The sequence below is a fragment of the Chiloscyllium punctatum genome, chromosome 25 (genome assembly GCF_047496795.1).
Source record: "Chiloscyllium punctatum isolate Juve2018m chromosome 25, sChiPun1.3, whole genome shotgun sequence".
Taxonomy (NCBI): domain Eukaryota; kingdom Metazoa; phylum Chordata; class Chondrichthyes; order Orectolobiformes; family Hemiscylliidae; genus Chiloscyllium; species Chiloscyllium punctatum.
In genome coordinates, this window is record NC_092763.1 from 50,922,186 (window position 1) to 50,994,274 (window position 72,089).

Consider the following 72,089-nt stretch of genomic DNA (forward strand, 5'->3'; position numbering starts at 1 on the left):
AATGATCTCCTACAACCTCTTCCATCAGGCAGAAGATACAGAAGCCTGAATTATATGAACGAACAGGTTCAGGAACAGCTTCTTTACAGCCATTATTAGATTACTGAATGGACTCTCTAGCCTCAAATAATGCTGATCTTGCTAATGTTGATCTCTCTTGTATGTCCTGTGCAATGTAACTTTTATGCCTCTGTCAAAATCCTTTGTTCTGTACATATTTGCTTACTATGATCTGCCTGTATTCCTCATAAACAAAAGCTTTTCACTGTACTTTGGTACAAGTGACAATAAATAAATAAATCAATCAAATCCCTTTGTGCCTCGGATTTTCAAAGCCTTTTCCCATTTAGAAAATAGAACATTACAGCACAGTAAAGGCCCTTTGGCCCTCGATGTTGCACCAACCTGTGAAACCAATCTGAAGCCCATCTAACCTACACTCTTCCATTCTTGTCCATACATGTATCCAATGCACTTAAATGGTCACAGACCAGCAGAACATAGCTCGTGATTGAATGGCCAACAGTTATTTCTATATTCAACAAGTGAACACAGTTTTATTATTTGTTTGTGGGATGTGGGTGTTGGTGGCGTCTATCATTTATTACTTGTCCCTAGTTGCCCTTGAGAAGGTAGTGGTGGTGAGCTGCATTCTATGATATAATTAAATAAAATAATCCTGAATTACTCTTCTGTTGGCTAAGGTCGGTCCTCCTTTACAATTAAAGAGTTTCCTGGACCTTGCCTAGAAATTCCAATGCTTTCAAATGGATCTGGGGTATTCTTGGGATTTGGAGGGAACATTATACCATTTTGTTTTGGTGTTTCACTCCTAGGATTTGTTATTTTCCACTGTCAGGATTTGTAATGTGTGGCTCCAAACTATTTATTTTCCCTTAATGTTAGCAGCTCCTTCTGTTGCAGATTTACTAATTAAAACTGTTAATTTTGAATAACTACTACAGAAAATATTTATACTAGAAAGAGTGAGATAGGCCTCAAGGGAACCAAATGTGTGCCTACATAGAAGCTTCAGTTATCTAAATAAATGAGTTAAGGTGTTGGGGTGTTGACATTTCAGATTTTCAGATGAAATGGCTACACTCCAATCTTAATCTGTACATTTCTTTTTCTAGATTAATTCTGGTCTAGTATTTTCCGCTTTTATTATTCTTTTATATAGATGGCTTTTCAAAGAATGGGAAACACCGTTTTTAAAAATTGTTTCTGACTAAGGGTGACTAAACCCGAAACATTAACTCTTTTCTTCTCTCGCCAGATGCTTCCAGACCTACTGTGTTTCTCCGACACTTGCTTGTTTCAGATTTCCAACATCTGCAGTTCTTTTTGTTTATTATATTATACGCCGCTTATATATTAAAAACCGTCATTCCAAATCCAAAATAAGTAGCCTCACTTCAAATCAGTCCCACTTTAAGGCTGAGTCATTAAATAAATCTTGGAACTGAAGTGCAACAATTAATTTAAGGAGAGGTTGCTTTTTCCCACGTTCCGCGTGAAGTCCTAAAGCACAGGAAGTGAGGAATCATAGATAGTCTGCCGGGAGTGGTAGTTTATACTCGAGAGCTTTCTTTCTGTTTTCAGTGGAAAAGACTGCAACTCCCGGCTTCCTGCACACTGTACATGTTCGCTGATGCATTGAACAGCCACGGACAGAGTTCTTTTGTTAGCATTTTCACATTCTGACTGCACATCAACTGGAAGCAATATGACCGACGAGCAGGAGATCATGTGCAAATTGGAAAGCATTAAGGAAATAAGGTAAGGATAAAGTACTTCAGTGCATCGTCAATGCATTTCTTTAGCTTCGAGAACGTGGTCCAAATGAAATGTGGGCTGATGCTTTATCCGTTATTTGCAATGGTGGTATTCAGTTTAGACTTTACTGTTTTAAAACTCTTGTGAACATTATTCAGTATATACCCCGCCACTGTGACCAGAATAGATTTACACATCTGTCAGATTTCACTCCGAGTAAATATTGAGCGTTTTTTTTAGATTTAACTCTTAAACAAGTCTCTGTTTCGCTGCTCACTAATCGGAGCTTTAAAGAGTTCCCTGATGTTGACAGTTGTTTGACCAGACCAACAGCAGCCGGTGAATTGTGTTTTCTGCTGGAATCTCTGAGCACTGCCCTGTGACTCCTGCCCCGGAGTCTAAATTAATTCCGTTAGACAAATTCGGATTCAGAAACTAAATACGATGCAGATTCATTTTTAAAAAGTGCTTGTTATCGAAGAGCCTTTTCTATTCGAGAGGGTCATCCCTGGTGATGTACTCTTGCCCCAGATTTAGAAATTGCCATAAACTTTTCACAAATTGCGCCCTGCGTGGTTTTCAAATAGAACGAGCAAAGTTGTCAGGCCTTACAAGGCTGTTCATTGATGTTGTTATCGGAGAGCCTGTTGTGAAACGGGAGGTGTTGAGATTTCAGTCTTTTAAATGTAGGTTTGTCTGGTGCTGTATAAATGCAACTGATGTCCACAGTTGAAGGGTCAGGGAGTAAACCCTGAGCGCTGTGGAGAGGAGCCCAAAGAAGAATTGCTGTCCAAATCTGTCATCTTTATGGCAACTCCTGCAATCGGTCCAATGTTAAATGTATTGTTTAACTTTGCACTTAGAGTCATAGAGTCTTAGAGATGTACAGCACGGAAACAGACCCTTTGGTCCAACCCTTCCATGCCGACCAGATATCCCAACCCAATCCAGTATCACCTGACCAGCAGCTGACCCATATCCCTCCAAACCCTTCCTATTCATATACCCATCCAGATGCCTTTTAAATGTTGCAATTGTACTAGCCTCCACCACTTCCTCTGGCAGCTCACTCCATACACGTACCACCCTCTGCATGAAAGAAATTGCCCTGAGATTTCTTTTATATCTTTTCCCTCTCATCCTAAACTTATGCCTTCTAGTTCTGGACTCCCCCACCCCAGGAAAGAGACTTTGCCTATTTATCCTATCCGTGCCCCTCATGATTTTATAAACCCCTATAAGGTCACCCCTCAGCCTTTGATACTCCAGGGAAAACAGCCCCAGCCTATTCAGCCTCTCCCTAAAGCTCAAATCCTCCAATCCTGGCAACATCCTTGTAAATCTTTTCTGAGCCCTTTCAAGTTTCACAACATCTTTCTGATAGGAAGGAGACCAGAATTACACACAATATTCCAAAAGTGGCAGCTTGGAGGTCGAGACGGAAGATCTGATGTTTGGGCAGCATTGAGTCTCCATAATATTTGCCCAAGCTTCTAGTTTCACTGTAGAACAATGACAGAAGTTGATAGGCTGAATCTTAACATAGCTTCTGTACAAGAGGCCAGGCTCTTGAGAGTGGATCATTGAAAGAAACACATTGCATGTTCATCTGATAGAGAAAGAGTTCAAGGGAAACATGTGAACAAGGCAAAGGCTGTGAGGTAAGACATTTGTTAATATTTGGTACAACCCTCCACAAATAGTTCAGAGTGTTTACTCTCCATCTGCTTTTCAACTCAAACAGGGTAAATTAGCTTCTTATTTGTACCTATGGTCCAAATCTGTGCATTGCACCATATGATAGAGATGAAAGACCAATTTTATGGAATTTGACATTGACATCAGCAGCGTGCTACATAAGAACATCTCTAACTACTGGGGGATTTCAGTACAAGAGTGGGCATGGACCGTAAGGTATGGCACATTGACCTTGGATATTATGGTTTGGAAAGATAACTGAAAGTGTACAGAAACTACTTGCATTTTGCACACGTGATGAGCTTTGTATAACCAGCATCCTCTTTTAGAACAAATCATGCCACAGGGTGTCATAGAAAGATCCAAAATTTAGGCATTGTCACCAGTTGGAACTGATTGCCACCAGATTTGATTCTCAACAAAGTTTTTAACACATGGGGCTACTGCAGAACTGACAGTGATACAGATCACTCATTGTGAACCAGGATTAGGGAGCAACACCTGAAGATGTTTCATCAAAGCAGAAATGGAATCCTCGTATCAACACCAACTGTACTGCCTATCCATTTAAAAAGAAACTATGCCTTGGCTTGACAGATCATGTACTCTCTGGCATTCCCAAACAGAGTGCAGAAGTGAAATGGAAAGAAACCTGTTTCAAGACACTATATAATACCACACTCTCAAAATATGGGAAGCAAGAGCCATAAACTGGTTCAAAACTCACACCTCTGATGAAATCTGTCATTGAGGTTAAGTAGTCTGTTCTCCTTAATAACAAGAGTGATTAGAGCGAGAAGTCTCTGAATGCATTAAAAGTGACTTTTAATAAAGTCCAATAGACTGCTAAGCACTATGCCAGTGGCTATTGGTTACGACCTTGTATTTCCAGGATTTTCAAACCAGGTTACAGGTACAAAGGGTTAAAAAATGGAACAACATGTCCATTAACAAAGAAAGTGACTGCATTGAAATCAAAGACAGTGGAGGGGAGGAATTTCTTCTCTCTCAGGATAGAGAATGTATGGAATTCTTTACCACAGAAAGCTTAGGGGCTGAGATGGACAGATTTTTAATTTGTAAAGGAATCAATGGTTCCAGGAAAAAGGCTGGAAAGTGGAGGTGAGGATTATCAGATCATCCGTAATCTCATTGAATGGCAGAACAGATTTGATGTGCTGTCTGGCCAGCATTTATTGCCCATCCCTAGTCGCCCTTGAGAAAGTGGTAGTTAGCTGCTATGACGCAGTCCAACTGTAGGTTGACTCACAATGGCCTCAGGGAGGGAATTCCAGGACTTTGACCGAGCGACAGTGAAGGAATGGTGATATAGTGGTCAGGATGGTGAGTGGCTTGGAATGGAACTTGCAGGTGGCAGTATTTCTAAGTATCTGCTGCCCTTGTTCTTCTAGTTGTAAGTGGTTGTGGGTTTGGAAGATGCTACCTGAGGACTTTTGGTTAATTTCTGTAGTGCATCACTGCTGCATTGATGGTGGAGGGAGTGGATGCTAATGGATGTGGTGCCAATGAAGTGGGCTGTTTGTCCCAAATGGTATCAAGCTTCTTGAGTGTTGTTGGAACTGCACTCATCCAGCCAAGTGGGAAGTATTCCATTACACTCTCTTGACTTGTGCCTTGTTGATAATGGGCAAGCTTTGAGCACTTGGGAGGTTAGTTACTCACCACAGTGTTCCTAGCCTCTGACCTGCTGCTGTAACAACTGTATTTATGTGGCAAGTCCAGTTAAGTTTCTCATTAATTGTAACCCTGAGTATGTTGGTAGTGGGAGACTCAATGATGGTAACTCCATTGAATATCAAGGAGTGGAAGTTAGATTGTTGCTTGCTGGTGATATCATTTCTTAAATTTTGGACTGCCCAGATGTAATTTACCACTTGTCAGACCAGGCCTGGATATTGTCCACATGTTGTTGCATTTGAACATGGGCTGCTTCAGTATCTGAGGTGTTGTGAATGGTGCTGAACATTGTGCTATCATTGGCGAACATCTCTACTCTGACATGATGGAGGGAAAGTCATTTATGAAGCAGCTGAAGATGGTTGGGCCGAGGACACTACATTGAGAAACTCTGTAGAGATGTCCTGGAGCTGGGATGACTGACCTCCAACCAGCAGAGAGTTTGCCCCGATACCTACTGATTTCAGTTTTGCTAGGGCTCCTTGATGTTACACTTGGTCGAATGCAGCCTTGTGATGTCCAGATCTGTCACCCCTGCCTTAACCCTGGAATTTAGTTCTTTTATCCATGTTGGTACCAAGGCCATAACGAGGTCAGGAGCTGAGTGACCCTGTCAGAATCTGACTGGTTCTATGCCTCATGATCTTATAGTCTTAAGTCATCACTGAATATTGTATACAGATAGAGAAACTAGAGGAACACTACTTTGTATTTTATTTTAAGGAGGACACAGTCACTGAGGAAGTATTGGCAGGGCTGGATTTTGAAACTGCACGAAAAGAGTTAGTAAAGCTTTTTATCAGTTTACTATGGACAATGATCGGGGACTGCTGCTGCTGCTATAACATAGCCTGAAATCATCAAGCCTGGGAACCTGACACACATACAATATCTGTCCAAACATGTCTATTTGTCCACTCCAGATTACATGTGATGCAAACATGTCACCTTGTGAAAGAAGAGGAACATCCACGGCAATTTGCAACAGTGATCAATATATTGCCTTGTTGGACATTGTGGGAAAAGCATTTGCTCATATTTGCTTTGTCACACTGCAAAGCCTGGCTTACTCTCAAGGAAAACAGGGAGAACTAGCCATTTGGATACAGAACTGGCTTAAAGGTAGAAGACAGAGCGTGGTGGTGGAGGGTTGTTTTTCAGACTGGAGGCCTGTGACCAGTGGAGTGCCACAAAGATCAGTCCTGGGCCCTCTACTTTTTGTCATTTCCAGAAATGATTTGGATGCGAGCATAAGAGGTACAGTTAGTAAGTTTGCAGATGACACCAAAATTGGAGGTGTAGTGGACAGAGAAGAGGATTACTTCAGATTACAACAGGATCTGGACCAGATGGGCCAGTGAGCTGAGAAGTGGCAGATGGAGTTTAATTCAGATAAATACGAGGTGCTGCATTTTGGGAAAGCAAATCTTAGCAGGACTTATACACTTAATGGTAAGGTCCTAGGGAGTGTTGCTGAACAAAGAGACCTTGGGGTGCAGGTTCATAGCTCCTTGAAAGTGAAGTCGCAGGTAGATAGGATAGTGAAGAAGGCGTTTGGTATGCTTTCCTTTATTGGTCAGAGTATTGAGTACAGGAGTTGGGAGGTCATGTTGCGGCTGTACAGGACATTGGTTAGGCCACTGTTGGAATATTGCATGCAATTCTGGTCTCCTTCCTATCGGAAAGATGTTGTGAAACTTGAAAAGGTTCAGAAAAGATTTACAAGGATGTTGCCAGGGTTGGAGGATTTGAGCTACAGGGAGATGCTGAACAGGCTGGGGCTGTTTTCCCTGGAGTGTCGCAGGCTAAGGGGTGACCTTTATAGAGGTTTACAAAATTATGAGGGGCATGGATAGGATAAATAGGCAAAGTCTTTTCCCTGGGGTCAGGGAGTGCAGAACTAGAGGGCATAGGTTTAGGGTGAGAGGGGAAAGATATAAAAGAGACCTAAGGGGCAACTTTTTCATGCAGCGGGTGGTACGTGTATGGAGTGAACTGCCAGGGGATGTGGTGGAGGCTGGTACAATTGCAACATTTAAAAGGCATTTGGATGGGTATATGAATAGGAAGGGTTTGGAGGGATATGGGCTGGGTGCTGGCAGTAGGGACTAGATTGGGTAGGGATATCTGGTCGGCATGGATGGGTTGGACCGAAGGGTCTGTTTCCATGCTATATATTTCTATGACTCTAATGCATCTACCCCAAATCTCAATGTAGTATCAGAATTGGAATGCCTGGAATTGAAATGATCATCTCAGTCTTACAGCAGCAAGAGGAATGTTATGAACAAAGAAGCCTACTGCATGTTTTGAAAGAGCTGGAATATGGAGCAGGGATGTACTGTTGAAGTTGTATAAACCTTTGGTCAGACCACATTTGGAATATTGTGATCAGTTTTGGGTCCCATACATGATATGGTTCAGGATGCTGCCACCAATCAACACTGACAGTGTGATACTGTAATGCTGGAGGTTGTTGGTAGATTCACATATCTAGATCCCACGCTCACCAGCAACTGTCACTTGATGCTGAGATTCACACTTCATAAAAATGCTGTAGCTGTCACATCCAAACATGACTGATGGAATGCAGTCTGACTGAACGCAAAATACAAGTCTGCAAACTTGTGCTCAGTGCAATTCTTTACGATGGTGGGACCTGGACAGCAAGTACTAGGCAGGAAAAGCAGCTGAACAGATTCCTCTTTCACTGTCTAAGATGTATCTTTGACATCCCTTGGCATGACAAGTTCACCAATTCTGACGTCAAATTCTGCTAAGCCAATAACGTCTTTTGTTATTATTATGATTATTCTGTTATGGCTTAGGGCAGGCTAAATTGACTCATGTCCATTACAATGCTCAAGGGTAGCATCAAAGTACCTTGTGAGCAATGCTTCCTCTAAGCTACTTGGCTGCTCCAAAGTTCTGCCTGTAGTGGTTGGCGATCTGGTTAGTACACTGCTGCTTTGACTTCCTGTTCCAGACATTGCCCTAGTCTGCAATTGGTAGCAATGTGCATGCTCTTAAGAGGCTTTGCCAGCTTGTTGTAGCATGTTTCAATTTGGTCCAGATGGACTATCACTGCAGAGTAATGCACTTTTTGTGTTGTCAATACAAACAAATGAAGTTGAAATACATCAGGAACTGATGTGAAGCCAATTGGAGGCTATTCAGCCCATCATATCCAAGCAACCTCTTTGCAAGAGCAGCTCAACTAGTCCTACTCCTCCGCCTGTTTTCTGTGGACCTTTTTGACGCATTATTCTAACTATTCTAACCCTATTTTCCAACAATTGGCCTAGCCTTGTATACTTGGTTCATATCAAAGTACTTCTTAAATATTGTGAGGGTGTCTGCCTACCACCCTTTCAGACAGTGAATTCCAGTTTCCCACCACACTGTCAGTAAAAAAAATGCTTTCTTTACATCCCCTCTAAATCTCCTGCCCCTCAACTTAAATCTATGGCCCCCAGTCATTTAACCCTCCAGTAAGGTGGAACAGTCTCTTCCTATCTACCCTATTCATGACCCCATAACTTTATACATGTTTCCCCTCAGTCTCCCCTGCTCCAACTCCAGTCACCTCACAACTAAAACTTTCTAGACCAGGCAATATCCTGGTAAATCCACATCCTCTCCAGTGCGATCACATGCCTTCTGTAAAATGGATTCCAGAACTGTATAAAATACTCTCGCTATGGCCAACCAACACTTACATAACCAATCAGCAGAACTTCCCTTATCTTAAGCTCTATGCCTTGGCTAATAAAGGCAAGTATCCCTTATGCCTTAATTACATTATCTACCTTTCCTCCTACCTTAAGGGACTGGTGGACATGCACACCCAGGTGCCTCTGATCCTTGGTGCTACCCACGATCCTACTGTTCATCATGCATTCTCTTGCTTTGTTTGTCCTGACCAAGTGCATCATCACACATTTATCCAGATTGAATTCTATTTGCACGCTGTGATTAGAGGACAAAATTAATAATTGTATATACTTAGTTTTCATGTTTTGTAAATTGGAAAACAAGTTGTTTACTTTATATTTCCTTTTGTGGATACTGGGTTGCATTTAAATTCAGAAAGTGGTCTAGAGCTTAAAAATGTTAGAGGCGACTGTTCTAAATGCATCTTTGGTATAAAGAACTCCACTCAGCAATTTGAAAGATTCCTCCAACCATACAGTACTGTGAACTCAGGATGTTTATTACAGCTTAAATTTATAGCTTAAATGAAATCATATTTTCCTTTGGTATTTTGTGCTTTATGGCTGGTATTTGTAAATTCTTTTGCCAAGTTACAGTAGTCCTTTTAGTTCCACAGGAGCCACATGAAAAGTACAACACCCCAGAGCTCCAGACAGAAAGTAGTTTTATGGGAGGAAACTTGTTACAGGCATTTCTAACATTTAATAGCCAAAGAATTGTTTCCAATGTTTTGTAGCCTTTTTTAAAATTACATATAAACCATCTGGACAATACCGGAACAGTGAACTATTTGCAAGACTGGCTGGAATGAAAGCCAGGAGCAGAAATTGGGTCACCAGCAGACTTGTGGGATTAGGACTGAATGATCAGGATAGGGGTCTCATAGAACAATAAAACACTTGGAGCATAGTTGATTATCCAACACAGTACCTATTCCTGCTTTCTCTTGCATACCTTATGATCCCTTTTAGCCTTAATTCTTTCTTGAAAACATTCAAAGTTGTGGCCTTAATCACTTTCTGTGACAGAGAATTCTGCAGGCTCTCACTCTCTGGATGATCCTCATCTTTGTTCCAAATGGCTCACCTCATGTCCTTAAACTGTGACCCCTGGCTTTGGATTTCTTGGGCATTGAGAACATCTTTTCTGCATTTATGGTGGCTTGTCCTGTTTCAGTTTTATAGGTATCTATGAGATGTCTCTTGTGTTCTTCTAACCTCCAGTGAAAAAAGTCCTAACCAGTCCAATCTCTCTTCATATGTTTGTCCTGCCATCTTAGCAATCAGCTTGGTAAACTTCATTGCACTTTATCCACAGCCAGAATATCGCTCCTCAAATGAGGAGACCAAAACTGCAAATTGTAATCCAGCTGTGGTCTCACCAAGGCCCTGTACAATTGCAGCAAAACATCCCTTTAAATGCTTACTGTCAGCAATTAGTACACAAGGCTACTCAGATCTCTACCCCTTTTACACAATCTATTGCCATCAAGGTTACAATCTGCCTTCCTGTTTTTGCTAACAAGATGGACAAACATGACTTTATTCACATTATACTTCTTCTGCATTTGTGCATTCACTCAGTTTGTCCAAGTCACACTGAAATATCTCTGTATCCTCCTCACGGTTCAGCCTCCCATTCAGCTTTGTGCCATCTATAAACTTGGAGATATTAAATTTAGCTCCTTCATATCAATTATTAATATATATTATGAATAGCTGGGGTGCAAGCACTGATCCCTGTGGTAACTCAGTATTTACTGTCAGCCACTCAGAAAAGACCAATTTATTCCTATGTTTATTTCCCTGAATGCCAGCCAGTTCTCTATCCATGATGGTTCACTGCCTGTAACCCCATGGTCTTTAATTTTACATGCTAATCTCTTACATGGGACCTCATTGAAAACCTTCTGAAAATCCAAGCAAACCACGTCCACTGGCCCCTCCTGTCAACTCTGTTGGTTACATCTTTGAAACATTCCAGTAGATTTGTGAAGCATGATTTTCCTTTCATAAATCTATGTGGTCTCTGTCTGATCTTGTTACTGTTTTCCAAGTGCAGGGCTATTAAACAGTTTAAAATGGATTCAAGAATTTTCTCCACTGCTGACTGACATCAGGCTAACTAACCAGCTGGTAATTCCCTATTTTCTCTTTAAACAGTGGGATTACGTTAGCAATCCTCCAATCCGCAAGAACTGTTCCAGCATTACAGAACTTTGAAAGATAACAACCGTTGCACTCAATGTTTCTAGGGACACTTGTTAAGGCATTCTGGGATGTAGATTATTAGGCCCTGGTGATTTAACAGACTTTAAGCCCAACAATTTCCCTACTAATACTAATTTCCTTCAGTTCCTCTATCTCACTTGACTCTGTTCCCTAATATTTTTGAGGTGTATTTCTGTCGTCTTTTGTGAAGCCAGAACCAAGAAACATATTTAATTAGTTTACCATGTCTTTGTTTCCCATTATAATTCCCCCTTTTCTGACCATGAGACATTTGTCTTCACTAACGTTTTTCTCTTCACGTGCCTGCAGAAGCTTTTGCAATCAGATCGCAATGTCCCCCAAGCTTACTCTCATACCTTTTATTCACCCCTTCTTAATCTTTCACTTTGTCTTCCTTTGTGTTAATCAAACTGCCCCTTCAAGTCTGATGATTTTTTTTTGGCCAATTTGTATGGCCCTTTCTTGGACTGAATATTATCCCTAATTTCCCTTGTTAGCCATAGCTGGACCATCTTTCTTGTTTGATTTTTGTGCCAGATGGGAATGAAAAATTGTCATCCATGCACACTTTAAAAATATTTTCCATTGTCGATCCCTCATTGCCCCTTTCAATAATGTTCCTCAGTGTAACATAGCCAATACACTCCTCATACCTTTTGTAATTTTCTTTATTTAAATACAGGATCCTAGCCTCAGAATCATCTATGTTACTCTCTACCTTAATGAGGAATTCTGTCATACTATGGTCACTCTCCGCAGTGCTAGATTGCCAATTATTCCCTTTGCATTACACAAAACCCAGTCTCAGATGGCTTGTTCTTCAATGTATTGATCCAGAAAACCATAGGCAACGTGTTCAGAGAAGGGAAACATATGGATTTGGGCAAGGACAGGGACAGCTTTTAATTGTAGTATGAAAGGAATATTATGGCATACTCATGACAAATCTCTGATTTTACCAATGCGCTGAAAGATGCTCGATAGCCAAGTCCCAACTGTCTACAGTGATTACTAGCGTCATGTTTAAAGAAGAATAAGCAGTTTCAGAGCAGTGAAAAAATGAGTATTATTTGATGAGTCTTTTTAACCTACTTCTATTGTTGGATATATCTTTGCTGAATTTTGTCCTATCAATTACATCCTGCTTTAAAAGACAGTTCATGATCAATATCTCTTGATGCTATTAAATACTCGTTTTAATGTAGTTTTTCCAATGAAATCTCTGACTTTTCGTAGACATTAATCCATAGGAGAATTTTTTTCCAGCAAGATTATTGTGGGTTATTCTTCTTGGCCTGTATTAAAGTAAATTGAAAGCAGAACTAGTCTACAGATCATTAGACACATCAAAAAGAAAATAAAGATGTCAAGAGACTGAGTCTGTGCCAGATTGAACATGGACTAGTTGTAATAAAAATATAATGAAGAATAATGCAAATTATTTGCATCTGTTCTGGTGCAACGCCAGAATTACTTTTAAAATAAATTCCTGGGAAATAAGGATACAAATCTATATGAAATGAAAGAAAGTACTTGGGTTCTTCTGTTCAGAGTTCTGGCATTGTGTATAATCTGCATTCATTGTTTTGTCAATGCTTAGCCCTTGGTTTTATTCTCATTAACCTCTCCCTTCTCTCTCCATCCATCCCTGTCATGTCCTGGTAGTGAAATGGTGTGCCTTATTCTTGCCTTTCTTTGGGGTTTAGTTCCAAACTACTAGAAGCTCTCTGCTACCTGTCTCATGTGACCATGCTTCACATGGTTCCCAAGGCTTGCTCCTTCTGATGAAGGTAGACAGGTGTTGTAGTTGGGCCAGATCCTGTTGTAAGTTAATGTTTAATGTTGTAAACTAAACTAGTCCCACCTGCCTGCTCTTGGCCCATAACTATCCAAACATTTCTTGTTCATGTATTTATCTAAATGTCTTTTAAACATTGTAACTGTACCCAGATCTACCACTTCCTCTGGTAGGTCATTCCACACATGAACCACTCTTTTTATGTAAAGCAAAATTGTCCTTCATGTCTTTTTAAAACTTTCCTCCTGTCACCTTAAAATTATGCCCCCTAGTCTTAAAATCCCCTGTCCTAGGGAAAAAAATCTATCATTCACCTTATCTATGCTCATTATTTTATAACCCTCTATATTTTGGAATACTGCATTCAATTCTGGTGTTGTCCAATAGGAGCAATGTCATTAAACTTGAAAGAGCTCAGAAAAGATTTACAAGGATGTTGCCAGGCTTGGAGGATTTGAGCTATAGGGAGAGGCTGAACAGGCTGGGGCTATTTTCCTTGGAGTTGTTGGAAGCTGAGAGGTGACTTTATAGAAGATTAGAAAATCATGAGGGGCATGGATAGGGTGGATAGTTACAGTTCTTTCCCCAGGCTTGGGGAGTCCAAAACTAGACAGTATAGGTTTAAGGTGAGAAGCAAAAGTTCTATATCTAAAGGTCTGAGCAATGAAGGCAAAAATGCGAAATGCCTTCTTAACCACTCCGTCTATATGTGATGCGAATTTCAAAGAATTATATCTCTGGACCCGTGGGTCTTTCTCGTTTACAATGCTATCCAGGCCCTACTTATAATTGTACAAGTCCTGCACTTGTTTGTTTTACTAAAATGTAATACCTTGCATTTATCTAAATTAAACTCCATCTGGCACTATTCGGCCCATTGACCCAATTGATTAAGATCTTTGTAATCTTAGATAACCTTCTTCTTTGTCCACTCTACCACCAATGATGGTGTCCTCCACAAACTTACTAATCATGTCTCCTAAATACTCATCCAAATAATTTATGTAAATGACAAACAAAAAGTGGACCCACCACTGATATCTGTGGAACACTGTTGGTCACAGGTCTCCAGTGACAACCCTCCATCATCACTGTCTGTCTCCTGCCTTTTCAGCAATTTTGTACTCAGTTGGTAATCTTACCCTGAATCCCAAGTGATCTAAATTTACTAATTAGTTCACCGCGTGGAACCTTGTCAAAGGCTTTACTAAAGTCCAAATAAACAATGTCGACCGGTCTGCCCTCCATCTTCTTGGTTACTTCCTCAAAAAGGTCATGTGAGAAAGTAGCAAGATATCAAACAACTAAACATGACCATACCTGGAAGCACTGAGAAGATCAGGTAACCTGCAAGAACTAAATTTGGCTGTCAGCTTTGACTCAGTGTTAACACTCTTCCTGTGGTTCTAAACCTGACTGTAGCATCTTAAGCACATAACCTAGGCTGAAGCTCTCGTGCAGTTGAGACGAGGTTATTAGAGGTGTTGCCTTTTCAGATAATATATTATTGAGGCTCTGTATGTCCTCCAGGTCAACTAAAAAGATTGCATAATGTTGTTTCTAAGATGAGAATTCTCCCAGTGTTCAAATGAGTATTTATATCTCAACTGACAGCATTAAAGCAGATTACCGAGTCATTTATTTCTTCGCTATGTGATGGATTGGCTGTCAACTTATATTACAACAGTGACTACATTTCAAAAGCAATTCATTGCACTAATGACTACACTGTAAGACTTAGTAATGACTTGAAAGGTACTTTTTTTGTTTTTTTTTAATCGTTACCATAATTTATAACACAAAAAGTTCTGCATTATTTATAATGCAGCGAATAACTAAATCCTTCAAACAACTCTTGTTCAGCTACCATTTTCCTACTTTATTCAAGTCCGATCACCTAAAAGTATGAGGAATATACAGAGCATTAGTACAATTGGACTATGCTTGTGTTTATGGTCTACACCAGTCTCATCCCATCTTCTTCATCTAACCTTTTTAACATACCCTTCTATTCCCTCTTCTCTCATGTACTTATCTAGATGCCCTGTTCAAGAGGAATGGAAACAGAAAGCAGGAATTTCAAACTGGCACTAGAAAAATGCTAGAGTCCATTAATAATGAAGAAAAATCCTATGCAATTAAATACAGTCAACATGACTTTGTGAAAATGAAATCATGCTTGGCACATTTGTTGAGGTTCTTTGAGGATATAACAAGCAGAGTTGATAAAGGGGAAGTGGTACATGTAATATATTTGGATTTCCAGAATGCATTCAATAAAGTGCCACGTAAAAGCTTATTACACCAGAGATGAACTCAATATTGGGGTTAATGTGTTAGCATGGATTGAGAGTAGTTAAAACAAAAGATAGGGAGTTAGTGGGTTATTTTTTAAAGTTGGAAAGGTGTAGCTAGTGGAGTACCACACGGATTAGTTGTAGGGTCACAATTATTTACTGTGGAGGAGGGGATAGTGTTAATGAATCAAAATTTGCTGACAATACTAAAATAGGTGGGAGAGTATGTTGTAATGAGATCATGAAAAATCTGTAAGGGAATATAGATAGGTTAAATAAGTGGCTAAAACAATGGCATATAGATTCTTCCTACCAAAGTGTACGTTCATTCAAAGTACAGATTGTTAGTTAAATGGAGAGTGATTCCAAACAAGTGTAGTACTGAGCGATCTGAGTGTAATTGTGCAGGAAACGCAAAACTTTAGAATATAGGTTTAGCAAGTAACTAAGAAGGCAAATAGAATTCTAGCCTTCATTAAAAGGAATTTGGAGATGAAAAATAGTGAAGTTTTGTTACAAATGTTGTGGGGTGTTGGTGAGGTTGTATCTGGAGTACTGTGTATACAAGCTTTGGTCCTTGAGTATACAAGAAGAAATATTGGCACTGGAGGCAGTTCAAAGGAGTTTCACCAGGCTAATTCCTGGAATGAAGGAATTGATTTATCAAGAATGACTGATTAGAAGAATGAGGGATGATCTTGTTGAAACATCCAAGATTCTGAGGGACTGAGGATAGATGTTGAGAAGATGTTTCCAGTAGTAGGGCAGCATCGAACCAGGCAACATAGTTACAGGATAAGGGACCTGTTAAAAACTGAAGTGCAAAGGAATTTGTTTTCTCAGGGTAGTGAAAATTTGGAATTCTCTATCCAGAGAGTTGCGGAGGCTAGATTATTGTAAGTATTTAACGAGGAAGTAGATTTTTGAAACATCAGGGAGTTGAGGAATATGAGTTGAACCTGGAACAGATCAACTATGATTTATACATTGACAGGGCAGGTTTGAGGGGCTGACTGGCCTTCTCAAGTTCTGTTTCTTTTTACACGCATCTATGTTATTCACGTCAATCTCTCCTGGTGGCAGCACATCTCACATTCTGACTCCTTTCTGATATATGTCTATCTGGAATTCCTTAATGGTTTTAACAGTTTACATAGACATAACTTATCCTGTAAGATTGTTTGTTTAGTTGCTGTTATAACTGCTGGCAGTAATGTTTTCTGCAACATGGACCTACGTTTTGTCTCTACAATCTGGATGTGTTCGAAAATTAATTTGTGGCTGCTTGGATTCTTCAGCTCATATTGACAAATAAAATCTGTGTGAGAGATGCATCATGGCGATATAATTTTACTTCACTCTTTAGGAGCTATAATTCAGGATAGCATGTCAGAGCTTTTCCAAATAACTGAGGCATTGGTGGGAGGAAAAAGATCAAGAATAAAGATTTTAATATTTTTCTTATGTATTGTGTATTTTAAGTTGTTAATTAAGAACTTCCAAACTAACTGCATTGTTTAGCTTTGCATCACTGAGGGAGGCTGATTTTTGCACTGCTATCGTGCTGTTATTTATGAGCAGGTCTAAGTGACTCAAATACCTTGGCTGACTAAATAAAGGTAATTATATGGTATGCACATTTTTTAAACCTGAAAGTTATATCAGTTCATATATAATCAACCAAGAGAGTAACTAGCTGGCATTAATTTATCTTTGCTGATCAACAGCCAATTCCAGTCGTAGAATGTCATGAACAGGAAATTGTTTATTAAATTAAAATTGAACAAGCAGTCATGTGGACTTATTTCACTGAAAGACCATAGAGTTCTGAAAAAAAGAATTAGTGAAGACCATTGTCCCCTGATCTAACATTATCTCTTTTGGTTCAATCAAGTGCATTTTTGTAGCAAAATGAGAAGTGAACAAGCAGGCTTGCTCTTTAGAAAGAGGCATCATAATAGCCTGTTCTGCTTTGAATGGTACGTGCTAGAATGTAGGGAGGGTTCATGTCTCTGGGACAGTGTTGCCATTGAAGTTAGGTTGCTCAAGTACATCTTGTGGTCAGCAGTCACATTTGCCAATTTACAACAATATAAAAACATAAAAAATAGTCACCAAAATCCCTATAGTGTGGGGGAAGGTCACTTGGCCCATCAAGTCCACACAGACCTTCCAAAAAGCATCCCACCTCAATCCACTCCCTACACTCCCCATGGCTAATCCACCTAACCTGCACATCTTTGGACTGTGGGAGGAAACCTACGCGCACACACACACACACACACAGAAGGTGCAAACTCCACACAGACAGTTGCCCAAGGCTAGATTCGAACCCTGGTCCCTAATGCTGTGAGGTAGCAGTGCTAACCACTGAGCCAGCATGCCACCCCAGGAGCAAGAGTAGGCCATTCATCCCATAATCCTCCTCTGCCATTCAATATTATTGTGGCTGATTGTTGTCAATACCCTACTCTTGTCCTCCTCCATACCCCATGATCTTGTTATCCACAAGAGCTATATCTACCACCATTTTGAAAACCTATAATGCTTTGGCATGAACCACTTTATCTGGTAGTGAATTCCACAGGCTCAGCACTCCTTGAGTGAAGAAATTCCACCTTATCTATGTCCAAAATGTTTACCCCTTATCCTTAAACTGTGACCTCCTGATTCTGCACTCCCCCACCTTAGGGAACATCCTTCCTCCATCTAACCTGTATAGTCTGTTAGAATTTTATTGGTTTCTATGAGATCCCCACTCTCATTCTTCTAAATTCTTGTGAATATGATCCTAACTGACTCAATCTCTTCTTGTACATCGGTCTTGCCATCCCCAGGAATCAACTTGGTAAACCTTCGCTGCACTCCTTCTATAGCAAGAACATCCTTCCTCAGAGAAGGAGACCAAACTTCACTCAGTATTCCAGGTGTGGCCTGTATAACAGCAGCAAGAAGTTCTCGTTCCTGTACCTGAATCCTCTTGCTATGAATGCCTGCTGCACCTGCCCTCCTAAGTACAGCGACTGGTACAGAGAGATACCTCGGTCTTGTTGAACATTCCCCTGTTTCAATTTCTAGCCATTCAAATAATAATCTGCCTTCGTATTTTTGCTATCATAGTGGATAAGCTATTTATTCACATTGTACTGCATATGCCTTACATTTACTCACTCACTCAGCCTGTCCAAATCACACTGCATTGTCCTCATTGCTCACCCTTCCACCTACCTTTGTGTCATTGGGCAATTTTTGAGATATTACATTTAGCTCTCTCATCTAAACCATTAACATGTATTATGAATAGCTGGGATCCTAGTACAGATCCCTGCTGTACCTGTTTTGTTACTGTCTGCCGTTCTGTAAAACACTTATTTATTCCTACTCTTTGTTTCCTGTCTGCTAACCAATTTCTGTCCATCTCAATGCACGACCCATATTCCTATGTGCTTTAGTTTTATTCAGTAATCTCTTATATATGGGACTTCATAGAAAGCCTTCTGAAAGTCCAAATAACCACATCCATTAGCTCTCCCTGATCTAGTGTACTGGTTACATCCTTAAAAAATTCCATAGATCTGTCAAGCTTGATTTCCTTTGTAAATCCATGCTGACTTTGCCTGATTCTACCACTTTTTCTAAGTGCTCAGCAATAAAATCCTTGATAATGGAATCTAGCATCTTCCCCACTACTGCCATCAGACTCACTGGTCTATAACTTCATATTTTTCTCTACCTCCCTTTTTAAATGGTGGGGTTACATTAGTTACCCTCCAATCTGTGGGAACTGTTTAAAAGTCTAAAGAATCTTGGATAATGACCACCAATGCATCCACAATTTCTAGGGTTACTTCAAGTCACTGGGATGTAGATTATTAGGTCCTGGAGATTTATCAACCTTCAATCCAATCAATTTCTGCAACACAAATTCTGTACTAATACAGATTTGCTTCAGTTCCTCCCAGTCCCTAAATTTTGTGTTTCTTCATCATTTCTGGTATGTAATTTGTGTCTTCCTTTATGAAGACAGAAGTGAGATATGTATTAGATTCATAAACCATTTATTTTTCTCATTATAAATTCCTTCATTTCTGATTGTAAAACACTTAAATTAGTTTTCACTAATATTCTTCTCTTTGTATACCTATAGAAACATTAACAATTAGTTCTTATATTCCCTGCAAACTTACGTTCACATTTTATTGTCCCCTTAATTAATCCCTTGGTCCTCCTTTGCTGACTTCTAAACTGTTTCCAATCCTTGGATCTATTGTTTTCTTTTGCCAATTTATTTGCCTTTTAACTATCCTCACACAGCATAATTTGACCATCATTCTCTTTGCACTCGCATCAGACGGGAATAAACAAATTCTGTAGTTCTCCCTTCTGGTCCTTGAATGTTTGCAATTGTTTAGCCACAGTAATTCCTTACAGTAACACAAGATTTAATAAATTAGATTTCTCCTGGCCTTCAAATATTATTTCTTTGCCTCAGTAAATAAATACTGAATGACATTGAATTATTTCAACATAGCAAGTTGCAATTTACATGAATCCTGTGAAACCAAATTGTAGAGCGACTGTCCAATAGCAAGATTTTGGATCTCAGCAAAATGCTGCCTTAAATTTGTTTATGTGAAATTGCAGAGCTAAGACGGTGCAAATGGAAAAAATTAAAACACGATTAAAGGCAGAATTTGATGCCCTTGAGTCTGAAGAAAGGCACCTGAAAGATTATAAACACGAAATGGATCTTTTGCTCCAAGAGAAGATGGCTCATGTTGAAGAACTGCGACTGATTCATGCTGATATCAATGTGGTATGTTCAGGATGATTAGCTTTTCATTCTCTGGACTTCTTCAGCCCAAAAGGGGGGACTGTGTGGAAAGAAAACATTAATGTTATGGATCAGCATGCTATTGACTTCTTTAAATCTGATGCAAATCGGTTTAAAATAATGAAACCTGTACTGATTTATTTTGGATTTTTTTTATTTAGCCAACTTGGATAAGCAAATCATTCAATTCAAATATTTAATTTAAAAGATCAAAATCAGAAAATGCTGGAAATCTAAAGTAAAAATTGAAGGTGCTATCAATAGCTAGCAACTGTGGAAAGAAATGAAGTTAAAAATGCAGGTCAGTGAGTTTTTGTCCATTCTGAGGGAAGTACATCTGCTTGAAACACTGGGCTGAAAGTTGCAGGAGATTGGGAGTGGGGTGGTATGGGGGTTGGGACTCCTGTCACCCCTGCCCCCCCCCACCAAAAAAACGACAATGTTCATCAAAGACCAAAGAAAATGTCTGGTCACAGCTCCAACACACACTGAACAGCATCAACAGGCTGAAAGTGGGACTTCTGACTCTCACTTGGGAAGATGTCCACCTCTCTCCATCTGCTAGCCAATCTGATGGGTCAACAGCTCCAACAGTGCTGGAAGCAGGAGAGCTTGGTTATGGATGCAGGCACGCCAGGAAGTTGACAATTATGAATCCTGAAGTGAGGAAACTTGGGGGTGGGGGTGGAGTTGGGGGGATGGGGGATGGGGGGTGGGGGTTTGGAGTTGGGATGGAGTTGGGGGGATGGCGGGGGCGGCAGTGGATATTGGAAAAGAAATGTTTTCCCACTTGAAGGAAGGGTGGGGTGTTCTTTTGGTGGTGGTGGTGGTGGTGGTGGTGGTGGGGGGGGGGGTGGTTGGGAATTGGGTATCATTTAAGATAGTACACCCTTCTCCCTTTAATTTTATAAAATTCTACCCGCTCCTCCCCTACTATGGATGTCCATGCCAACCATTTAATGGTGTGTTTGTTGGGGGTAATATGGAGTCAGTTGAACTTTTAACAAGCTTCCTTAAACATTAATTAATTATTTGTTTACACATAGTGGGTGGACTGCTGATTTTGGCACCTTCAATATTATTGGTGAGCTAAGGAGGTAGGGTGGGAAAGTGGATAATTTCTCACTCAAACCTATTTTATGTGCTGTCATATTAACAACACATCCAGCAGAGGGCAGCTAATATCCAGTCCAGAAACTTTATCATCCTCTTCACATATACTACCTGGCCTGTTGAGCATTTCCAGCATATTCTGTATTAATTTTATTTTAACATCTGCTGTGATTTGTTTAAATGCTTATTACCAACATATATGTGAATTTAGCAGATAATTGAGTTGGTTTTATTTAGTTCTGGTTAAGTTCTCTGTTGATTTGATTCAAAATGGCAAGCTTCCCTGATGGATTCAGAGAGTCAAATCCCGCCGGGTAGCTTCCACAGAATCAGAAGGTAAATAATTGCCATGTAAGAGTACAAAGATCAGTATACAATTATGCTTTTAACTTCTAGTTTCCAGGGGAAAATTAAAATCCAGTAAGTATAGTAAAATCTATTATTGTTGCTTTTAATATTATGTTTCAATTATTCCTTTTACTAGAATCCTATAGTGGAGAAGAGGCCCTTTGGTTCATCAAGTCTGCACTGACTTAAACTATACTAAATCCATACTAATCCTGCTTTCCAGCACTAGGACAATAGCCTTGAATGTTCTGATATTTCAAGTTAGCATCCAAATGTTTATTAAAAGTTGTAAGGTTTCCCACCTCAACTACCCTCCCAGGCAGTGCATTCTAGATTCTTACTACTCTGTGGATGCAATTGTTTTTCCTCAAATCCCTTGCAAACCTCTTGCCTTTCATCTTAAAATGATGGCCCCATGTATTTGACCTTTCAACTAAGGGATCCAGCTGCATTCTACCTACTTTGTCCATGCCCCTCATAATCTTATACACTTCAATCAAGTCCCATCTCAGTCATCTATAAAGAAAACTATCTGAGCTTTTCCAGACTCTCTTCATAGATAATATGCTCCAACCCAAGCAATATCCTGGTGGATCTCCTCTGCACCCCCAGAGTGCAATCACATCCTTCCTAGTGTGCAGTGACCCGAACTCCAGCTGTGGCCTACCTAAAACTTTGTACAACATGACCTCCTTGCTCTTATAATCTATATCATGCTGATAAAGGCCTGTATACCTTCTTAACTAGGTAAAAACAATGACTGCAGATGCTGGAAACCAGATTCTGGATTAGTGGTGCTGGAAGAGCACAGCAGTTCAGGCAGCATCCAAGTAGCTTCGAAATCGATGTTTCGGGCAAAAGCCCTTTATCAGGAATAAAGGCAGTGAGCCTGAAGCGTGGAGAGATAAGCTAGAGGAGGGTGGGGGTGGGGAGAAAGTAGCATAGAGTATAATTAGTGAGTGGGGGAGGGGATGAAGGTGTTAGGTTAGGGAGGAGAGGGTGGAGTGGATAGGTGGAAAAGGAGATAGGCAGGTAGGACAAGTCCGGACAAGTCATGGGGACAGTGCTGAGCTGGAAGTTTAGAACTAGGGTGAAGTGGGGGAAGGGGAAATGAGGAAGCTGTTGAAGTCCACATTGATGCCCTGGGGTTGAAGTGTTCCGAGGTGAAAGAGGAAGCGTTCTTCCTCCAGGTGTCTGGTGGTGAGGGAGCGGCGGTGAAGGAGGCCCAGGACCTCCATGTCCTCGGCAGAGTAGGAGGGGGAGTTGAAATGTTGGGCCACGGGGCGGTGTGGTTGATTGGTGCGGGTGTCTCGGAGATGTTCCCTAAAGCGCTCCGCTAGGAGGCGCCCAGTTTCCCCAATGTAGAGGAGACCGCATCGGGAGCAACGGATACAATAAATTATATTAGTGGATGTGCAAGTAAAACTTTGATGGATGTGGAAGGCTCCTTTAGGGCCTTGGATAGAGGTGAGGGAGGAGGTGTGGGCGCAGGTTTTACAGTTCCTGCGGTGGCAGGGGAAAGTGCCAAGATGGGAGGGTGGGTTGTAGGGGAGCGTGGACCTTACCAGGTAGTCATGGAGGAAACGGTCTTTGCGGAAGGCGGAAAGGGGTGGGGAGGCAAATATATCCCTGGTGGTGAGTTATTTACCTGCCCTGCCACCTTCAGGCGACCACTTTGCAGAACATCTATGTCTGTCTCCAAAAAATGACCATGAGCTTCCTGTTGCCAACATCTCAGTCTTGGGCTTGTTACAATGCTCCAGCAAAGCTGAGCGCAAGTTGGAAGAGCACTATCTTGATTTTGGTTTGGGGACCCTGCTGCATTCAGGACTCCATATTGAGTTCAATAATTCTACGTCCTGAGCACCTTCTCTCATGACCTTTCAGCAAACCTAACACACGAGGCCTTATCGTCACTTGAGCTGTTACTACAACCGAACCATTGTCAGCTACTAATGGTTCCCATAGCAGCTATTGATTCTCCCAGGCTGACTATTACCTATTCCTTTGTCTGCCCAGTTGCAATTCACTGTCTCTTGGCTCCATCTCCACTGATAGTTTACTCTATCTCCCCCCACCATTACATCTTCAGTATATATTTCAACCTTTTGCCTAGCTGTAATCAATTCTGAAGAAGGGTCACTTCACCTGAAATGTTAACTGCTTTCTCTGTATAGGTGCTGCCAAAGCTTCTGAATTTTTCCAGCAATTTTTGTCTTTGTTTCTGATTTCTGGCATCCACATCACTGCTGCTTTCAGGGATCTGTGGACAAACAACCCAGGTCTTTCTGTTCTTCTGAGCTTCCTTGTGAGCCACCATTCATTCAATATTCCCTTGCCTTGTTCATTTTGTTTGGAATTTGAAATCTAAGATACAGTCTTGCATAATGTTAGTTTACCACCTTGATTATTGAGAACAGAGTATCGAAACTGTTAAGGCAAAACAAAGGGAAGAGGCACTCAGTTTGATTCTGAGGTAAACTGCAAAACTCCTTTACTATCGAGGCAACAGAAAGCAATTTATGGAGAAAAGGTGAAGGTTCATCCTGTGCCAGTGGGTGACACTGAAACCAAGGAAATGGTAAAAATGAAAATTTAAAACATAAACCTAGAATTTAGCTGTGACTGTTGCCTCTAAGTGATTGGCTGATATTTATAAGACCGTAAGAAGTAGGAACGATAGTAGGCCATTTGGCCCCTCAAGCCTGCTCTGCCATTCAATAGGATCATGGCTGATCGACATTACTTATATCTACTTGCCTGCTGTATCCCCAGAATATTTGACTCCCTGACTGATCAAGAATTTATCTCAGTTTTAAATATACATATGGACTCTGCCCCCACAGTTCTCTGTGGCAAGGAATTCCAAAGACACTCAATCCTCTGAGAGAAGAAATTCCTCCTCATCTCAGTCTTAAATTGGCACCCCTTTATTCTGAGCGTATGCCCTCTGAACCTTGACTCTCCCATGAGGGGAAACATCCTCTCAGCATTTACCCTGTAAAGTCCATTAAGAATCCTGTATGTTTCAATGAGATCCTCTCTCATTCTCCTAAACTCAGTGAGTAGTACCCAACTGTTTAGCCTTTGCTCATAAGACAATTCCTCCATACCAGTGATCACCCGAGTAAATCTTTACTGAGCTGCCTCCAATGAAATGATACCTTTCTTTAAAGGAGGGGACCAAAATGCTTGCTGCACTTCAGGTGCGGTCACACAAACGCCTTGTACAGTTGCAGTAAGACTTCCCTGCTCTTATACTTCAGCCCCCCAAAAAAACAAGGACAATTTCCATCAGCCGTCCTGATTACCTGCTGCACTTGTGTGCTAGCTTTCTGTGTTTTGTACGCAAGTATCCGCAAGTCCCTTTTTGTGTCGATTTTTTTTCCCATCTAAATAAGATTCTGTTCTTTTGTTCACTTTTCCAAAATGAACAACTTCACGTTTTCCCATGCTGTACTCCATTTGCCAACTTTTTGTCAACCTACTTAACGTATCCATAGCTCTCTGTAAACTGTTGTATCCCTCTTGCACCAGCCTTTCCACCTATTTTTGTGTCACCTGCAAATTTTGGCTACAGTACATTCGCTTCCTTCCTCAAAGTCATTAATATATATTATAAACAGTTGCCTTCCTAGCACTGATCCCTGTGAAACCCCACTGGTCACAGGTCGCCAACCTGAAAAAGAACTCCTTATCCCCACTCTTGCTGTTTCCTGCCCATTGACCAATGCTTAATCTGGCAGGCTTTCCCCGCTTTACAAGTGACCAGCGAGAACCTATCACGTAAATACAATTTTCTTTCTGCATAGAGCATGTTTCTGTGGGTCATGCATTATCTCTTAAACATCTCTCATTGCTTCTCCATTGTCTTCCTATCTTAACCTGTTTTCTTAGTCCACTTTTGCTAACCCTGTGGTTATACCCTGAACTTGCCTGTAGTTAAGTTGAAGGAAACCAAATTTCCCATCCTCACATTAAATGTGAACTTTTGTCATGTTATAATTAGTCTTTCATAAACAACCTGATTACTACAAGATTTAAATTAATTGTCTCTTATTATATGTTACCAGGTCCTATATAACATGCACCTGGTTGATTCCAATGCACGTTGTTCCTGAAACTGTCTTGAATATACTTGTGAACTAATCCTCCAGGCTATCTTGCCTAGTTTAATTTACCCAGTTTATATGACAGTTACATTGCAAATGATTATTACAATTCATTTTTTACAAGCCCTCAGTATTGCCTGATTTATACACTGTCCCAAAAAATAGCTATTTTTAGCTGAACCAAAAACTACTCCTCACCAGTGGGTTCTACTAGTTTTGCTATTTTGACGTGTTAATCTTCTGAACTCTACAGATCTCAGTAAAATAGAGTGTTTGAAGTTACCTGTTCTTAGGTCTAGCTTTGTGCTGCTTTTTTATTTTCAAATGCATAGTTGAGTTTCAATAAAAGAAGTCTGGCATATTTTCAATCTTTTTTTTAAGTCTCAAAGTCTCTGAACTTAATATCAACCCAAAACACACAGTCCAAATGAAACATTTAAATTGGCTGAACAATACTCTTGAATACAGAAGTGTACTTTAACTACTGAAACACATGCACAATGGTAGTTACTTTACTAGTCAGTTAATGAATAAGGACAGAGTTCTCTGATCAATCCCTGCATTTAAAACATACGTAATTGATCATGCACCAGGGGTTGTAATTTTTTTCAAAGAATTCTTGTTGATTTTTTTTGGGAGCAACCTTTTGGATACATTTAGCGATTGACAACAATGTTTCATACAGTAACACCCATGCATTTTGCCCCTTGTCACAGCTGTTGAACTTATACAGCTCTTAAAGTGGAGATTCCACAATCATTTGCAAATAACTAGTTATTTGAGGTAATTCACATATTCCTGGCTCATGATTAGCTGGATATTCCCTTGTTGACAGATTTAAAACTGTTCTCTCCTTTGCAGCCACCTTCCACTTTACTGCCCCTAAGGGTTCCTTAACCCCCAACCCCCAACCCTTTCGAACCTCCTTTTGATCCCAGTATCCCATTTTGCAGTTTCTAACCCTGACCCCATTTTCCTTGGAACCTCCCTGTCCTACCATTCCTGTTTTAAACCTCCTTCCTCATCTCTACCCTTCTCACAGGATCCTTTATTCACCTGCAGATACCAACATTTCCCCCACCCCCTGCCCCGCCCCAGTCATCCATCGGTAAAAGCTTTCCCAGTCTCAGCTGAACGTCTCTTTCCTGGGCCTGTTGATAGATTTGTCCTTACCCATCCAGCCTCAGTCTCGGCTGCTCTGACTCATGCTCTTTCTTTCTACCTCTTGCCAGATGCTTACTACTCCTCCAAACACAAGCTGTTCCTCTCCTATTTGCTATTCACCAATAAACCCATCAGAGTATCAGTCGTGATAGGAGGAGCAGCTCCTTACCAATTCTGAACTGAAGTGGGTGAAGGGCTTTTGCCCGAAATGTCGATTTTCCTGCTCCTCGGATGCTGCCTGACCTGCTGTGCTTTTCCAACACCACTCTAATCTTGACTCCTCACCAATTTTGTTAATTCTACTTATGGAGTTGACTGTTATTTACGTACTTCCATGATTGAATTTTGCCAGCCATTTTGAAAATTTAAGGGCCAATTTGCCCATCACCCTCATGTATTTTGAGTACTGTTAGATATCTTTACATTATGTCCCCCTACCCCGCCCCTTTTGGGTTAGCTTGATTGGCTGGTGTGTAATGCAAAGTGATGCCAACAGTGTGGGTTCAATTCTGCACTGGCTGAGGTTACCATGAAGGACTCTGCTTCTCAACCTTGTCCTTCAGGTGAAGGGCATTGACCCTCAGGTTAATGCACCAAATGTCATCTCTCTCTGATAAGAGAGCTGACCTATGGTCTGATCAGACTATGGCGACTTTACCTTTTATATTATGACATTTGAAGTTGGTAATACCTTTTGAAACTTACCTGTTAAATGACTCCACAGCAGGCTTCCAAAAGTCTTACAAATTGACTTGCCTCTCATAGCTCCCATGAAGTTCAAGAAACCACCCACCTCAATAAAAATACCAATGTAAGAATAAATTCCGTTCACAGCTGGCATTTAAATGGTGATCCCAATGTCACTTTATATGAAGTCAGATTATGATCTGCCACTTTTTCCGCCCAGGGGAAATTGCTATCCATTGCGTCAGCGTGGTGAGGTTAAAATTCTGCCCTAGTCCTCCAGTCTGGGCCTTCATGAGTTCTCTCAATGTCAGAAGGAGACAATTGAGCCCAATGATTGACTATCAGAAAATGTACGATGGAGTATGGACCATGCCAAATGAGAAAGCACGTAACACTAACTGTTCTTCTTTTATTTTGAGGACAATGGATGTTATCTCAGGTTGTGGTAAAGGTGTTGAGATTTGGTCTACTCCCTTGGAGTAGTACAGGATGGCTATCTAATGACTTTGCTGGAAAATGTATGTTTAGATAGCAGGGGAAGGCAGAGATATGGCAGTTTGTAAAGATGTATATCTCACAACATTCATTTGTTTCATACCTGAGAGAGGAGGGAAAGAAGTTGATTAGTTTACTTCAATAATACATTCTGTCCTTCTTTGTAGATGGAAAACACAATAAAACAATCTGAAAATGATTTAAATAAGTTGCTTGAATCTACAAGACGCTTACATGAAGAATACAAGCCTCTTAAAGAACATGTGGATGCTTTAAGAATGACTTTGGGTTTGCAAAGGTTACCAGAGTTATGCGAGGAAGAAGAAAAGCTTTCTCTGGAGTAAGTATCCATGATCTGAGGGGTGTGCAACTTTTAGGCTTTCATTGTTTCATCCATTTGTTGCAGGTAAAAGAGACTCGCTGAATCTAATTTAAATTGGACATGGACCGACAGCATAAACAGCTTTTTTTTAGTTAATGGCCTCATGTTAGATACCAAGAATGGCTAGTTTGCAGATTTATTGTTATAAAATGTTTCCTTGTTAGATTAAAAAATTGCCAGTCCGCTGATTAATAACCCTTTATTATTCACACATGGTTTTTTTTTGTAATAAAGGGCAGAATAATGAGCAGAATTTTCTCAGACACTGAATGATGTGGGTATTTGCAGGCAGCCTATATTTCTACGGTCCAGGGAGTGGGCCTCATCAAAGCTATGGGTCCACAGCAACCAGTCCTGGGGCCCATGGCATTGTCAGTCAGGAATGGCACAGAGGTCAGTCAGTATCTGGTCAGTCTTCATTTGGAGCTGTCCGTTCAAGTCTGCCAATGGAGTGGACCACAGTCAGTCTGGGAGTCTATCCACTAAAAGTCAGGAATGAATTGTATCGAGGGCCACTGCTGTTCGAGGGAAGGTGAAGAACTCAGTTGTAGGGATTGGAATCAGTATGCTAGGCTGCAAAAGGGATAACTGTTGCGAAAGTGGAGGAGTGCAGTTCAGTATATAAAGAAGTGAGACAATAGAATATGGGAAGGAAAGAGGTAAGATGGTGGGGGGTGGTCTCTGTTTCATCGGTGGTCAGAACCATCCTGAATTTGTTGGGGGACGGTGCACAACCACGTCTGGTATGATGCCTCAATATGCATGGGGCTTGCGGGGTAAAGTACGGACATGACCGTGAGATAACCAGGTTGCGTGGAATGTGGAGAACATCAAAACTTGATGGTGAGGGTTACATAGCTGCAAATACGAACATTTTAGCAAGAGATGACCCAGACTGAGAAGCTATGTTTGACACACGCTGTGTGAAGTGTGATTTCTGTTTCCTTCCATAGTGATGCAAGTAGCAAGTGCATAATGAAGAAGGAAATGACTGCACACCCAGTGTGTGTGAGATAAGTGTTTCTTTCTGTGAAAGAAGGAACTCTCCTTTTGTGAAATGTGAAGCCCTTCAAAGGGCAGAGGCATCATTCAGACACCAATACAATGCAGGTGAAAGACAGCTGTGAATATGAAACTCTGTGTGTGAACCTTAGGCATTGACGTACTGTGTAGAGTTCACATCCTGGCTCCAAGTATTCTTGGCCATATTATGCAACGTCAATGATCAATGTAATTAATGGCTCTGATGACAAGCAAGATATTGCATCCTGGAAAGATTAATGCTGGTTGCCAAAGTAACAATGACCTTGCAAGATTATATAACCTGCACAAAGTGCAGGAACTGCTCACCTTACATGTTGGACTACAAAACCTCATCCAACAGCAAGGCTTGCTCTGTAGCTTTGGTCCAGTGTTGAGCAAGATATTTGCTCACATAAGCTGATGATGAAAAGTGGACATAACTTTACAAATATAATAATGAAGTGTCACTCATGGCACCAAGTGCCCTCTCACTATGTCTCAGTGCAGTACCAGGATCTGCAGCTGAGATGGAGGGAGCCTGCCTTATCGTGTAGCTCCATTAGCCTTGGAGTTTTGGTCTGACAGTCCCAGGAGTGTTTATTGCCAGAGGGGTCAGACATGCTGCTGTATTGGGCCTGGAGGCAGCTTGAATTCCTAGATCTGCACCTCCCTTTTTCCATGTGAGGAAGGGGCACCTGGAGAAGGGTCAAGGTCCGCTGATCCCCCGTCACCTTACTGCTGGTGCTGAGCACCACTGGCTGAAATGAAGAAGTGCAGGTCTGTGCCAATAGTCGGCAGACCGTGATTGTGCTGGACCTAGCTCCCCATGACAGCCCACGAACCTGTCCATGGAGGCAGCCATATACTCACATGCTGGAGGCAACTTGGTGCAAACAGCATTGGTGGAGTCCTCCAACCTTCAAGTCAGTTTACCCAATACCCAATAAACTTGTCTGCTGCTCCTAAGTCTGCTAGTCTGGTGATGACATATTCCAAGTGAATAGGCAGCACAGAAATCATACAGGGTTAATGGGTGGGTGGGGTTTGGTGGGTGAGAGTGAGGGAAGATCATGCATTTGATAGAGAGATTGCTAGACTATGAGCCTTTGGTGGTGGTGGCTGCAGTAGCAGCGAAACATGTGTGCTGAAGTAGCCGGACAAAGATGATGGCACCTACCCTCACAGAGCAGAGAAGGTCATTGACCATCCTGCTTTGTTGGATGTGCCTCAGGACCATGAAGACTGCACTGACCTGCATGGCAATCTTGGATCAGATTGGCAGGGGCTGATGCCATGATCTCCTCTGCTAGTTCTGAAGGAAGAGGACACCCCTCCTCAGCCGCATCTCATCCACTAGGACCCTGAGGTTTCCTTTGACAAAGCAGGATGCCAATTTCTCTTTGTCCAAAACTGTGGGTCAGTGGACAGAGATTGTGCAGGAGTGCTCCATACAGCCAGCAAATTGGCCTGCTGCACAACTGCATAAATATGGTGCCACTGCTGGGACCTCCTTAGGTTCACAGCAAGTACTTCCAGCTGTGGTGAGTGGGAAGATGTGCCAAATGGACTGCCATGGGGAACGATATATAGGTAATTAGGTGAGGTTGGAATGATAGCGTGAGAGAAACCTTTCATGAAACTTGCTAAAATTGACACTTAGCCAAATTCAGCAAAATTCTAGCCTAGTTTTGCCCTTAAGTCTTTGTTCTTTTAGCTGGCTCTGGTTGTGTGTTTGGAACGTACTGTGAATTTTGGCAGTGCATCTTGCAGCTGGTACACATTGCTACTGTGCATTGGGTTGAAAGTATTGAATATCTGAGAATGTGGTGAATAGTGTCAGGTTTCTTGAATGTGGTTGGAGCTGTAGCCATCCAGGCAAATGGGGAATACTCCATTACACGCCTGACTTGTGCTTTGTAGGTGGTGGATTGTCTTGGGAATTCTAAAGGTGAGTTATTCACTGAAGGATTTTCAGGTTCTGACCTGCTATTGTAACCACGGTATTTATTTACATGGCTGGTCCAGTCCAATTTCTGGTTATTGGTAACCACCAGGAAGGTGACTGTGGGTGATTCAGTGTTGAAATTATTTGGATTGTCAAGGGTATAGAAATGTAAATGTACAGAAATGTTTTCTATGTTTAGGACATCATTGCAAGTACTTAAGTAAAGTGCATTGGCAATGAACAAACAGAAGGTAAAAAGCAAGTGTTAATGTGCTGTGCCATAACAGGCATAGCATTTGGACACAATCTGCCTCAATTGCTTCTTAACAGCTTGGTATGTTGTCTTGCTAAATATGATGCTAAGCTGTATGGATAAGAAACTCCTACATCACTTTCGAGGTCCAGAATTAGTTAATTGCAAGCGGGACAACACTTGGAATATTCTAACTGACCTCTGTGCACGTGGCATAAGGTAGAGGATAGTTATGGTTCCTGTTTCTGTGTGCTATTTGTGCTGATAAGTACACACAGAGAATTTGGACAAAGACTGGATCAGGTATAGTTTTAATCCTTCTGAATATGTTCTCAGCATTGACTGTCTAGGTTTCCGATGAGACTTAAAAGGATTCTGGGTAATCCAAGATGGAGGATAGGAAAAATTTCTGGCTGTAACAGCTACTCCTTTTTTTTGAGGTATTTTAGGTGTTGGAGATGATTTCCTCGAATTTCAGGAGCAGCAATTACTGTTTTATATGCTCTTGCATCGTTTTAGAATTTGGAGGAAAAAAAGTCAAAACAGCAGCACTTTTAAAAGACACATCATGAGGTCAGTGCAGGAGAGAGAGAGAGAGTAAGAAACCTACATTGCTAACTGGCAGAGCAGTGAACCTGTGAAGTTACTGCCTTTGCTGTTGAATCATATATCACTGGACATTGGAGTGCATCTGGGAAAATTAAAAAAAAAGTGAAATTCACAACTGATCTTGGAGGAACCTGTTTGGGAGAGGTCACAGTGCCAAAACAGATAAATGAATATTTTTAAGTGTGGCCTTACAATAAATCTACAGTAGTGAGTAGAGTGAGTTCTTTCTTGATTATGTTTTACTGGGCTATGTCTCTTGATTAAACTCAAAATATAAGCCATAAGTATGAATTTAACCTAGAGCAGTTTTTGTTTGTAGAGGAATATGACAGTGCTATTTTCTGGGTCTGTAGATTTAAAGAAGTAAAAATGGCCCTTAGTAGAGTGACATGCTCTTCTTGTCAGATGTGGGAGTTTAGGGAGAGTTTACGGGTTACAGAGGATTATATCTGCAATAAATGCCGTTGGTTGCGAATCCTATCAGATCGAATTGATCGGTTGGAGAGGCAGTTAGAGGCAATGAAGAATTTACAAGAGCAAGTGGATGTGATGGATGGCAGTTATAGGAAGGGGGGAGGTCTCAGATGCAGTCACGTAGATAGGTAACTCCAGGAAAGGTAAGAGAGGGAGGCAGGTAGCGCATGAGTCTTCTATGTCTATCCCCATTTCAAACAAAAATGCGATTTTGGAAAATGTAGGGGATGATGGATTCTCCGGGTAATGTAGCATGAACAGCCAAGTTTATGATATTGAGACTGGCTCCAATGCAATGAGAGGTATGTTGGGTTCCAAGCAATCGATTGTGCTTGGGAGCTTTCTAGTCTGAAGTATAGACAGACGTTTCTGTGACCAGCAGCAAAAAATCAGAATGGTGTGTTGTTTCCCTGGTGCCAGGATCAAGGATGTCTCAGAGAGAGTGCAGAACGTTCTCAAGGGGGAGAGGGACCAGCAGGAGGTCATTGTACATATTGGAACCAACAACATAAGAAGGGAAAAGGTTGAGATTCTGAAGAGAGATTGCAGAGAGTTAGGCAGGAATTTAAAAAGGAGATCCTTGAGAGTAGTAATATCTGGATTTCTCCCAGTGCAACAAGCTAGTGAGGGCAGGAGTAGGAAGATAGAGCAGATGAATGCATGGCTGACGAGCTGGTGTATTGGGGAAGTATTCACATTTTTGGATCATTGGAAGCTCTTTTTGGGGTAGAAGTGATCTATACAAGAAGGACGGATTGCACCTAAATTCGAAGGGGACTAATATACCGGCAGGGAGATTTGCTCGAGTTGCTCTGGAGGATTTAAACTAGTACGGTTGGAGTGGGGGTGGGGTGGGACCAAGGGAGATAGTGAGGAAAGAGATCAACCTGAGACTGGTACAGTTGAGAACAAACGTGAGTCAAATAGTCAGAGCAGGCAGGGACAAAGCAGAGAACAAGGCAGGACAGATAAATTAAACTGCATTTATTTCAATGCAAGAGGCCTAACAGGGAAGGCAGATGAACTCAGGGTATGGTTAGGAACATAGTTCTGGGATATCATAGCAATTACAGAAACATGGCTCAGAGATGGACAGGACTGGCAGGTTAATGTTCCAGGATACAAATGCTACAGGAAGGACAGAAAGGGAGACAAGAGAGGAGGGGGAGTGGTGTTTTTGATAAGGGATAGCATTACAACTGTGCTGAGGGAGGATATTCCTGGAAATACATCTAAGGAAGTTATTTGGGTGGAACTGAGAAATAAGAAAAGGATGAACACCTTATTGGGATTGTATTATAAATCCCCTAATAGTCAGAGGGAAATTGAGAAACAAATTTGTAAGGAGATCTCAATTACCTGTAAGAATAATAGGGTGGTTATGGTAGGGAATTTTATCTTTCCAAACATAGACTGGGACTGCCATAGTTTTAAGGGTCTATATGGAGAGAAATTTGTTAAGGGTATACAAGAAAATTTTCTGAGTCAGTATGTGGATGTACCTACTAGAGAAAGTGCAAAACTTGACCGACTTTTGGGAAATAAGGCAGGGCAGGTGACTGAGGTGTCAGTGGGGGAGTACTTTGGGGCCAGCGACCATAATTCTATTGGTTTTAAAATAATGATGGAAAAGGATAGACCAGATCTAAAAGTTGAAGTTCTAAATTGGAGAAAGGCCAATTTTGACAGTATTAGACAGTCCATATTACAGAGGAGGAAGTGTCTTGAAACGCATAAAGGTGGACAAATCCCCAGGACCTGATCAAGTGTACCCTAAAACTCTGTGGGAAGCAAGAGAAGTGATTGCTGGGCCTCTTGCTGAGATATTTGTATCATTGATAGTTACACGTGAGGTGCAGGAAGACTGAAGGTTAACTAATGTGGTGCCACTGTTTAAGAAAGGAGGTAAGGACAAGCCAGGGAACTATAGACCAGTGAGCCTGACGTTGGTTGTGGGCAAGTTGTTGGAGGGAATCCTGAGGGACAGGATATACACTTATTTGGAAAGGCAAGGACTGATTCGGGATAGTCAACATGGCTTTGTGCGTGGGAAATCATGTGTCACAAACTTAATTGAGTTATTTGAAGAAGTAACAAAGAGGATTGATGAGGGCAGAGCCATAGATGTGATCTATATGGACTTCAGTAAAGCATTCGACAGGGTTCCCCGTGGGAGACTGATTAGCAAAGTTAGATCTCACTGAATACAGGGAGAACTAGCCATTTGGATACAGAACTGGCTCAAAGGTAGAAGACAGAGGGTGGTGGTGGAGGGTTGTTTTTCAGATTGCAGGCCTGTGACCAGTGGAGTGCCACAAGGATCAGTGCTGGGTCCACTACATTTCATCATTTATATAAATGGTTTGGATGTGAGCATATTAGGTATAGTTAGTAAGTTTGCAGATGACACCAAAATTGGAGGTGTAGTGAACAGCGAAGAAGGTAACCTCAGATTACAACGGGATCTTGATCAGATGGGCCAATGGGCTGATAAGTGACGGAAGTTAATTTAGGTAAATGTGGTGCTGCATTTTGGGAAAGCAAATCTTAGCAGCACCTATACACTTGATGGTAAGGTCGTTGGGAGTGTTGCTGAATAAAGTGACCTTGGAGTGCAGGTTCATAGCTCCTTGAAAGTGGAGTCGTAGGTAGATTGGATAATGAAGAAGGCGTTTGGTTTGCTTTCCTTTATTGGTCAGAGTATTGAGTACACAAGTTGGGAGGTCATGTTGCAGCTGTACAGGACATTGGTTAGGCCACTGTTGGAATATTGCGTGCAATTCTGGTCTCCTTCCTATCGGAAAGATGTTGTGAAACTTGAAAGGGTTCAGAAAAGGTTTGCAAGGATGTTGTCAGGGTTGGATGATTTGAGCTTTAGGGAGAGGTTGTATAGACACTGGCTGTTTTTCCCTGGAGCGTCAGAGGATGAGAGGTGACCTTATACAGGTTTACAAAATTGAGGGGCATGGATAGGATAAATAGACAAAGTCTTTTCCCTGGGGTCAGGGAGTCCAGAACTGGAGGGCATAGGTTTAGGGTGAGAGGGGAAAGATGTAAAAGAGACCTAAGGGGCAATATTTTTCATGCAGAGGGTGGTACATGTATGGAATGAGCTGCCAGTGGAAGTGGTGGAGGCTAGTACAATTGCAACATTTAAAAGGCATTTGGATGGGTATATGAATAGGAAGGGTTTGGAGGGATATGGGCCGGGTGCTGGCAGGTGGGACTCGACTGGGTTGGGATATCTGGTCGGCATGGACAGGTTGGACCGAAAGGTCTGTTTCTGTGCTGTACATCTCTATGACTCTGTAATTCTATAATATGCATGCATACAAAAGTTGTTGTTTGTTGAAAGATCTTTTGATTATAGAATTGGGGGATTGCCAGGTGCCACAGAAGTATATCCCAGCAAGAATTGGTGTTGTTGAGGGTTAGATGAATTTGGTTTTAGACAGATATGTACCTGGTACTTTTTAAACATCTAATGTATGGAAGATGAAATGCTAAATAATGTAGGAAAACCCATCTAGAATTAATAACTGCGAATATTTAAATCTTTCACTCACCTCCAATAATACCCAAGGGTCATTGATGCTGGTCAGTAAGGATTTTAATGTTTTTGCTGTTTAGTTACTTTGAGAAGCAGAAAGCAGAATGGCAGACAGAACCTCAGGAACCACCTATCCCAGAGTCACTTGCAGCAGCCGCTGCTGCTGCCCAGCAACTTCAGGTGGCCAGGAAACAGGATGCTCGGCAAACGGCCACGTTCCGACAGCAACCACCTCCTATGAAGGTAACTGATCAAAGTTTTTTGGACTGTTTAACAAATTGTCCAAATGCTGTCTTGCATTGCAGCCATTGTGTTGATCTTTTTTTATGATTTGGAGATGCCGGTGTTGGACTGGGGTGTACAAAGTTAAAAATCACACAACACCAGGTTATAGTCCAACAGGTTTAATTGGAAGCACACTAGCTTTCGGAGCGACGCTCCTTCATCAGATGATTGTCACAATCACCTGATGAAGGAGCGTCGCTCCGAAAGCTAGTGTGCTTCCAATTAAACCTGTTGGACTATAACCTGGTGTTGTGTGATTTTTAATCTTTTTTTATGTTGTAAAAACCCCAGGAGTTTCACTCACAGTCCCAATACCCATGTGCATCAAAGGCAATCGAAGTGTAGCAGACCCTGCATCTCCCTGAGCTTGACCTGCAGTAAAACTCGTACCCTGTGGATAATCACATTCTAAATGATAATCTGAAAATGTTGAACATTTTGTTAGGTTGAATGGTTCGACTGCCTCTTCCTAATAATAATTATTAGTCTTTGCCAAAAAATGCATTTAAATGTCCTATTTACTATAGATTAATAATTTTTGCTTTCTTTATCATGTTAAATGTGAATTAAGTAACATAGCTGGCAGTGCAAATACGTCTTAATATATGTTTTGAGCTGGGATTTAGTGTTCTGTGCACTAAGTATTAGAACAGATCAGGAACGATTAACTGCACACTGAGAGAACTCGTTGGAACCAATCGGGTACTTGCATGTTGCGTGATGAGCTGCTCATCTAATCAGGAGCCTTGGCCCTGAAGAGTTGCCTGACCTGAGGCTGCTGGTTGATGGAGAGCATTGCTGGAGGCCGAGCAATGAAGAGTTGTGTGGTGATCAGGCTTTTGACAGGGAACTCATGGAGTAGGGCATCACAGGGAAAAGTGATGGTGGAAGGGGGAGTTAAGATAGTTAGAAGCAATGTTTGGGGGTTGATTTTCGGCAATTAGCCCGCTGTTCCCATCCCTGCTGCTGGATGACATCAGATTGGGGCATCTAGAGGTCCCCATCCATCTAAACCCAGCAGGCAGGCCATCCCCATTTTACATTAGGAAAGCAGCAACTTTTATTGCCTGCTGAGAATAATTCAGCTGATTGTGGGCGAAGACCCTTAAGTCGTGTGAAAGTCTTAATTGGTGGCACTTCAGGAACAGACCTTCTCGTCCAGAATTGAATTGCTGAGATGGTGGGAAGAGGTGAGTATCTCTCAGAGGCCAATTCCAGAGAGGAGGAATACGCCCTTGGCATATACCAATTCATTATACCACTGAGTGGATTTTGCATGAGCAATTCACCAAAACTTAACATGGCTTTTGAGATGTGGGATCACCTACGTCCTACATGCTGAAGCATAATATCCTTCCTTTTACGTTCAATTCCTCTTGTAACCTTGCTAATCACTTGTTGTACCTGCATACAAATATTTTATGACTCATGCACGAGAACGCTCCCTAGATCCCTCTGGTCCTCAGTGAAATAGCTCCACAGAGGCTGGTATCCTGTCACCCAGTCACCCTTTATTTACACGTGGAGAATCCTTGACGCTGATCCAGCTCCCTCAGAGCCAGCTCTCAGAGTGAGCAGGATGTCTGACACTCCTGTTTATATCTGTCAGCCAGGGCTTGCTGCCTGGACCAGATTAACAGCCCCAATTGGGGAACTCATTTTGTGAGATCCACCTGGCTGACCTTGTTACAATTACTATACTCCGAATTCTGCAGTCTTTCATAATTTAAATAATAATCTGTTTCCATCCCTTCTTAACTAGATGGGTTATGTTTGCTACTTTCACGTTTAATGGCACCATTTCAGAATCTTAACACCAACACATCTACCATCTACTTGATTGGTCACGTTTTTTAAGACCCACCGAATTATGAACTGCAGTTCATTAGTTCAGTCAGTGCCACTTCCCTTGGTATTATAATTTTGCCTTGTTCCTCAGACCCCTTCTACGACATGATTTACAGGTGTAACTGTGATGTGGAGGAAGGGTTTATCAATGTTGGAGGATGCAGATATAAAAACAGAAATTGCTGGAGAAACTAGAGAAACCCAGCAAGTCTGTCAGCATCTGTGGAGAGAGAAATACAGTTAATGTTCAGAGTCCGATACAACTCTTCTTCAGAATGTTTCTGTCATCAGTTCGGGAGAAAATGAACCAATAGGTTGCCTTTTTGTAGAAACGTGGGCATAGTCACAGCTTTGCCATCATGGTCTTTCAGCTGCCTGATCACTCCATTCAGTGGGACAAAGGATCATTTCCTACTGCATTTGGGTATCGAATACAGTTTGAAGAAAGCTGGTGAGAACGTGAGCATTTTCTAGTATGTTCACATCACCTGAAAAAATTCCCAGTTATACAGTTGTGGGTTTGGTTCTTTGATATTTGCATTATGTCTGAGAGAGCATTTAGACCATGGGACTAGATTAGTTTAGTGTATCTGATTGGCATATACGAGTTGGACTGAAGAGTCTGTTTCCATGCTGCACATCTCTATGACTTTATGACCTGACTACTTTGACATGTTAGGGATTATGGGTCTATGTCAAATGATAGCAATTTTGGGGTTAGTTTGAGGTGAATATTGCATCATCTGGTTTGAGGTTTTTTCTTATGTTAGTTACAATGCAGCTATGTGGCCACACTAGTTCTTATATCAATGTCTGTGTTGCTGTGTATATCAGTAATAACTGCTTTCTCTTTGTATCCACAGGCTTGCTTGTCTTGTCATCAACAAATCCATCGGAATGCACCTATCTGCCCTCTTTGTAAAGCAAAAAGCAGGTCTCGTAATCCTAAAAAACCCAAGAGAAAGCAAGATGAATAATAACTCCATTGAATGTGCACAAATCAACTAACGTTTAAATGTGGCAATGTTACTCAAGCGTAAAATGGTGTTATGTAGTTGTTTTATATTTTTATTTGTCGTAAGCACAAAACTGTATTTTGCTTTTAGAAAAATAAATCCTTTTGTGTGCTAATAGCAACTTATCCAAATAATTGTATTTCAGGTAGAATAGAATTTGTCAAATTGTTTAAATATGAAAGCTAACCAATATTTAATTAACAGAAGGGAAATTACTAAAAATAGTGTATGGAATACTACTTGGATTGAAATGTTGACATGGATGTATTGAGAATGTAAATGCCCATTGAGCCATACCATGGTTGTATAATGTGCTGAACAGAAAGTCTTTACAAAATTAATCAAACTTAAAAGCTGTGCATTAGTTACCACTTTAGAAGAGAAAGCATTTGTTGCTTGGAGTATAGCCTAGAAATTATACAGTGCCATATTAACAAATCACTGCATAATGCTATCGTATGAAACTAAATTGTTGATGATGGCTCAGTGATAGAGCGTATACTTCTAAGCCAGAGTTTGGGAGTCAAACCCCACTCCAGAGATGAGCACATTAGAGTGTTGGTGCTATTGTCTTTTAAGTTAAGAATTTATGCTAAGGCTTTCTTCAGATAGATGGAAATAATTTAATGACATTGATGGACAGGTGTCTCAATCAATATTTATTCCTGAATCAACATCATGAAAAGTGGTAATTATCTGATTGCTGCCTGTGGAACCTTGTTGTCTGCAAATTGCATTGCATTTCATACATTGCAATGGTGACTACACTTCAAAGATATTTCACTTTCTGTAAAGCACTGTGGGACATCCTGAAGATGTGAAAGGTGCTATATTTGGTGTCTAGATTATTTTAATATCTTACCAAACTTGGATGCTAGCCAGGAGAAATCCATATAAGTACATTACTTGATTTTTTTTATAGTGTTGTGCACAGCATAATTTCAAGGCTGGTTAGAGTAGGGAAAAAAAAGATTAATTGTTCAAATAGTCCAACTAAGTGTGAGAAATTATTCCAAAGTTTCTATGTGCCTTTTATTAATTTGCAGAGAAACACTGTTTCTCCACATTTTAAGGTGTTTGTCCAAATTCCATTCTACATCCTTACTTGTACATAATATTCTGTGGTGTAAAATAGCCTGGGTTCTTTTTCATGAAATGAAACAAGATGATTCAGTTATAGTTAAATAATCAGGTTGTTGTTCTTAAAGTTGATAGATGTGCCTTCTCCACATTTCTGTTTTAGAATCTATTTCCACAAGATAGACACAAATAGGAATACATTTGCTAATTCTAGCTCATTCATCCAAAAAAAATCTACATTGCATATTCAAATTTACTAATTTTTTTAAGAATATGTACCATATGGGCCTCACTCTAGATCATAGAACATTCTCAAACCTCCACAAGCAATAAAACATCTGAGATAGCAGCTGACATAACACAGGCTATTTCTTTTAGTACTCCAGCGTGAGTACCAGTAGGATTGGCAGAGCAATCTGCCTTAACAACATTAATCCTAGCCAGAACAGTGAATTTCCGTTGGTTCAATTTTAGCATCGCATCTATCAATCAACACTGACAACACAGCATTATCTTCAGTAGTGAAGAGGTGCAAAGTGACCCTTTAATACCTCTTCTATAACCTAGAACTATACATAATTGACCTATACAATTTTCCAAAGATTCTATGCGATCTTTAATTGTTACTTGACTCCTAATATTACAAAAATGTCCACTATCACTACTACATCCATCCATTGTTTCATTTCCTAGCTTTTCTTCAGTCAATCTGAAAGCGGATTTTATTCCTGGTTTCTCAGTATTATACACATCCCTATTATCCTAATAGATATTTTGTTCTTATCTAGTAAAATGCTTTCAACATTAGCCATTGATGTTATTTTACAGTGTGCCCTCCTTTTAATCTGAGGGACCCATATGGCTTCCATGTCCTCATCTATAGCTTTAAGGTACCTTGATTTTTCAGGTACTGCAGTAGTCTTTACCTGATAAAGTGAGCCAGCAACCATATCGAGATCTTTCTGCATTTTCACTGATTTTTACCTGTGTTTACATATGATTTTAAGAATGAAATCCATAAGAAGCACCATTATGTGCTCACTGAAAATGTTTACACAAAGCATTCTATTCATCCATTTGGTACTTCCACGGACAACTCAAATTTGTCTATCAATTCTTTTGTTTAAAGATCCATGTCTTGTTATCATTTAATCTGTGCTTAAATACTCACTACTTTAATAAGAAATTGTGAATTTTAAGAGTTGTTCTAAAACTGGCATTAGACTAATTTTTAGTTAGATTAAGCATTTTCATCTTTCCCTTCTTGAAGGGAAATGATACATTGGCTATCGTCCAGTTGTCTGGTACAAATTACTTGCATGGATTCCTTAATCTTAGGCCAAGCCACTGCTATTTCCTTCCCCAGTTTCCTTCAGTGGATTGCAAGCCATTCTAACAAGAAGCTTGATTTCATACAGCTCAGTGTACACCAAGCTGTGCAACTCTCAATTGTCAGTACTGTCCCAAAAGAGAGCCTTTTGATCACTCGTCCACAGTTTTGTGAAACCAGGTCCCACAGAGTACTGAACCAACCAACATTACAGGCTGTAAGGCTAATCAGCCATTCCCTACTGCTTTCCTGATCGTGATCTGTATTATATCCAGTGTGCAAATTTATAAATGAATGCCTTGGAATTCCTTTCACTACCATAGTGCTTATGGAAGGTGGAATGTTTGAAAACGAATATAAAATGCTATCATCTTTTTGTCTAGTCTTAGGGAAGGTCGAGAGAATGAGAAAAGAAATAAATAATAACATTTAGGATAAAATGTCTTGTACATGAGTGTTCAGTTTCTGCTTTAAAGAAGCGAGGGGTGATTATGGTGTGTTTGATCCTCAAATCTGATAGGACACTCAGGGAGTCTGTTGATGTGAAGGCCTGACTGGACCTTATTACTAAAATCTCAATTGGATCTTAACCTGAAACCAGCCGGGTACCTGGTCAGTAGCTGAAGTGATGATTGTAGGTTGCATTTATAAGACAGATATCCAGGAAGCTTCTGTGACACTGCCACGATATGCCAGTCTACTAAACCGAAGTCATTAACTTGAAGACATTTTACTAGTTGGTTTTCTGGGAATCAAAATTATTCTTTGTGGTCATGGCTGATGATTGCAACATGGCTTTATGAGAATTGACAAGGTGGGGTGCCTTAGTCCATCAAATAGAGTGAAGCTCCTGTCAGTGGCAGTGTTATAGAGTAGCATTGGCAGGAAGTTCATTTAGGCCATTTGTATGAGATTAAGGCAGCATAGGTTAGAGAATGGAAACAAAAACAGAAATTGCTGGAAAAGCTCAGCAGGTCTGGCAGCATCAGAGGAAATCAGAGGAAGGGTCACTGGATCCGAAGCGTTAACTCTAGTTTCTCTTCACAGATGCTGCCAAACCTGAGCTTTTCCAGCAACTTCTGTTTTAGTTTCTGATGTACAGCATCCACAGTTCTTTCATTTCATTTCTTGTATTTGATTAAAAAATGGAGACCCCTAAGTGCAGATAATATCAAATAAGTATTCCGGTTACTAATGTCATAATCTGCCTTCTTTGCATGTTGCAAGTGGTCATGTACAAAGATGGTATTCAACACATTTCCTGTTGGATGTGTTCATAGACCAGTGTTGCAGTTGTTTAAGAGTACAGAGCCCATTATCACTTAGTGTCATGAATTTGCATCTTTGTCAGAAATCTTGCAATGTTTGAAATTTGACTTAAAGAAAATGACATCATAAACCAGACCAGATTATCTGTTCTGCCATTTTTAAGTTGGTAGCTGTAAGATTCAGGAGTCACTCATGAGATGAAAAATTGAAGCCACACCTGTACAAGGATGATGACAGCAAAATTAGAGGTAATCTAAAAATCTTGGATTTGAAACTTAGAGGGAACATAGAGTTCTGGAAAATTAGTAAAGGGGATGTTGTGCGTCCAAGTTATACTGCTGAAGTAGCTGTAGTGGATGTAGGATCATACACAGCATCTTTGTGCATCCTCGTCAATTAAGAATTCAAAGTTGAGTTCTGGGAAAGACGGATATTAATTTAGAAGACAACAGAATCACAGAATAGTTGTAATGTGTTCAAGGCCTTTGGAGTGGGAAGTGAGTTTGGAGATGGGTCAGTAGTTTATTGGGATGGTTGGGTTAACGGTTGTTTTCTTTTGAGTAGGCTGTGAGCATGTTGCATTATATCTTAGATTTACCAATATGCTCTATGGGCAATGAAAGGTAATTGAAAGCCTCAACAACAAATACCCCACATAAGTAAACATTGGAAAAGGTGAAAAACATAATGATTATTTAACAGTAAATGATATTTTGGTATCTAGGTTACCTTTTAGAAATGTTCTGGCAGTCTGCTGAAGAGCAAGAATGTTTAATGCATAGCCGACAGGTCATACTTCTGTAGTTAGCATGATTCCGTAGATGATATTCCTCCCTGTGTGTCATCAGGATATACGTTTGATCCTCACACCAGCTTAATTTAGTTAGTCTGATGCTCAGTGGAGTGTGGGGAATTGTGGCTTTGTCAAGTTGCCACTCTTCACATTAAATATTGAATTAGGGTCCCGGGCACTTAGGTGGATTTTAAGGGGCCTCTGGTACTGTTTGAATACAAGCCCATAGGTGCCCTTTTACAACCTGCGCCTTGAAAAAATAATCACCCTTAATTGTAGTTTGGGACATTTTTTTCATGAATCGGCAACTATATTTTAAATTATTTATTCTATGTAAAGCAGAATAGGATTTACATGAATTTGAAAAGGCAAGGATAGATTAGGGATAGTAAACATGGCTTTGTGTGTGGCAAATTGTGTCTCACTAACTTGATTGAGTTTTTTCATGAGGTAATAAGGAAGATTGGTGAAGGCAGAGCAGTAGATGTCTGTATGGACTTCATCAAAGCACTCAACCAGGATCTCCCTGGAGCGTTGGAGGCTGAGAGGTGACCTTATAGAGGTTTTCAAAATTATGAGGGGCATGGATATGGTAAATAGGCAAAGTCTTTTCCCTGGGGTCAGGGAGTCCAGAACTAGAGGGCATAGGTTTAAGGTGAGAGGGAAAGATATAAAAGAGACCTACAGGGCAATCTTTTCACACAGAGGGTGGTACGTGTATGGAATGTGCTGCCAGAGGATGTGGTGGAGGCTGGTACAATTGCAACATTTAAGAGGCATTTGGATGGGTATAAGATTAGGAAGGGTTTGGAGGGATATGGGCCGGGTGCTGGCAGGTGGGACTAGATTGGGTTGGGATATCTGGTCGGCATGGACAGGTTGGACCGAAAGGTCTGTTTCCATGCTGTACATCTCTATGACTGTATGACTATTACTGGTTAGTAATGTTAGATCATATGGGATCCAGTGGGAGATAGCTAATTGAATACAAAATTGACTTGAAAATGGGAGGTAGACAGTGGTGTTAAATTGTTGATTCTTGGACTGGAGGCCTGTGTGCAGCACTGTGCCACAAGGATCGGTGCTGGGTCCACTGCTTTTTCTCACTTACACAAATGATTTGGATGTGAATGTAGGAGGTAGGGTTAGTAAGTTTGCAGCTGAAACCAAAATAAGTGGTATAGTGGACAGTGAAGAAGATTATCTCCCAGTACACCTGGACCTTGAGGAGTGGCAGATGGAGTTTAATTTAGATAAATGTGAGGTGTTGTATTTTGGTAAGGCAACCAGAGCAGGACTTATACAGTTAATGATGGGGCTGTAGTGGGTGTTATTGAACAGAGAGATCTATGGGTGCAGGTTCATAATTCCTTGAAAGTGGAGTTGCAGGTAGACAGGGTGCTAAAGAAGGCTTTTGGCACCCTTGCCTTCATTGGTCATAACCATTGAGTATAGGAGATGGAACATCATGTTGTGGCTGTACAGGACATTAATGAGACCCTGTTCTGATCACCTTTCTATGAGAAGGATGTTGTTAAACTTGAAAAGGTGCAGAAAAACTTTACAAGAATGTTGCTGGGACTGGATGGTTTGAGCTATAGGGAGAGACTGGATAGGCTGGGGCTTTTTTATACCCTGGGGCGTCAGAGGGTGACTTTATAGGGGTTGAGAAAATCAGGAGGAGCATAGATCAAGTGAATAGTCAAAGTCTTTTTCCTGGGGTGAGGGAACCTAAAACTAGTGGGCATGGGTTCAATGTGGGAGGGGAAGATTTAAAAAGGACCTGAGAAGTAACCTTTTCACACAGAGGGTAGTGAGTGTATGGAATAAGCTGCCAGAGCAAGTGGTGGAAGCAGGTGCAATTACAACATTTGAAAGGCATCTGGATAGGTACTTACATAGGAAGGCTTTAGAGCGAAATGGGCCAAATGATGGCAAATGGGATCGGGTCAAATTGAGATATCTGGTCAGTGTGGAAAAGTTAGATTGAAGGGTCTGTTTTCATGCTGTATGACTCTATAAGGTAAAGGAGGTTTGGTTAGCTCAGCTGGCTGCAGAGTGACATCAGCATCATGGTTTCAGTTAAGGTTACTGTGAAGATCCTGCCTTCTCAACCTTGGCGTTCAACTGGGATCATGGTGACTTTACTTTTAACTGATAGGTTTAAATTCCATTTTTAAGAAGTTTTAATTAGTAATACAATAACAAATAGTAAGGAGAAATTTCCAGCTTGAACAAGGAACTCAAATACATGCAAAATAAATTGATCAGTGCATTGAGTATAGGAGTTGGGAGGTCATGTTGCAGCTGTACAGGACAGTGGTTAGGCCAGTGTTGGAATCCTGTGTATTTCTGGTCTCCTTCCTATCGGAAGGATGCTGTGGAACCTGAAAGGGTTCAGAAAAGACTTACAAGGATGTCACCAGGGTTGGAGCGTTTGAGCTATAGGGAGAGGCTGAATAGGCTGGGGGTATTTTCCCTGGAGCATCAGAGGCTGAGGGGTGACATTATACAAGTTTATAAAATCATGAGGGGCATGGATAGGGTAAATAAACAAGGTCTTTTCCCTGGGCTTGGGGAGTCCAAGACTAGAAGGCATAGGTTTAAAATAAGAGGGGAAAGATTTAGTAGGGATCTAAGGACAATCATTTCACACAGAGGGTGATGCGTTTATGGAATGAGCTGCCAGAGGAAGTGGTGGAGGCTGGTGCCTTATAACATTTAAAAAGCTGCTCGATGTGCATATGAGGAGGAAGGCTTTAGATGGAAATGGGTCAAATGCTGGCAAATGAGACTAGATATATTTAGGACATCTGGTTGGCATGGACGAGTTGGACCAAAGGGTCTGTTTCTGTGTTGTATATCTCTATGATTCTATGAAAATAATCTCCTTATTTTGGTCTCCTTCTTAGATACGTATTCTTTATATTATTGCTACAATGCATTCCTTTCACCACTAAGGGGCACCTTTTAGCTATAGCCAGTCAGTGCAGAATACAATTTCTGGTCTGAACAGAATTCTGATGGATAAATGAGCTTTTACAAATTATATAAGAGGTGCTGCTAACCTGTACTTGCTGATTGAAATGCAGCCAGGATAGCAACTTCAAGTTGCCTGCACCATTAGTTCGATTGCAAGCAGCCAGCTGTGCCTACAATTCAGTGCAGCTCCCTGATTATAAAATCTTGATCTAATCTTATTACCTAATCCTCGCAGGTTGGGGGTGGAATTTTCACATGCCTTGAGCAGTGTGGGCAATAGCAATGAAGTTGGCAAAATACAGTAGAATGAAAAAATAAGATTTCTAACATTAGAATGTTTTCTCAATTTACCCCGTAAGGTTCAAATGGTGAGTTCAGAATCTTCCTAATGAGTGGTGACTACCTTATCTTCATGCGTTTGTTTCTCATTAATAGCCAATCTCACCTCATTTCTACACAGCTGTCCATCCTCTGCTCCTTCTCTGAGGAAGTAGATGACATAACTTCCTGACCTGAAAGTCAGACCTGTTATGGGGCAGCAGTAGCTCATTGCTTGCTTCCGACAGCCTTTGTCCAACTCCACTGTCACCACCCTTAATGCTCCATACAGATTGCCCTCTTCCACCCTTCCTTCATGGACGTGGCATTACCAAACCAGCAGACTCACCACATCACTATGGCTACTGTCAGACCAACTCTCACACCACTTCTCTTTGGAGTTCATGAGCATTTCTGCCAGCTTTGCATTCACGAATACATATACATTAACATGGGATGCACCTACTGCCTCTTAACTTACTTTCTTTGGTGCTCACATGCCCTACGGTTTGTTGGAGGCTGCTAGCCACTTTGGCCTCCATTGCTTTTTAAGGCAGAGGGAGAGGCAGGCATCTTGATATTGTTCAGAATATTCAACAGTTACAAGGAATGAACATGCCACCTAACAGGCTCCATCAATGTACAATGATCCTACATCATGTGGCAAACACACTGAATGCACCTCAATCAAACATTCCCATCTCGAAGTCAAACAGGACCAGTACTGAAGGAGGAACCAAAGTCAGTCAAGAATTGCTGCCACATTCAGTTAAGGGACTTGTTTAATCTCAGTCCAGGGGTAATCAGGCACTTGGTCTGACCAGATACCTATCCATGGGATGGGCTGTGCTCAGTCAGGGTTGTCCTCCCAGGTCAGTCTTCAACGTGGGCCATGGTCAGTCCTTGAGGTCTGGGTATTAATGGTTGGGGGCTCATCAGGGATAAGTGAAATGCTGAATTCTGGTGCTGGAGTTTATCAACTGGATTGTCCTGAATTTTTATGCTAGCTGTTCATCCTAAAGAATAACTGGGGACTTGTGTGGCATTCCCAACTTCAGTCCAGAAATGCATCCAAGATATCAGAGATGTCATTTTTTTTTCTAGATTACAACTGTTTATATCTTTTGTCTGTGACAAAAAGTTAAGCAGCTTGGGCAGTGGGATTGTCCAAAGTTGCTACTTCTCCCGGGTGGAGGATGCTCGAGACGATTATAACTAGGCTCAGGCAAGGTTCCCCAAATAATACGGTTCCAGATTGTCAAGCTCACACATAAGGAGGGATGCACTGGCTTCCCTTCTTAATTCACCCACCTCTCAGTTGGTCACAGCGAGATTAATTTTAAAAATACCAAATTTTTTGTGGGTGTCTTTCTCCTAGAATATGTGAATTTATGTTTAAAAAGAAACTAATGTAACCCACATTCCTTGAGTTAACAAAAATGTGATTTGAATAGTTGCCAGATTTGAAAAAAAGAAAAATGCAACTCACTCACTTTTTATTCCTAATCCATCTGTGATTCAAACAAAAATTAAAAGAAACACAGATCAATCTATCGGGGTGTTTCAGGAAGAGCAGATCCGAGAATGTTGATAGTTGAATAGTTTAGGACTCCAGGCTTTTAAAAGTTAGTTGAATTTGTTTTGTCCTGTTTTCTTTTGATTCACTGGTGACTTACAAAATGAAAGAATTTTTTTCCCCATCTCTTTCTGACTGACTTTCTGGTTAGTTGGCTTCCAGCACTCAAAAAATCCTTTTACCTGCAATGCAGGGGTGACTAGTGGGTTGCTTTTCAACTGTGACCTTCACAGCACATTACAGTTTGGACCCGGGCTAGTACAAATGAACCTCTGTTCACTAGTACACTTTCTTCTATTAGTAACACCTTCTCTCACTAGCACACACAGATGGGGTTGTAGTCAATTTTTAGTTCCTTTTTTTATATCTTCAAGGAAGGTCAAAACGCATAAAATATATGATGTGGTTTCTTCTGAGATGGGGGCAGATCATCAGCCTCTCATTACCTTTAAAATAAAACAAAGATCTGTGGATGGTGAAAATGTGAAAAAAAGATCAGAAATATCTGGAGAAATTATGGTCTGGCAGCATATTTGGAGAAAACAACAGAGGAAGGGGACACTGCACTTAAAATGCTGCCAGAAGTACTAAGTTTTTCCAGAAATTTTAAAATTTCTCCCTTGTTATCTCTTGCTGTTTATTGCCCCCTCCCTCTCCCTCTTCCCCCACCCCCACTCTCTACTTGAAATTCCCTTGACATTCGACAGGGACAATATTCCATGGGTACCAAACAGGACATTACCAAACCACTGGAGTTTACATCTGCAGTCTTCTTTTTGTTTGTAATCAGTTCACTTTTAAAAGGAACGTTTTAGAATTTAAAGTTAAAAGATTCCATGTTACCTTGGGGTTCTGAACCATCATCATGGCAACTGCACCCACACAGGCTCGAGACTGCCCCATGACCGATTGACAGAGTTCGTCAACTGAAAAGGTTTTCACTCCATCAATGCCCAGATCATCACCACAAAAGGCTGGATTCTCGACTTGTCTACCAGCTATTGTGGGAACTACCATGACGTATATACTGGATAACTCACAGGTTCCTGTTTCCTTCCAAAGCCTTTGACCCATACAAGGACAGCTGCTGTGATTCAAGAGCTACTCCCTCTACATATGACTGATGACACCTCACTGTAACTCTCAGACTGATGAAGAACTGAGCTACAACAATGCCTATGCTTCTACCAACACAATAGCGTTACAGACCTTTGGCCTTCTTTAGATGATTTTTTAAATGTGTGGACTGCTCAGACGGGGCCTTGATGTACAGTACAGAAAGGGTGTCCTGTATGACTGTGGTAAGCTGTGTCTTTCACAACTGGAGCCGACAAAGGGATGCTGTCCCAGACAAAATGGGGGATTGAGAGTATTCCTCTAAGGATGAGGATATTAACTTGCAGTGACATCCAAGTGAGCATGATAGAACTATACACCATCAAAGTGTGAGAGAGCAGACAGAACCACATTGCAACGTGCTTCTAGAATGAATAAGCTGGATTTGAATTTCCTTTCATTATGTTACTTTCTTTGTGTTCTATGGCAAATGGTCTTTTATCAGTCCACAGATTTTTTCTTATAAATGTTTGACACACAAATGTTTTATTATCTATATGATTGTATTTGTAGTATCTTCAGCTGATTGCATCTTCATGCATTTTACAGAGCATCCTCACCATTTGGGATACAGCAACAGTCCGTGAGACAGGTTAGAACATGGCATGATGCTGAGGGTTGCTCTTAATACTTCAGTCAGCATAGGAACCTGAGTCATGATAGACAGCAGGTTTGGAACAATCCTGAGACACCTTCTTTATATTCTTCCATCAATAGTTGGTCGTCAGTGTTTCAGGGTTTGATTGGACTGCTAAATCACTCTGAAGTGCTTAAGTGTCTGTCGAACAACACTTTTTCTAAGAGGTAGCGCTTTTTGCGGCCTCCCTTGGTAGAACAATGAGGTACGAGGATGAGTGCAGGTCAAACCTCCTCTTGAACACTTCACAGCCTTTAATGGCAATGTATTTCCTTGGGAAGCTGAAAAATAGAATGCAATGTCATCTCTGGGGATATGTAGAACCATTGTTGATTCTGTTCTCTCACTCACAAGGTGGGTCTGAATATGGACAACTTGTACAAGGCAGGCTCTTTCACAAGCCTTGCGCATTACTTGTAGTCTCAGTGCTGTCCACGTTAAAACATGTTGGTCTGTAGTCACCATGACACCATGGTTCAAAGGTCCTTGACATCTGATGCTATCTTCAAACAAAGAGTCAAAGAGCTTGTGAGAGATGAGTAATGATTGGCTATTGCAATGTCTTTTCTCCTTGGAATGGCTGAAGAGGCTGTTCATTTCGCAAGTGGGTGAATATGTCACCAAGACAGCTACAAAGAGAACACAGCTGGTATTTTAAGAATGTCAGTGAGCCTATATTTACAAAAGGAGAAAGTGAGGACTGCAGATGCTGGAGATCAGAGCTGAAAATGTGTTGCTGGAAAAGTGCAGCAGGTCAGGCAGCATCCGAGGAACAGGAGAATCGACGTTTCGGGCATAAGCCCTTCTTCAGGAATGAAGAAGGGCTGATGCCCGAAATGTCGATTCTCCTGTTCCTCGGATGCTGCCTGACCTGCTGCGCTTTTCCAGCAACACATTTTCAGTTCTATAATTTACAAAAGTGCAAGATTATTTACAGTGATTATTTACCAAATGTGCCTTCAGTGTTTTTTTTCTCTTCCATTCCCTCCCCCTATGTTGAAATGCAGTCCTGATGTCTGCCGCTAGGGTGCACAGTGCCAACTCTGTATTTGGCCCTGTTGGCCCGGAAGACTTGACAGGTTGTTCCCTGAGGTCTGTTGTACCTAGAGGGCCCACTTCCGTTGACAGGGTCCTGTCCAAATGCAGGATCACCCTTCTTGGCTTGGACTTCTGCAAATTACAGCATCACAGGCAAATGAGAGATGGAGGGACCAGGCACCTCTGAATGGAGGTTTCTGAGGTCTCATGCATAGCTCCACCTTGCTCTAGTGATTTTTAGCATCACCCTGTCTCCCTGCGAGGAAGGGGCACCTGGAGTGAGGTTGAGGTCCCTTATCCTCCTTTTATCTTGCCTATGTTATTGAGCACCAATGACTAGAGTGATGGACAAAATCAGAAGTCACACAATACCAGGTTATAGTCCAACAGGTATATTTGAAATCACAAGCTTTCAGAGAGCTGCTGCTTTGTCAGGTGAAGCATCACCACCTGATGAAGAAGCAGCATTCCGAAAGCTTGTGATTTCAAGTAAACCTGTTGGACTATAACCTGGTGTTGTGTGACTTCTGACTTGGTCCACCCAAATCCAACACCGGCACCTCCACATCATAGAGTGTTCTAGACCTCCATCTCTATTGCAGCAGCCAACCTATCCATGGAGGCATTCAGAAGGTACTTATGTTGAAGCCAGCAATAAACTGAGAGCTTTTTCAGCCAATCATCTTTTAAACCCAGTATTGAATGAGGAATCTTTAGATTTTCAGCTTAATCCCTCTCCCAACTGAGATATTTCAGCCAAGCAAGTTCTGAAGAAGGATCAGTGGACCCAAAACATTAACTCTGCTTCCTCTCCACGGGTGCTGTCAGACCCACTGAGTTTCTTCAGCAATTTCTGTTTTTGTTTCAGATTTCCAGCATCTGCAGTTCTTTGCCTTTTACTGGTGCCGAACAGAGAAGGTTAGTGGATTTTCAACCTTTGATCCAGGTTAGCAACTGTGCCCGCCAACCCTGCTTGCTTTCACAAAGTGATTAATGACCAAGACCATGGGATTGTCCTTTGCTTGGATCTGAGCAGGTGCTTGGACTTCTGAAGTTTTATGAGCATCAAAGACCTGGGACATTTCTTCCTTGGCCAGATGTGGAGATGTTGCCATGATGCCTTCAGCAGGCTGTACTCCCGAGTCTAATCTAGACAGAGAACACACTGAGGTGAAAGTGTCAGAGTGTTGGAGGGTGAAGCCTTCCTGTTGCATCCTCTGAGAATGGAATGGTGACCTTCTCAGAGGTGAGTGGTGGTGCTGCTGGCTTCTTACCTGTTACCAATTTTTAGGTCCTTCTTGAAGCTGCACGAGAACAGAGAGGGACTTAGTTGTATAAAAGGGGCAAACAATTGTGTCAGTTAAAAATGACTTTAACAGGAGAGCAGCACAGCACAAAACACCAAAGTTCATTCACCGGTTGGTTTTCTGTAGAGGTCCCTGAGTTCTCATGTGAGAGATAACCCTCTTTTCCAGCCAACTGCAACACTAGGGTGAGGTATCTGACAGTGATCAACACAGTGTGTTCATCTCGGCTCTATTGGCCTGGCTGTGAGAAACTTATACCTGCAATAACGCATACAGAGGAATTGAGTTTGACGAAAGTGGATGGGAAAGGCATTAGTGGTAATACAGGGACAGGAGAGGTGGTGAGGTAACCCTAATTAGTGTGTGGAAAATGGAAGTGATAGGAGGGTTAGTAATTTGGGAAAATGAGATGGGCGAGAGCGACTGAGTAGACAAACCTCAAGCAGTAGTGAGAGTTGTAATCTGTATACGTTGTATGCAGTGGGAGAGTTCGAATAAATGGTGGTTATCTTGTGAATGTGAGCTAGTTGAGAGAAAATGTTTGCACATTACGTTTGTAGAGCACAGAAGGTCATTAAACTGCCTGCAGCACTGCTGAGCATTTATTTTACATTGGGACACCACGTTGACATAGAGACATAGGAACATGCGAATCCAGAGGAACCTCGATCATCCGAATACCAATTATCCGAAAATTGGATTAACCAAAGGAGATTGTGAGGTCCCAGCAGAAACATTACATCAAAGACATGTGTCCAACACTGATCGTGTCTTTTGTTTGCAGTGATTACAAATGCTGCTGAGAACAGTCCTGGACTGATGGGAGTGCAGGCACCGTCTCTAAATGACTGACCTCCCACCCTCTCTCTCTTTCCCCACATTTTTCCAGGAGTTCTACACAGGGGTGTACCCTAAACCCCCTGCCCCAGATAATCTCTCCAACAGGGTAAAGGTGGAACCTGTCAAAAAGTTGCAATGAAAAGGGGTGTGTGTGTGTGTGTGTGTGTAGGTGTGCTATTTGGAGACTCACACCCCCCCCCCCACCCCAAAAAAAGCAGTAGCAGAAGCAGCAGTCTTGCTGTTGGTGTCCAGTCTGGTTACCCCGCAAAGGGGGGTGGGGGCAGGGTTGGGAAGTGGGGTTGGGGGTGGGCGGTGGGCAGTGTTGGAAAGGACCAGGGTGCGTGTGGGAGGTGGTGCTGGGGACAGACCGGGGGTGGGGGGCGGGAGTGTTGGGGGCGCACTGGGAGGGCGGGCAGGGGGCTGTCTTGGCAGACCAGGGACAGGTTTGGGTCGCACTGGGAGTTAGGGGGCAGGGTGTGGACTGGATAGGGTTGCACCGGGGGGGTGGGGGCGGGCAGGAGGCAACTGGGAGGGTGTTAGGGGCGTGCGGTGGGTCGTGTTGGGGGGCCGACTTGGTGGGGGGGGGGGGGGGAGGCAGGCAGGGTTTAGTGTTGAGGGCAGACCAGGGAGGTTGGTTTTTGGGGTGGACTGGGGAGGTGGCAGGGAGCGATGTTGGGGACGAGCGGTGGGCGGTGTTGGGGGAGGACCAGAGTGGTAGTAGGCAGGGGCGGTATTGGGGGTGGATGGACAGGAAGTGGTGTTTGAGGTAGACGGAGATCAGATGGGGGGTGGGGGAGGGAGGGGTGGCGTTGGGGGCGGATGGGGGTGTGGGCAGGGGGTAGGGGGTGGTGTTGGGAACAGACGGAGGCACAGGCAGGGGGCTTGTGACTGGTAGGTTGGTTTTTGGGGGCGGTCGAGGGCTCACGCACTATTCTGCTGCTAGTCTCCTGAACGGTGTGCAGACTTAATAGAAAACTCCGAGCCCCAGAGGAAAGGCATTGAATTGATTAACTGAATCAATTATCTGATTGAAATAGTGCCTGCCCATCCTGTTCGGATAATCGAGGTTCCTCTGTATAGGGACAGCCTGTTGACCCTGTCGCACAGTCATAAGATCATAGCTGACGGAACACTTCAGTGTTTTTTATCGACCCCACCCCATTACATGACATTATTGGAACTCAAATCTATCTGTTTCTACTTTAAGCATACTTAAAGCCTGAGTTTCCACAGCTCTCTGTGGCAGAAAATTCCAAAAGTTCATTCCTCTGAGTGAAACTATTTCTCTCCGTCTTAGATGTAAATGACATTCCCCTAATTTTTAAATTGTGCCCTAACTAGGGGAAACATCTTAAATACATCTAACTTTAAAAGTAAGCTTCAATGAGATTACCTCTCATTCTTTGAAACTCTGGAGAATACTGGCTCAGTTTGCCCAATCTCTCATCAAAGGACAGTCTGCCATCCCAGAAACAAGTCTGGTGAACCTTCATTATACTCTGTCTATGGCAATTATGTCTTTCCTGAGATGAGGAGACCAAAGCTGCACACAGTACCCCAGATGGAGTCTAACCAGCCTCCAATACACTTGAAGCAATCTTCACTGCCCCTGTACTCAAATCCTTTTGCAATAAATACTCATCTTCAAATAGCTTGTTGAGCTTGCATGTTAGCCTTCAGTAATTGATTAATAAGAACGTATAGGTCCCATTGTACTTTTACACTCTATTTTCTTACCATTTAAGGAATACTCTGCACATGTTTCTCCTATTGAAGCTGACAATCTCACATTTTTTACATTAAATTCCATATGCCATGTTCTTGCTTATTCACCAAGCCTGTCCAAATCCTCCTGAAACTGCTTTAAATCTTCCACACAATAGACCTTCTCACTTGGCCTTGTATCATAAGCAAATTTAGAATATCACTTTTGGACTTACCTCCAACTCATTGATACATATTATGAACAGCTGGAGCCCAAGTACTAATCTTAGTCACAGTCTGCCAATGTGAGAATGACCCATTTATTTCTACACTGTTTTCTGTCTGTTAGCTAGTCATTAATCCATGCCAGTGGGTTACCTCCTGTTCCCTTGTGCTTTAATTTTGCTAACCAGCCTCCTGCTTGAGGCTTTCTGACCTGACTACTACACATAGCAGATAGCAATCATTTCCTAAGCATGACCAGCAAGTTCAACTGTGCTATGATGGCTAGGATGTTTGCGCCCACATTAGAGGTAGAAGAATCTTCTTGAATCACTGACCCAGGCAAATATTAAAAGATGTGGTAGAATGCTGGGTTGCATAATTAATATCCCAAACCCCTCCCTCTATTTGTTTCTCGGCCCTTTTCCCCCTCCCCAGTTCTGATGAAAGGTTCAGACCTGCAACATCGACTCCCCTGCCCCTGGCCTCCAACATCTCATCTACATCATGGACATCCAGTCCCTCTACACCCATATGCCCTATGAAGAGGGCCTCAAAGCCCTCCTTTTTCTTCCATTCCTGCAAACACAACCAGTCCCCCTCCACCGACACTCTCACCAACTTGGCAGAACTGGTCCTCACCCTTAACTTTCCCTTTTAATCTTCCCACTGTCTACAAACCAGAGGGGTTGCCATGGGTACCCGCATGGTTCTGAGCTATACCTGCCTCTTTGTTAGGATACTTGGAACAGTCCTTCTGCAGCTACACCAGCACCATTCTCCACCTTTTCCTCCACTACATCAGTGCTCTAACGTGGAGCTCTAACAGTTCATCTACTTCACCCACACCTTCCACCCTGACCTCAAATTCACCTGGATCATTTCTGACACCTCCCTTCCCTTCCTGGATTTCTCAGTCTCTGTCTCCAGCGACTGACTCAGCACCAACATCTATTTGAAACCCACTGACTCCCACAGCTACCTCAACTACAACTCCTATCACCTGCTGTCCTGAAAAAATGCAATCCCATACTTCTAATTCCACCACCTATGCCCCCATGATGAACAATTCCAGTCCAGGACATCCCAGATGTCCTACTTCAAGAACTGTAATTTCCCCTCCCCCGTGATTAACAATGCCCTCAACCACATCTCACCTCAAATTCCAACCCCCCACCCCCAACCACAATAAGAATAGAGTCCGCTGGTTCTCACATTCCATTTAAAAATCTCCAGGACATCATCCTCTTGCATTTTCGCCATCTGCAGTCTGCCCCACCACTAAAATGATATTTCCCTCCCCACCTAAACTACCGTCCGCAGGGACTGTTTCCTCTGTGATTCCCTCACACTCCCCACCAACCTCTCCTCCACCCCCTTTCCGTGCAGCTGCAGGATGTGTGATGCCTGCCACACACCTCCCCTTTTATCTCCATCCAAGGCCCCAAAGAATTGTTCCAAGTCTGGCAGAGATTCACCTGCATTTCCTCACTCATGATTTATTGCGTCAGTTGCTCCTGATGTCATCTCTACATCGGATAGACCAAACGTAAATATGGGGACAGTCTCAGGGAATAGCTATGGTCTGTATGGTCCAATCAATCCCACCTTCTTGTTGCCAGCCATTTCAACTCTCCCTCCCACCCCCCTGATGACATGTCCATCCTTGGGCTCTTCCACTATTGAAATAGGGCCACACGCAAACTGGAGGACGAACACCTCATCTTCTGTCTCAGGAGCTTACAACCTTATGACCTCAACATAGAACTCAACAGCTTCCAAATCTCCCCATCTGCCACCTTACCCCAGGTCCAGCCCTCCTTCTCCACCCTACCTCCTTGACCTGACCTAACCTGTCCACCTCCTTCCCACCTATCCACTCCACCCTTCCCACTGATCAATCACACCCACCAACACCTTTCCACTTACCTTTCCGCAGCTCTATCCCCTTCCATCTATTTATTTCTCAGTCCCTTCCCCTTTCCCTGACCCGATGAAAGGACCTGACTTCAGATGTTGACTCTCCTGCTCCTCTGATGTTGTTTGACCTGCTGTGCTTTTCCCAGCTCCAAACTTAATCGACTCTGCATAATTAATGTGTTAAGAGTCGACTGTTGTGTGAGAAAAGTCAACATCAGCCATGTCAGACAGCCTGCCGTGACTCTCCTCCAAAAAAAGAGGAATGCTTTGCCAAAAATTGGGAAAATTCCATTCTGGCATTTTATTCCTGAACCCCCAAGGCCAGCAAAAGCCAACAACATTAGACACAGCTGAATGTCAGAGTTAATAGTTTGTGCCTGCTTTTGTTTAATTAGATCTCAAAAGCCTATGTACTGGCATTAATGATACGCATTTTTAACACCAAAAGTGACCCAAAAGGGGAATTGCTGGATTTGCTGTTGTACCTCCTGTCCTACTTTGCTTAAATCTAGCTGTCTCTACTTAAAGTAGCCTGCACCTCAAAAAGGAGAGGTGTATTGTGGTTACTATTGCTGTGCAACTATTAGTAATGGCTGACGAAGGAAAGCATGAACACGAAGGTTTTCAGGTACTGCACCAGACATTTTGGTTGAAGAGGCCAGCAGAAGGAAATGTGACTTGTAACCTATGGATGGAAAACCTTTCATAGTCCCTTGGAGGGATGTCATTATCTTCCCTGGGTTTTGCAAACTTGTTGTCTCATTACAATTGACTCTCTAGTAATGTAATGGTAGCTACCCTGATGTAGGTTGAAATCACATTGTGTTGTTTCAAAAAAAAAAATGAGTCTTTAATAACGAATGATGCCAGAGTAAAAAATCCGCTCAGGAACAGTGACTACAGCACTGTAGAATCTAGCTTTCAGTATGAGAGAGAGAGGAGCTTGAATCAGAAACAAATGTGCTACTAGGCTTAAATAAGGGAAATTACTTGCGGCGGTGGACTGGGGAAGGGGTTCAGCAACAAAATCAATTTAAGTTCAACGACAGACATTTAAGAAAATAGTTAATCGCTCACAACAAAGGTATATTCCAGGAAGAAGGATTCTAGGAAGGAGGAAGCCAGCCATGGCTAATGAGGGAAGTTAACAATAACATCAGATTTTCCTACCTTTGCCCCATAACCATTGATTCCCTTACTGATTAAAAATCTGTCCATCTCAGTTTTGAAGATACTTAATAACTCAGCTTCAACAGCTCTCTGTGGTAAAGAATTCCACAGATTCATAACCCTCTGAGAGATGAAATTAAAGGAGAGATGCATTGTGTCTTAAATGTGCAGCACCTTATTCTGAGACAATGCCCTCTGCTCCTTACAAGGGGAAACAACCTCTCTGTACTGTTCAAGTCCTTTCAGTATCTTTTATGTTTCAATATAGTCATTGCTCATTCTTCTACATTCCAATGAGACACAATCTAATCAATCTCTCATTATAAGATTGTACCTCCATACCTAGTGAAACCAACAAATGCTGAGATTACAGCGGGTCAGATAACATTCATGGAGAGATGGCAAGCTTATGTTTTGAGTCTAGATGACTCTTCATCTGTTTTCAGTACATACTCTGGCATCTAGGAGAGAGTGAGGACTGCAGATACTGGAGACCAGAGTCGACAGTGTGGTGCTGGAAAAGCACAGCGGGTCAGGCAGCATCCGAGGAGCAGGAGAATCGACATTTCGTGCATAAACCCTTCATCAATCAATCCTGATGAAGGGCTTATGCCCGAAACATCAATTCTCCTGCTCCTCGGATGCTGCCTGCCTTGCTGTGCTTTTCCAGCATCACACTGTCGACCCTGATCTCCAGCATCTGCAATAATTTGTTCCCGCATACCTAGTATCAACCTACTGAATTTTCTGTGGACTACCTACAAAGCCACTATATCTTTCCTTAGATAAGGGACACAAAACTATTCATAATATTCCAATTGTGGTCTGACTGGTGTTTTGCATAGTTTTAGCAGAACTTCCTTACATTTATATTCTATTCCCATTGAAACAAATGTCAACTGGAATGTGTTTCCAAACATCTAATGTTCTGTGGATACCTGCGGCTCTCTGTTAACCAACAATTTTTTAATGTGTGAATGTAGGTTGTAAGTGGGAGAAGCTATTCATCAACAGAGGCCAATATTGCCAAACTCAGTCTTGCACTTACCCAATGTCCTGCTGATATATATTTAATGTAAACAGGCAGGAGGCTGGAAGAACACAGCAAGTCAGGCAGCATCAGGAGGTGGAGAAGTCGATATTTCAGGTGCAACCTTTCTTGGGTCCTGAGGAAGGATTATACCCGAAATGTCGACGTGTCCATCTCCTGGTGCTGCCTGGTTTGCTGTGTTCTTCCAGCCTCCCTGCCTGTCTACCTTGGATTCCAGCACCTCCAGTTTTTTTTATCTCTAACCAAAGTATGTATTTAACAGCAGAAGTTTTTGAGTACTGATTCAAGAGCAAATGCTCTTTTTGGTTTTGCCTTATCCATACCTCAAAGGCACTGTGAGGAATTATAGCTCATGATCTCTGTACAAATCAGGAACTGGGCTAGAATCTTCCCGTTTGAACTGCACTAAGGAGTACTTATTACAATGAACTTTTGTTTCTCTAGCAAACTCATTCAGCAACTTTTCCAAACATATTCTGCTCAGCAGAGTCGTTCTGAAAGTAAATGCATCCAACCTGGAAGCTTGCTCATGTTGCTTAGCCAAGTGGCAATGTTTTGGAGGAAATAGCTTCTGGGAATTACAGCTTTATCACACTCCCAGCTCAGTTGAGGTGCCAAAAGGACTCTCTATAATATCACAAACAAACCAATTGGACCGATTAAACATCCCTTCAGTGGGATTTTGCAACAGCAGCCAGGGTTTAGGGAAATAACCATCTGCTATCCACAGTAACTTATATTTGTTTTGAATTCAAGTCATGAAGATTATGTGCCCTCATGTAGGGGTGTGGTTGCAGGGTGGATGAGGGGTGCTGTACGGGGAGGGGTGGTTAATTCATAAAATTTTTTAAGGGGTATAGGAGCGATAGTCTAGCAAAAAAAATGGTTTATTGTCCCTGCATGTGCTCAATCTTTCTACCAACTTCCTACCAATTCTCCTGACTTAAAGACATTGGATGCTTGCAGAGGCAGGCTTTTTATGGCTCAGTCTGACATTAAATTCAGTCAGACGATGAGGACAGACTGTCTTTGCTTGCCCCGTCACATGGTTCATGTGCAGGCCACACACACTGACAACTTGCATCGTCATTCTGTGTATTGCATCTGCTCACACAGGAGTGGAGATAATGTCCACTTCTGGCTCCATTACCTTGATTTTCAGATTAAAACTCCCCACAGTTTTTAAAGGCATGAGGGTGAGATCTGGGAACATGATGTAGTAGCTCAGAGTCACAGAGAGTCAGAGGTTCATCTACAAAGCAGAAGGAGACCAGTCACTCATTGAGTTGATGCTGGCTGCCTGCAGTGCTTTCTCAGAAAGTCCTACTCCCCTGGTCATTTCCTGTAGCTCAGTATGTCCCCAGAACATTAGCTTGGGCCTTTAGATTACTTTGGATGACTACATTCCTACTTCCCAAATAGGAAGGATTTTTACTTGTCTGCCTTATCTAAGCCTGTCATAATCTTCTACACCAGCACCAAATCACCCCTCAGTCTCCTTTACTCCAAGGAGAACAGCACCTGCCTTTACAACCTGATTTTGTATCCAAAACCCTTCACTTTTGGAACTATTCAAATAAATGTCCTCTGCATTGAGTCATGAACCGTAACATTTTTACTTAAGTGTGGTGACCAAAACGGAATGCAAATTTCTAGTTGTGGCCCAGACAGAACTTTTTGAAAGTTAATATTCAATGCATTGAATTCATCAAAATGTTCAGAAAAGCGAAGGAAGGAACAAAATGGGATTAACAGATCTGTGAACACCTTGTGGTGTTGCAAACATTGGCTGTCCATGAGGGGCTGGAGAGACAATCTATTTGGTGAACGCTGAGGATGAAAAAGAGGATGTTCACTTTACTCAGGCTACTTTATCAGCACTAAGATAAAGAGAGCAATTGAGGAGAAACCTTCAGCGAAATTACAATGAATATGAGCAATAGAGTAGTGGTATTATGTGACCTAATTATAAAACGTGCAGGAACAGAGCGACCTCCTGGGTGTCCGTGTTTGTCTTTTAAGTGGAAGAATATACTAAGATGCTAATTAGCAAAGCATAAGAAATCTTGAGTTTAACAATTAGAGACATTGGTTTTTGGATTTTTATGGAGACAGGGAGACTGTGGATATGTAAAAATGGTAATTGGGACCTGATTCTGGAATTTTGACCCCATTCCATGGGTTTAAGATTTTCAGCAATGCCTGTTAAAAGTGCAGTCTAATTCAGGTGGTGGGCCCATACAGGATACTTCTAACCTAGCCAGTTCTATCACAGAACTAGGCATCTCATTTTCCTCTGCAATACTCATGGAATCTGGTCAGCTTTTCAAAGGAGTGTGTTTCACAGCACCTCAGAGGTGTCCATGAACCATATTCTGGAAATGAGGAAATTATTTTGAAAGATGAATTCAAAAGGTCATTTCTCCATTCCAAACTATGCTCCCCTACCCACTACCTCATAATCTTCATGACAAGCCACGTCTTTCAATTTACCCCCAATGACACTTCAAAACATCCATGTTAAGCTCTAGCGGCTCCATTCCTATTTGACCAGTTCACAGTGTGTATGGGACCAATCGACCCTATGATGAGAATATAATGTTTTGGAAAGAAAATCTTTTTCAAAAGGAAACTTTTCATTCATTACTTTCTATTGGGGAGTAGGTGGAAGGTCACAAGGGGGTATGGATGGTGCATGGGGAATTTGTAGATGGCAAGGGCTGCATAATCCTGCTGTTTTGATTATAAATGGAATGCAATTCCACCTCACTGAGGTAGGCCTATTAAACAGCATGCTTCAGGACTCAATAGCTCTTGTACCTGCCTCCAGCTTCATTCTTGTGTTGCTGGCCAGACTGCAGTCCACAGCCTTTCCCCTGCAATGAAAATCCTGTCTTTGTAGGCATTCACTCCTGAAGAAAGCAGCTGAACCGAGAGCTCAACTCCTGTCTTAAGGATGAAAATTAATTTCATTGAGTATAAAACAAGGGAATTTATACTTAACCTGAGGCCCCAATGAGAGTTTTTCAACTAGTTGTGGATTTCAAAGTTTGTGAAGGATGTGAGAATCTTGAAGAGGGTGAGGAAGGAAGGTTAAGAGCCTTTTCAGGGATGAGGGATTTAGCTTACATTGGAAAAAAAAAAGCTGGAATTCCTGTAGCAAAGCAAATTGAGGTAAGATTTGACATTGTGTGTATAAAATTCTGACAGTTGTAGATAAGGTAGACAAAAATAAGTTGTTCCCATTATCTGGAGGTACGAGGGCAAAGGGAACAGAACCAGGTTTATCTACAAGAGATGGAGAAAGATGCTAGGGATAACTTTTAACCCGCAAATGACAAATAATTGGAAACTCACTGCCTACATTAATGGAGGAAGTAGAGAAGATCAATAATTACAAAGGGAAATTGGATGAGAAGTTGAGGGAAATAAACTTGCAGGGTTAGAGAGATACAGCAGGAGGGATTGGACTGACTAGATTGCTCTGCATGGAGTTGGCAGGAATTGATGGGTTGAATGGCCTCTGTCTATGGTTTAATAGAGCACTATGGGTTATGAGGATCCCTTGCAAGGGTAGCTTTTGTTGCTTATCCATGCTAAAGCAGACAACTTGATCAGCAATCTATCTTCACCTCAAATCATCAGTGTGTAGTGATAACAGTGAGTGCCATCTAGATATATGGCTAAGTTATGTGTCATTTCTTGGAAGTCGATAGAAAATGTATCCTGAAAAATAATTGTTTTCACAGTTTTTTAAACAGAAGTATATCTTCTTACTCAGTGAGTCAATCAGGATATAGGTAGAACATTGTGGAGTTCTCTAGTAGTCAACTCTGAGGAGATAATGCATTAGAGATGTGCCTGAGCTGGTGCCTGTATGTACCCTGATGTCCTTCCACTCTAGGAAGAGGAGAAGGTCCTTAGTTCTTGAATCTGCTCCACTATTTACAGTAATAAGGTCATAGCTGATCTGTAGCCTAACTCCATATGCCTGCCTTGGGCCCCTATCCTTGCTTAATAAAGATTACCTACTCAGATTTAAATATAACAACTGAATTAACATTGACTGCCATTTGCAGAAGAGAGTTCCAAAGCTCCACTAATCCTCACTGTTATCCATTCAAGTCCAAGCACTGGAAGACACATTCACAAGGTTTCCTATTATGACATGGCAGTGAATCCCTCTGTTAATTAAACCAAACACCCAGAAAAGCTCACCTCGCCTCGTAATCTGTTAAAATATGAGTGACAGAGAACTCCCAAATGCCACTATTTAAAGAAAATAATACCTTTTTTAACTCTAAAAGTAAGTATTAAACAACAACTATTCATAACTCTTAGCCCCCCCCCCCCACTTAACTGCTTATTACCTACTTTCAACTCTATAACAATATGCTGTTCCAATAAGACACTTACTAAAGTTACATCAACTTACTTTCAAAACAACACAGCCACTGGCATCTTCTTGACTTCATTCTTCTGGCTGTTGAATTCCCTGGGTCATTTTCTTTCTTTTTACTGTGAATATGTTTCATATAAAAAGGTACCTTTGATAGAGAGTGTTTCCTAATTTCTTGGGTATCTCTTGTTGGCAGTTGCATTCTCTCCAATTTTCAAAATGTCTGCATTTTTATATCCCTAACATTGGATCATCTCATTGTTTTGCTAACATCAAACCAATAAATTCAAACTTGATTTGGTTTTAGTATCCTGGGGCATAATTTAAACTGATTGTTAAATTTGAATTGTTGTCAAAACAGCAACCAAAACTCAGGTATCCATTTCTCAGCCAAATGTTTTAATTTTCCCGTACACTCTGGAATTGCCATCCAGTCATGTAAACAGGCGCTTGTAACCTCTTAGTTCAGAACAGCAATCACTCTCTCAAAGGTACAGTACACGCTTTCAACTTTGCAACAACACATTGGGATCAGGTTTGGACATTTCTTCAAAAAGTAACACTACTGTTACAAAAGTAAAATATAGAATTAAGAGACTGTTGGTGACCATGAAATTGCATGAAAAGCTCATCTGGTTCATTAACACCCTTTAGGGAAGGTAACTGCCATCCTTACCTGGTCTGGCCTACATCTGACCCCAGATTGAATGTAGTTGACTCTTAACTACTCTCTGGGCAACAAAATAAATGCTAACCTAGCCAGCAATGCTCGCATCCTCTGAATGAATTTTTTAAAAAGTGAGCTTAAATCTGTGGAGTTGTTCTTAATTGTTGCCTTTTTGCAAAGGCTGAGCAGAAAGTTGATCTATTAAAAAAAATTCTTCAGGGTTTCTTTGTATCAGCTCCCAATTAATGACATACAACTCAGCAAGATATCCAAGAAAATCTTTGGCTTAATTCCTGGCATTAGGTCATAGAGTCATAGAGATGTACAACATGGAAACAGACCCTTCGGTCCAACCCGTCCATGCCAACCAGATATCCCAACCCAATCTAGTCCCACCTGCCAGCACCCGGCCCATATCCCTCCAAACCCTTCCTATTCATGTACCCATCCAAATGCCTCTTAAATGTTGCAATTGTACCAGCCTCCACCACATCCTCTGGCAGCTCATTCCATACATGTACCACCCTCTGCGTGAAAAAGTTGCCCCTTAGATCTCTTTTATATCTTTCCCCTCTCACCCTAAACCTATGCCCTCTAGTTCTGGACTCCCCGACCCCAGGGAAAAGACTTTGTCTATTTATCCTATCCATGCCCCTCAATTTTGTAAACCTCTATAAGGTCACCTCTCAACCTCCGAATCTCCAGGGAAAACAGCCCCAGCCTGTTCGGCCTCTCCTTGTAACTCAGATCTTCCAACCCTGGCAACATCCTTGTAAATATTTTCTGAACCCTTTCAAATTTCACAACATCTTTCCGATAGGAAGGAGACCAGAATTACACACAATATTCCAACAGTGGCCTAACCAATGTCCTGCAATAAGGTCCTTGAAATTGCTCTGAGCACATCTGAGTGAAAGACAGGAAATTTATCTTGATTACCCATTATTTCTGAAAGTGGGTTTAGATGTCAGTTTGGACTAATCTAACAATCTTGCTGCTGAGCTAGAATTTTATCTGTTTAACTTCTACTGCAGACTTGAACATGTGACTACATTTACATTATGGTTCAGTAATCGAGGGAGAACTGCCTTATTTTTCATACAATCTCAGTTTCACTTTAAAGTGAAGACTTTAAAGTGAAGTTCTTAAAGTGAAGATGTGTGTAAAAACCAATGCCATGATTTGAATGGAAATAGTGAGTCCTAGTGGCTTTCTCAAAATTCATTGGAAACAAATTATCTGACTATGTTTGTGAATGTGACATCAGTGTAGCTTTGGATTTATTTTAGGGGTGCAGTGATGGAATAGCTTGTCAACACTCATTGCCTGAGTACGTAGTCACAGAACCATAGAACCAAAAAGTCATGTAGCACTGAAACAGACCTTTTGCTTTAATTCATCCATGCCGACCAGACATCGCAATGTGACCTGGTCCAGTTTGCCAGAATTTGGCCCATATCCCATAAACCCTTCCTATGCATATACCCAACCAGGTGCCTTTTAATTGTTGTAATTGTACCAGCCTCCACCACTTCATCTGGCTCATTCAATACACGCACCATCTTTTGTGTGAAAAAGTTGCCTCTCAGGCCCTTTTTAAATCTCACCTTAAACCTATGCCATCTAGTTTTGGATTCCCCACCCTAGTAAAGAACTTTGGCTCTTCATCCTATCTGTACTCCTCATTATTTTATAAGTCTCTATAAGGTCATCCCTCAGCCTCCAATGCTATTGAGAAAAAAAGCCCCAGACTATTTAGCCTCTCCCAATAACTCAAACTCCCCAGTCCCAACAACATCCTTGTAAATCTTTTCTGCACCATCTCAAGTTTAACAACATCCTTCCTATACAAGGATGACCAGAACTGTATGCAGTATTCTAAAAGTGGCCTCTTGAATGTCCTGTACAGCTGCAAAATGACATCCCAACTCCTATCTTCAATGTTCTGACCAATGAAGGCAAACATGCCGAAAGCCTTCCTCACCATCCTGTCTACCTGCGACTCCACTTTTACAGAATTATGCGCCTGCACCACTGGGTCTTTTTGTTGATGATTGCTAAATCATTGATATATTGTTTGGAAGCCAGCTCTTAAGGAACCAATCCCATCATCAACCTGACCTTTAAAAAAGATGCAAAGAAAATTTCTTTCAAAGATTTAAATCTTCTTTGCGCAGTGTTTTTGCCAACAACTTATTCATCTTTTACAAGTCCAAATGTGAACTTGAGTGACATTGGAGTTAGACGTGTAATGTCCATTTATTTCCTCAAAGCTTCTCCTGACTCTTGTGCGATGTAGGTCATTGACTTTTTAAACATTAGTGAGAATACAATTATGATTTAATATTTTCATGCATTACCAGTTGACTAGGCCACATGCTTTATTTTAATGATTCCTGCTTCCTTAGGATGATGGATTGACTGTAAAGAGGGGAGGTGTTAGCAGGATCAATGTCTACTGTTATAGTACTATTTCATTTGGTGAAATTGGACCCATTCTCTTTATCACCTTATGGACCCAGGCAAAAATAGAATCTGCAATGCACTTCCTAATTAGTCTGATTAATGACTTGAACAGCATTGGAAGAATAGGCAATTTGACATATTAAAGGGTAAGCTGCTATAACACTAGCCAACTAAATGCAAAAAATTAAATGAAAAATTGAATTATACTTTTGACACTGCCTTTTGCAGCCGAACCATGTTCTCATGACTTTAATTTCAGGAGCAATATGTTCTGCTTTTTTTAGGGTATCAGCTATGGTTCTGTTTATAACCCTTTTACCTCTATGGTATATGATTTTATGTTAGGTCTCATTTCAAGACAACATCACAAAAGCTGATTGTTATCATATTGTTTGTGGTAATGTATTGCCTGCAAATTAGCTGTTGTATTTCCAACTCTTCAAATAGTACTTCCTTGATTGTAAACTAGTAATATGCGGACAGGATAATCCAGCTTGGCCTCCTTCAGAGGTCTCCAGTATCATGGATGCCAGTCTTCAGAGAAATTGATTCACTCCACATAATATCAAGAAATGGCTAAAAGAATTAGATATTGCAAAGGCTGTGGGGCCTCACAACATTCTGACAATGGTGCTGCAGGCTTGGGCATCAGACATTTTCACACACCTAACCAAATTGTTCCAGTACAACTGCAGCATTGGCATCAACCCAACAATGCAGAAAATGCCCAGGAATGTTTTGTACACACAAAACAGAACAAATCCACAAGACCGATTATTACCTCATCAGTTTACTCTTGATTATTACTGAAGAAATGGAAGGGGTCATTAACAGTCCTGTAAAACAGCAGTTGTTTATCAATAATCTGCAAGTTCCCTTCCAAGTCACTCATTATCCTGACTTGGAAATACGTTGCTGTTCCTTTGGTGTCACTGGGTCAAAATCTTGAAACTTCTTCCCTAATAGTATTGTCAGTCTAAATGGACTGAGGTGGTTCAAGAAGGCAACAAACCACCATCGTCTCAAGGGCAACTAGAGTTGGTGAATAAGTGCTGGCCCAGACAGTGATAATCACATTCTTGAATGAATAATAATAAAAAAAAACAGGTTTTAGATGCCCAGTGGTCATGCAACGTCCAAATGTGAGTGCTAGATCTTTTTCTTTTTCCTACTTGCCCCTCTTGTGCCCCCTCCTCTCCTAATCATTTTCTCTGGTCGAATGTTCCAAGATACCCTTCCTGAAATTGGCCAATGACTATATCTGATTGTTGACAATGAGTGTCAGCACAATATTCATAAAAATCATCAACTGAACTGAGCACTCATCCAATGTACAGATGCAATTTGCAACTGGAGCATTAGATAGTAATTGGAAGCTGAGCATTGCCTGATCTTCTCTTCCCAGGTTCTCCAGCATACTAACCAAGATCTCCTAACTCAGTTCAGCCAGCGAATCAAGCAAAGTTTGTTCATACTAATCAATTAGAGACAAAAAAAAACCTGAAGACAAGGTAGACGATCAGGAGGGTTGAAGAACACAACCAGCCAGTCAGCATCAGGTGGTGAAGTCAACGTTTTGGGTGTAACCCTGCTTCAGTCCTGCAATGTTGACTTCTCCAGCTCCTGATATTACCTGTCTTGCTGTGTTTTTCCAGCATCCTGCTTGTCTACTGTACTAATCAATTTGCAGGGAACTGTGGATGCTGGAAGTATTTATGCATCTATACTGCATAAACCAAAGTCCTACTGGGCCAAAGTGGTTCAATGACCACAAGCAAAGAGAATTAAGTTTTACTCCTTTGAACTAAACTATGCATTCTGTGTTCATGATTAAAAGCTTACAAAAATATCTAAACCTATATTCATTGGCTGTCAGAATAATGTGTTACTCTACTAAAAATTATTGCATTCCTTTATGGAAATGATGCACATATAATGCACAATGCCCCTCAAATATAGAATTTGTTAATTCATCTGTTGGCTTATTTTTCTTCAAAATTCCTCCTCATTATCCATTGAACAATAGGATTTTATTTGAAGTTGGGGTGGACCAGTCTTGACATTTTGGTTGGAATCTCCTGCTCCCAGAAATGGTAAACTTAGAAATGAAAAGGACCTCTTTTATTAAGTGAACCCTGCCCTAAACCTAGCCTTAACCCTAATCCTAACCCATACCCACACCCATATCCTCACTCTACCCAAATTCCTACACTAACTTTCCCATCTCCGTTATAATTAAGCTTTGGGTGGGAGCCAGCAGTACTCAAATTCCGTGAACGAATAAACAACTGGCTCATGGTCAACCTTGTTTATTGTTCTACACACATTTTAATTTTTTTCACCTTTAATAATAAATCGATGCCGGATACCATTTTATTTGTCCTGCAGGGGAAGTGTCATCACAGCCCTGAAGCTATATCGATATTTTTATCCTTTTAATAGTTTGAAATAAAGGAAGACAAAAAAAGACTGCGGATAAAAATTCAGTGTTGCCTGGCAAAGTCCTATGTGAGACCCTTGGAATATCAGACTTAAACCCTCAGTAGTGAGAGAAAGAGAGAAAGAGAGAGAGAGCAAGCAAACTGGAGAGAATAATAAGTTTGATTAATGTTCATACTCTTGTAGAAATAGAAATATTTTGGGGTTTTGCTCTTCCAAGAATATATGAAAATGGTTAAAAACAAACTGTAACTTTGATGTATGGCAAAAATTGTGCTAGTGGGAGAAAGTGTGATAGTGGGAGAAAGTGTGATAGTGGGAGAAAGTGAGATAGTGGGAGAAAGTGTGATTGTGGGAGAACTGTGTGTACTATTGTGTGCTAATGAACTATGTTCACAAGCCTGTGCTCATGTCCTAGTGTGTTGGGAACATCATATTTGAAGAACCACACACTAGTCACCCCTACATTGCAAGTCATAGGATTCTTTCGCTCTGAGTGCTCATCATCAACAATCATCAAATGCATTTCAACTAATTACAATGCTAAGAATCCCAAAATTGGTTTGCTCAACTACCACCATTCCATGATTTACTCTTTATGAACCAGCCAGAGAAATTGATCCATATATTGTTTAACCTTTGTCTTTTTTTTGACTTTCTCCTTAATTCTCCTTCATTTTGTGCATGTGTGCTGTATTATTCATTTTTTGCATTTAGTAGCCAATAAACTCACTGTTTTGCTAATTCAAGAGAGCTAGTTCAATTGGCTCCTTGGTGTGGGAGAAAAATAGTCACATAGTGGGATCTTTTCTAAATTAACTTAGAATTATTACGAATAACCAAAGGGGAACACAAATAAAGTTAGAGAGCTAGTTCGTCCTTCAACATGGGGAGCTGATTGGGGGGTACACCTTTGGAATTGTTTGGGGTCTGGTCATAAGACCAACTGGGAACCATCCCTTCTGTTCTTTCTTCCAGCCCCTCCCCCTTACCATGACTCTGAATCCAAGAAACTACATCTCTCGCTATCCTATCATTTACATTAATGATGTGTTCTCTGTAATAATGGAACTCCAAGGCTGCTTTTCTGGCAGCTGCCATGCCTTCCCCAGTTCTGGTGAGCACAAATGCTGCCGATTTCCAATTGGCTGCACCTCTCACTGGTTGGGACTTTTGCTCCATGATATAAGTATTGATTCCAGGCTGGTGGCCTCACCATTGACTGATTGGCGTGTGCTTCAGGAAACCTACCCTGGAAGAGATGGTGCAAGCCTCCCATTGGCTGTCCAGCCAGTGTGCCCAACACCTCAACAAAATTGTGTCCATTTCAGACGGTCTCAGGTCTCATATTCTTTTCCGTTAGGCCTTCAGTAAACCACATTTGTGAAGTACCCAGATGAAATCATGGAGAGATTTTCCTTTCAGATTAATCCTCCCACGAACAAAAGAACACTGAATGATAGAAGCATAGAGTTTTTACAGTACTAACAGAGGCCCTTTGGCCCATTGTGTCCACACTGGTCATCAAACATCCATCCTTTCTAAACTCTTTTATAGAATTTGCCCTGTAGCTTTGTAGGCTATGGGCTTTTAAATATTCATCGAAATGTTTCTCAAATGTTTTAGGGGTTCCCACCTCTATCACCCATTCAGGCAGAGAGGTCCAGATATCTACAACCTTTTCTTTCCTTCACATTTCTCCTCAAATTCCCTCTACACTGCCTGCACCTTACCTAAAAGCTATATCCTCTGGTTATTGATGCCTCTACTGAAGGGAAATGTTTCTTCCTCTCTATCTTGTCTATGCCCCTCACAACTTTGTACAACTTAATAGCTCTCAGCTTTATTTGCTATAAGGAAAACAACCCAGCCTATCTAATCTCTTTTATAACTGAATTGCTCCAGCCCAAGCAACCTCCAACTGAATTTCCTCTGCACCCTCTGTAGTGCAATGTCATCCTTCCAATAGTGTGGTAACAAGAACTGGGTGCAATACTCCAGCTGTGGCCTAATAAACATTACATACAGCTCCATTATAACCTCTTTGCTCTTGTATTGAACGTCTTGACTAATAAAGACAAGTATCCTATATGCCTACTTAATCATCTTATCTACCTGTCTTGCTGCCTTCAAACGATCTATGGACATCCGCACCAAGGTCTCTCTAACTCTCTGTATTTTCTAGGGTCCTACCATTCAACATATATTCTCATATTTTGTCATCCTGATAAAATTCATTACCACATTTTATCGGACTAAATTCCATTTTCCACTTATTAGTGCATCTGACTAGTCCATGCATGTCATCCTGTATCTAAGGCTTTCCTTCTCACTATTCACACACCACACCAATAGTTTTCTTGCCATCTGTGAACTTACCTCCTCTGTTTATGTAGGTTATTAATGTACACA

At 41.4% G+C, this 72,089-nt stretch overlaps 1 protein-coding gene across 1 annotated transcript; it reads left to right on the forward strand.

The window, feature by feature from the left end:
* Nucleotides 1-1,606: 1,606 nt before the first annotated feature.
* zc4h2 (zinc finger, C4H2 domain containing) lies at nucleotides 1,607-39,487 on the forward strand. Its single transcript, XM_072595269.1, has 5 exons — nucleotides 1,607-1,782; nucleotides 19,860-20,031; nucleotides 28,136-28,308; nucleotides 36,285-36,447; nucleotides 39,201-39,487. Exons 1-5 carry the CDS (start codon nucleotides 1,730-1,732, stop codon nucleotides 39,312-39,314), a joined length of 675 nt encoding a protein of 224 aa, XP_072451370.1. The 5' UTR covers nucleotides 1,607-1,729; the 3' UTR covers nucleotides 39,315-39,487.
* Nucleotides 39,488-72,089: the final 32,602 nt, after the last annotated feature.

Coding starts and splice junctions, on each gene's coding strand:
- zc4h2 (XM_072595269.1), top strand. CDS start 1,730: ATGACCGACGAGCAGGAGATCATGTGCAAATTGGAAAGCATTAAGGAA. Junction 20,032..28,135: donor TTCATGCTGATATCAATGTG/GTATGTTCAGGA, acceptor CCTTCTTTGTAG/ATGGAAAACACAATAAAACA. Junction 36,448..39,200: donor AGCAACCACCTCCTATGAAG/GTAACTGATCAA, acceptor TTGTATCCACAG/GCTTGCTTGTCTTGTCATCA.